General features: G+C 41.7%; 7 protein-coding genes across 7 annotated transcripts; 3 read left to right on the top strand and 4 right to left on the bottom strand.

Moving 5' to 3' along the window:
• The first annotated feature begins 1,717 nt into the window (after positions 1-1,717).
• On the top strand, positions 1,718-2,708 carry LOC128060109 (olfactory receptor 4C5-like). Its single transcript, XM_052652392.1, is given in 3 exon segments — positions 1,718-1,956; positions 1,958-2,163; positions 2,165-2,708. Coding segments are annotated over 3 exon segments (915 nt in total). The 5' UTR covers positions 1,718-1,791.
• Positions 2,709-10,380: 7,672 nt separating this feature from the next.
• On the top strand, positions 10,381-11,307 carry LOC128060110 (olfactory receptor 4C45-like). Its single transcript, XM_052652393.1, has one exon. The coding sequence runs from the start codon at positions 10,387-10,389 to the stop codon at positions 11,305-11,307; it is 921 nt and encodes a 306-aa protein (XP_052508353.1). The 5' UTR covers positions 10,381-10,386.
• Positions 11,308-20,386: 9,079 nt separating this feature from the next.
• Positions 20,387-21,334, top strand: LOC128060908 (olfactory receptor 4C3-like). The gene has a single exon (XM_052653268.1). The coding sequence runs from the start codon at positions 20,426-20,428 to the stop codon at positions 21,332-21,334; it is 909 nt and encodes a 302-aa protein (XP_052509228.1). The 5' UTR covers positions 20,387-20,425.
• A 6,751-nt stretch (positions 21,335-28,085) lies between these two features.
• LOC128060907 (olfactory receptor 4C45-like) lies at positions 28,086-29,015 on the bottom strand. Its single transcript, XM_052653267.1, has one exon. It carries the CDS (start codon positions 29,013-29,015, stop codon positions 28,086-28,088), a length of 930 nt encoding a protein of 309 aa, XP_052509227.1.
• A 5,696-nt stretch (positions 29,016-34,711) lies between these two features.
• On the bottom strand, positions 34,712-35,620 carry LOC128061034 (olfactory receptor 140). Its single transcript, XM_052653394.1, has one exon. It carries the CDS (start codon positions 35,618-35,620, stop codon positions 34,712-34,714), a length of 909 nt encoding a protein of 302 aa, XP_052509354.1.
• A 22,120-nt stretch (positions 35,621-57,740) lies between these two features.
• Positions 57,741-58,670, bottom strand: LOC128060213 (olfactory receptor 4X2-like). Its single transcript, XM_052652556.1, has one exon. The coding sequence runs from the start codon at positions 58,668-58,670 to the stop codon at positions 57,741-57,743; it is 930 nt and encodes a 309-aa protein (XP_052508516.1).
• A 6,069-nt stretch (positions 58,671-64,739) lies between these two features.
• Positions 64,740-65,672, bottom strand: LOC128059944 (olfactory receptor 4B1-like). Its single transcript, XM_052652188.1, has one exon. It carries the CDS (start codon positions 65,670-65,672, stop codon positions 64,740-64,742), a length of 933 nt encoding a protein of 310 aa, XP_052508148.1.
• Positions 65,673-72,089: the final 6,417 nt, after the last annotated feature.

The following is a 72,089-nucleotide window of genomic DNA, read 5'->3' as shown; positions in this document are numbered from 1 at the left end:
TAATAATAATATTCTTCAATTCCTCCATACTATCTGTTATTTTTCTCAGTTTGTATATGAAAAAGTTTAGGTGCAGTAAGAGTAAGGTCTGTACATAACATCACATAGCTGCTAATCAGTGAAAACAGAATTTAGAAATACTTGACTGCACAGAACACATACTGGTAAACAAATTATAATGCTTTAGTTTCCTTACCTTAAGAGTACCTGTTTTCTAAAGAGATCTAGAGAATTTTTCATAGTCCTCCCTAAACTGAGCTTGATTTGCAAAATTCTTCTGAAACCTAAACATGATAAAAAAAATTCTCCAACTATAAAGAAAGCTGAGCGCCGAAGAATTGATGCTTTTGAACTGTGGTGTTGGAGAAGACTCTTGAGAGTCCCTGGGACTGCAAGGAGATCCAACCAGTCCATCCTAAAGGGGATCAGTCCTGGGTGTTCATTGGAAGGACTGACGTTGAAGCTGAAACTCCAATACTCTGGCCACCTGATGCGAAGAGCTGACTCATTGGAAAAAACCCTGATGCTGGGAAAGATTGAGGGCAGGAGGAGAAGGGGACAACAGAGATGAGATGGTTGGATGGCATCACCGACTCAATGGACATGGATTTGGGTAGACTCCAGGTGGTGGTAATGGACAGGGAGGCCTGCGTGCTGCGGTTTATGGGGCTTCAAAGAGTCGGACATGACTGAGCAGCTGAACTGAACTGAGTGACTCATAATGTTTCAAATAAATCTGGGGGATATTGCATTCAGCTCAGTTCAGTTCAGTCGCATCATGCTATTTTATCCATTTCAGAATATTCGTTTTTCTTCTTGCGTGATGGTATCTTAGAAAGTTTGAATGTAATATAAATTCACAAAGTTTTATTTGAATGTAATATAAATTCACAAATCTAACTGCCAGTTATACCTCGAAAGTGAAAGTACAGTTGCTGAGTCATGTCTAATTCTTCGTGAACCCATGGACTATAGCTCGCCAGGTTCCTCTGTCCATGGGATTCTCCAGATAGGAATACTGGAGTGTGCTGCCATTTCTTTCTCCAGGGGATCTTCCCCAGCCAGGGACTGAACCAGGATCTCCTGCATTGCAGGTGGATTCTTTACCACCTGAGCCACCAGGGAAGCCCTCAGTTATACCTTGTTAAGAAGTATACCTTAGGTAAAGAAGCTATACCTTACTGGAGCCTTAAGGATTCAATCAGTTCAGTTTTTTATGAGGTGAGACTACATTACCCCTAATTTTGAGTTGAATTTACCTGATGTTTTATATTCACCCTGGAACTAGTTAAAAGTAAGAATAATAAGTTCTGCAGCTTAACCTCATCAGCACAAGTGACTAGAGAAGGGAAACAAAGGAGTAAATTCTCACGAACTCAAGCCTCTGCTCCTTTGTATGGGTCCTCTTTTTATTCCTCTTTTCCTACAGGAGAAAATACATGAGCATTTTGGGGGGAATACCCATCAATGTACAATTATACAAAGATGCCTGGAATGTGAACAGTGATGAAACTGTGTTTGTATATATGAATGTGTATGTGCATGTGTGGGTGAGTAGGGCTGTGTGTGTGAGAGAGAGAAAAAACAATTATGTGTTCATTTTGTGGCTAATAATAATATGGCCCAAGTTTAAGTCTTGGGTTTATCTACTTCATGTTTTTATAAGTCTTACAAAAAGTAATTCTGAGAAAATTTACTGAGATTGGTCTAAATTGATCCTCACAATTGTAACCCCTGTGCTATTCTCAGAGAAATCAGTTATCTCAATGCCAGACTGGATTCACGGAGCAAATGAACAATGTGACGGAATTCCTCCTGCTTGGCCTGACACAGAACCCAGATGTACAGAAACTCTTGTTCGCTCTGTTTACCCTCATCTACTTTTTCACTGTGGCCGGCAACCTAGTCATCACTGTGACAGTCACCACTAGCAGAGCCTTAGGTTCCCCCACGTATTTTTTTCCTGTCTTTCTTGTCTTTCATAGACCGCTGCTGCTCTTCTACCATGGCCCCCCAGATGATATTTGACTTACTTGCTCAAAAGAAAGCCATCTCCTTCAGTGGGTGTATGACTCAGCTCTTTGCAGAGCATTTCTTTGGAGGAGTTGAGATCCTCTTGCTCACGGTGATGGCCTATGACCGCTTTGTGGCTATCTGCAAGCCACACAATGAACAGGCAAGTGCGTGGCCTCCTGGTAGCCATGCCTGGGGCTGGAGGATTTCTTCATGCTCTGATCCAAATTCTTTTTATAGTCTGGTTGCCCTTCTGTGGCCCCAGTGTCATTGACCATTTCATCTGTGACCTTTTCCCTCTGCTGAAACACTCCTGCATGGACACTCACATCTGTGGTCTTTTTGTTGCTGCCAACAGTGGGCAGATGCGTATGCTCATCTCTTCTATTCTTATCACCTCCTTTGTGCTCATCCTTTGCTCTCTAGGAACACACAGCACTGCAGGACAGCAGAAAGCTCTCTCCACTTGCACCTCCCATGTTACTGCAGTGGTCCTGTTCTTTGTACCCTGTATGTTTGCATACCTTCAGCCCATGATCATTTTCCCTATTGATAAAGTGGTGGCTGTATTTTATACCATGGTAACACCCATATTAAACCCTTTCATCTACACCCTCAGAAACTCAGAGGTGAAAAATTCCATGGAGAAGCTCTGGAGCCAAAGAGTAACCTTGGGTAACAACTTTTGTGAGTAGAGAAGATAAAACAAAATGTATTCATAGCTTAAGAACAAGTGTGACTAATAGAAAGGGTAATGATTTTGAAGTTAAAATGTGTGACTTTAAGGATATTATTCACCCCTTGCTTTCTGGACCCTTTCTGGTTCATCTTTCATAAAATGTCACAATTTGATTAAATGATGACTACAGCTTTTTAATTAGAAATTGCTTTGCTTCTATAAATTACTATTAATAAAGGGGATGGTGTTTTAAAAAATAATTACTTTTTAATTTTATTTTCTCAGGTTTTTTTGGCTACACCAAGTCTTCGTGGTTGCACGCGGGCTTTGTCTGGTAGCAGCGAGTGAGGGCTTCTCTCTAGCTGAGGAGCTCGGGCTTCTCACTGCAGCCGCTTCTCTAACTTCAGAGCAGGGGCTCTGTGTGTGAGGGCTTCCGTGGTCATCGTGCATGGCTTTTGCAGTTGTGGCACACAGCTTTAGTTGCTTCTTAGCATGTGGGACCTTCCCGGATCAGAGATTGAACCCATATCCCCTGCAGTGGCAGGTGGATTCTCAACCTCTGGACTACCAGGGAAGCCCTCAAAGGGGCATTGTTAATGAACTTAAAGAATCACAGAGGATGGGAAAACTTTGAGTTACTGCATTCAGTAGAATTCTCTGTAAAGCTTCAGATATAGAGTGTATAACCAATAGGCCAAATAATTAAAATATCTAAACAGTAAGTCCTAACAACCAAAATTTTTTTAATGAAGTTTTAGTCCAAAGTGCTGTAGGCAAGGTAGAGCTGTTATTGTGAGAGATAATGACCAACGAGAAAAGAATGAGTTATGAGAAATGAGAGTGACGTAAAGACAGGACTCGTTCCAAAATTACTACCAAGTGCTGCACAATTCCAGGGGCACCCTTTAGAGTGTAATCTGGGCTCTTCTCAAAATGAATTATTTTCTATGCCTAAGGCCAAGAAGGGATATAAAATTCTTCCAGGCACACTGTAGAGCCATCTTGCACACAACTTCCCAGGCAGTGTTTCGTGGAGCACTGTTTTTGTAAAATATATTCAAAATAGTTTTGGAGGATGCCAATTTGTGCTTTAGCTAATGGATAGAGAAGTATCCGGCACAAACAAAAATTAACTTGGTGATAGGTGAGTAATCCAGTCAGAAAGTGTGCACATTCAAATCTGAATGGGAAATTTTAGACCAATTGCAAACCAATGAGATGGAAAATCATGTGAGATAGAGACACAGTACAAGTCTAAAGGAAGGAACCCCGATAAAAGAATCCAAATTGGGGCCAGGTCACAAGTCCTGCATATCCTAGGAAGTCCCTCCTACCTTCAGAAGGATTTGATTTAACCCAAATGACTCCATAGGCATGCCTCAGGTGTTCACTGCATATATATCAGTATTCAATGGTTTAGCGAGTAACTTATTCCAAATGGGAGACTGTGCTGTCACTCAGTTGTGTCCGACCCTGTGACCTCACGGACTGTGGTCTGCCAGTCTCTTCTGTCCATGGGATTTTCCAGTCTAGAAAACTGGAGTGGATTGCCATTCCCTCCTCCAGGGGAAATTCCCGACCTAATGACTGAGCCTGCATCTCTTGTGTCTCCTCTGTTGGCAGGTGGACCCACTGCACCACCTGGGAAGCCCCTGAAATGGGAGATTGGTTTCTTTGCTGATCACTAAGAATCCAAATGTTACTACCATATTTTCCAGCCCCTTTGTTTTTAAACAGGAAGTGATGTGTGTCACAGTTAGGCTGAAACATTGAGAAGTCAGTATGCTCCTCGCCAGGACTTTTTCAGTTTCCTTTTTCCTGCTGCAGCAAGCCTGGAAGACACACACCGAGAAGGCAGGGCCACCCAGTGAAGCAAGCTGCGTTAACGAGTAGCTGTCTGGAAGAGCGCTGTCCTAGAGGAGCAACTATCTCTCAGTGAATTAGGCCTGGACAGAACACGAAAGTATAAGTGTTGAGCCACTGAGAGTTCAGGATTCATTTGTTGCCCAGCAAAATGGTCCTATCCTGACTAGTTACATTGAACCATTTCATCTTTTAAAAGACTTATAAATATCAAGGAGAGAAAAGGTCTCCACTACTTTTGCAGTTATCTTCATTCTCTAAGCACAGGATGAATAAATGTCAATCTTTACAGAACCAAGTCTAAATAGAGCATTTTCTTCAGTGCAATGCATTACATTAACAGAAGCTTCTAAACCAGAAATTCATACACCATCACGTCTTTCCCTCCACCTGAGATATAAGGTGATCTTGGAGAAAATTATTAACTAGCTATTGCTGCTTTGTCAGTCAGTCGGGTCTGACTATTTGTGAACCCATGGGCTGACTGTAGCCCTCCAGGCTCCCCTGTCGTGGGATTTTCCAGGCAAGAATACTTAAATGGATGGCCATTCCTTCCTCCAGGGGATCTTCCCAACCCAGGCATCTAACCTGAGTCTCCTGCAGCTCCTACACTGGCAGGTAGATTCTTCACCACTGAGCCAGCTGGGAAGCCCACTATTAACTAGGAGCGCCAACAAAAATTTCAACTCTAATGTGAACTCCGTCTTCAAAACTTGTTAAGCAAATGTTCTGGCTGTTTCAAACAGTTCCTTCTTCCAACACATTCTCTTTAGTATATGTTCTAAATTTTCACTGATTTCTACAAACTTTATCCCCACAAAATTTCCATGCATCTCAGGAGGATGCTATGCTCCCCACTTCTCAGGAAAAACCAGGACCAAAACAGAATCTTTCTCTTAATCTCAAGCCTCCTCGTCAATAATTGTATCCATATCAACTTTTAGCCCTCTGTTGCAAGCTATTAATAGATATGCAAGGGTTCCTATTTAGTTTTAATGTAGCTCTGTGTGTTCTGCATGTAACTGCCTTCTCTCTTCTTAGAAATCTTAGTTTGTTAACTATCAAAATTTTAACCTTTGGTCATTAATCTTTATGCTCTAACCGAACCATCATTCACACACAATCTGGGGTCAAAACAAGGAAACAGTACCTTTGGCTCCAATCACTTAAATCCCTTCTCAGTTATTCCTAACTTCACCTCTACTCTTCCTTCTCCCACCAAATTCTCATTATTAGTTTATTTCCCTTTCTAATACATCCTTCCTTCTATAAATTAGGAGACCAGCTCTTCCTATTGAATGCGCCATCTCTTTGCATGATTTCACCATTCTATCAACTATCAGATCACACTCAAAGTGTCCTTGTTATTGTTCAGTCACCAAGTCATGTCCCCCTCTTTGAGATCCCATGGACTGACCTGAAATACGCCTGGCCTCCCTGTCCCTCACTATCTCTCAGAGTGTCTCTGGGTCTTGATAAATCTAAGGGATTGGGTCCCAGAAGAAAAAAAAAATAGGGATGTTAACAAAAGCAGTTCCCTTCTTGTCTTCTCAAAATCAATTATCAATCAGAATTTTAATTATTCTGTGCCATTGCTAGGAAGCTCCCACTATGGGTCAGTCATCCTGTGTCTGCTGGCATCCTCCTCCCAGGACAAAGCCAACCAGTCAAACTGATGGAATCCATGTTCTATATATGTGAATAAGTGTTTCTCTAAGTCCCAAGGATTCTGACATTTTCCCCAGACACTCGCTCAATAGGGCATTGTTCTGTGGATAGAGAGCATAACCATTCCTGCTCCTGATCAATTCCTTAGGTAGAGAAACATCCTGAACTCAAAATGCCCAGTGAAATACATCACTCCAGATGATTCTTGGCAAGGTTGCAATCAACTCCACATCAGAATCTGAAAAAGAGGAAACAGAAGCAAAGCTCTCCTACTTACAGTGTTTTTCTTCATTTGTGTACAGGGGTATTCTACAACAAGTATGGCTGAGTGTGATTTTCTCAGTCGCTTCTGCACAGAAGCATAATCCTTGATGTCCTCAAGATTCCCCATCATAGAGTAGGAAGCAAACTGCTATTCTCCTGAACAGATTATGATAGATTGACACCTGGATTGTCATTAAAAAAAAAAAAAAGTTATATAATGATGACCAGGACGTGGGGGGAGGGAGGAATGAGAAATAATTATTTAATGAATATGAAGTTTCAGTCTGAGAAGCTGAAACATTATGAAGATGGTTGGTGAGGTGTTTACACAACAATGTGAAGGTATTTAATGCCGCTCAAGTGTTTACTTAAAATGGTAAATTTCACTCTGTATGTATTTTATGACAATTAAAAAAAAATCAGAAAGTGGGACAGTCTGAGGGTGAAGGTGTCCGCTAACAGAAGCAACATCGTCAACTGTTGAGAACAGAACTGAAAGCATTGCTTCTTTCTCTGCTCTGAACTCCAGGAATGCCTCAGTTTGGTTTAAAGTTAAAGGTAGGTGAGAAAGAAAGATGATTCTGTGCAGAGTTCCAACCAGCTCTTCATCACTCGAAGCTGAGGGAGAGAAGACTATAGTGGAGCGTCCTTCCTGTAGTTTCTATTCTTTCCCTCTGGATGTCTCTATACATAAGTGCTTGGCTGAGCATGACTTTTTCAAAGGTTACTCTGAGAAAGCATAGAGAGCAGTAAAATCGCTATACATCCCCGTGGTTCCCTCTGTGTATGGCAGAGCTACAAGCTCTATAAAACATCGTGAGACTGTCACCTAGGGACTCATCCCAGAGATAGTTTATATGTTTATGGCTTTTAAATACTCGAAGTCTGGGAGCTGGGAAGCTGCTAGTTAAGTCTCCTCAGTCAGTCACTAATAAACATGTCACAATGTCCAAGGGTAATCTGGCCCAGACTGGCATTTCTACTTTCAGGGTAACTGTATTGTACCAAACACTCATGTTTTCAGAGAGAAATCCATTCTCTGAACTCTGACCTATGCCTAAAACCACCCCAAATATCCTTTGGCAAGGTCACCAACGTCAAACTGAGCAACAAAATCCTAATATCAAGCTTTGCTCTTACCTTACCTAAGTTTCATTCTAAACTATAACCAGAAGTGTGTGTGTGAATCAGTCATGTCTGACTCTTTGTAACCTCATAGACTGTTGCCCACAAGTCTCCTCTGTCCATGGAATTCTCCACGCAAGAGTACTGGAGTGGATAGCCATTCTCTTCTCCAGCGGACCTTCCCAACCCAGGGATCAACAACATCTCCTGCATTGCAGGCAGATTCTTTACCACCTGAGCCACCAGGGAAGCCCATAGCCAGAAGTATATTTTTAACCAAAGCTCAACTGCATTTCTAAAGCTGGTCTCTAATGTTGTTTGTGGGAGTCAAACGGGAGCAAAAAAAAAAAAAACAATGTCCTTGGCTGATGCTTTAGCAAAGATTCCAACAGAGCCAATTACTAATCCTCTGAGGACTTGGGAGGTCAATGTATTACCAAATCCTGAGCTTTTTTGAAAGTCTATTTAAACATTTCTCTGGAGTCAATGAAGAAAGAATTACAAACAAGGGCCTTGAAGTAAATAACATCTACAGACCCACGCATCAACAAGGTGAAGATCCGTTTGGGAAACTCTGCTCCCAAGGTTAGTACGAGTTAGAAGAATGGCTTAAATCAGGAATAAAAGGAGTTCAATCCATGGGTTAGGAAGATCCCCTGGAAAAGGAAATGGCAACCACTCCAGTATTCTTGCCTGGAGAATTCCATGGGTAGAGGAGCCTCGTGGGCTACAATCCATGGGGTTGCAAAGAGTTGAACACAACTAAGTGACTAACACTTTCACTTTCACATACATTCTACAATTTCATATACAAGTGTTTTCTTACTTTGAAGAATCAAATTTGAATAGTTTGATGTATACATTTGAATAATATATGTTTTGAAGATGCATTTATAATCTCATAAGAAGCCTGGAAAATGAGTTAAAATTAAATGTGAAACCTATCAAAGTTTCCTAACTAAAACAGCTTGTTTTCTGAGTAAATCCAGAAAATGGGAGAGTTGTCTAGAGACATAAGAATTCCACTGTCCTCCTTGTTAGTTGACAGTCTATTTGCAGCTGTGGGGCAAATGCCTGGTGGGAAGAAAGCGATGTCTGGGTTTAATCTAGAAACTGAGGAATCCACAACCAACTGATCCAAGTTAGTGATGGCTAGTTCTCTTCCCCCAAATGTAAGATGGTTAACTTAGCCAATTTCATTTCACTGAAATAATATTTGTAGTTAGATTCTGTAAATTAAAACTTAGCCTTTCTCTCTAAAAATGAATTTGGACACAATGATGTGGAAATGTCAATAGAAAATATTGTATGGAATGTTCCCAGCCAAGATGCTGTTGAGAGTAACTAAAATCACTTTTACAAGATTGGGATTAACATTTATGTCTCAGCACCCCACTCCAGTACTCTTGCCTGGAAAATCCCATGGACAGAGGAGCCTGGTAGGCTGCAGTCCATGGCGTCACTAGGAGTCGGACACGACTGAGCGACTTCACTTTCACTTTTCACTTTCATGTATTGGAGAAGGAAATGGCAACCCACTCCAGTGTTCTTGCCTGGAGAATCCCAGGGACGGGGGAACCTGGTGGGCTGCTGTCTCTGGAGTCAAACAGAGTCGGACATGACTGAATCTACTTAGCAGCGGCAGCGCAGGGAAAGGAGAGAAAAAGAAAGATAACGAATAAAATAGCTTATGATCTTGGTTACAACAATGTGTAGTCTATCTTGAAAACCTATATACAGGCTCACTCCCCAGGAAAATAATGCGTTCTTATATATATTCAATATTTTTACATTAGTAATGAAAATTTCAAGTTCATCTTAATTGATAAAAACTTATTGCAAAAGGGGAAATTGTATTATTTCAGGTGGTCTTAACATTTTTGTCTGGTCAATAGGAAACTTAGGAAAACTTCTTGACTTATATCATCTCATAGCCAACTGTGAGTAGGCGAATATAGCTAATCCAGAGCATTATTCTATATGCGGTGAAAGGACAATTGCACAGAAAGCTCATTTCAGAAATATTGAGAACTTTTCAGGGAACTTTGCACCACTTACATGTTCACATTCAAAGATGTGGAAAGAGTGAGCATAACTGTCTTGTTGAGCCAGACACAACATCCAGGGCCGCTGAGTGAATGCTGCTCAAAGAGCTGTTATAAAGAGAGTTTCTCGGCATATTGAGAGACAAAAACTCCATCTGCAGCTCTGTCTGTGTGTGTGTATGTGCGTTAATTTGAAAAAAAGGAATAACGGGTCACAGAACATAGCTGGCGTGGAGTATGGTTTGACTGGTACTTTCCATGTCTGATACAAAGTTAATTTTTAAAATATTGTGTCCATATACCTATGAATATTCATTCCAATAGACAAGCATTAATGTAACTTTATAAAGAATTGTCAATGAAATTTGCCCCCCAGAGTAAAAGAAGGCTATCTGTGAGACATTAAGAGCTAAAAAGAAAATTTAGAAGTTAACTGCATGTCAGTATTCATAAAAAACATCTTGCTCTTATTGTGGCATTTGTAAGGTATTGTCACAATATACTTAAATGATATGAATCAGGAGAAATGTAAACTCCTCCCATTCTTGTTTACAACTGTCTATAAAATATCAGAGGTAAGTGAAAGGAGTAGCTCCACCAGTCCCAGGGACCCGGGCTAAAGAGATGATGGAGTTTTTTCCATAGAATTTAAAATATCATCACTGAGAAATATTGTGATCTTTCCAGATCAACTATCTGCTTACAACTCAAGATGAACTGAGGGAAAGGATGAGCAATGTAACAGAATTCATCCTACTGGGCCTGACCCAGGATCCGGGACTGCAGACGCTCTTATTTGCTCTGCTTTTGATCATCTACTTGCTCACACTGGCGGGTAACCTGCTCATCTCCGTCACCGTCTTCACCAGCCCAGCCCTCGGTTCTCCCATGTACTTTTTCCTGTCCTATTTGTCCATGATAGATGGTTTCTATTCTTCCTCCATAGCACCCAAGTTGCTCTTTGACTTGGTCTCTGGAAAGAACACCATCTCCTTCAGTGGCTGCATGACTCAGGTCTTTGGTGAACATTTCTTTGCAGGAGCCGAGATTGTCTTGTTGGTTGTCATGGCCTATGACCGCTATGTGGCCATCTGTAAGCCCCTGCACTACATGACTGTCATGAGCCGACCTGTGTGTACGCTCCTGGTTGGAACGGCTGGGGCTTTAGGCTTTCTCCATGGAGGGATCCAGATTGTGTTCATGGTTCAGTTACCATTCTGTGGTCTCAGCGTCATCGACCATTTTATGTGTGATTTAATACCTCTCCTGGAGCTGGCCTGCTCAGACATGCACACTCTGGGGCCCCTGATTTCTGCCAACAGTGGGTCCCTGTGTTTGCTAACTTTCTTGATGCTGGTTGCTTCCTATGTTGTCGTCCTGCACTCCCTGAGGACTCAGAGCTCTGAAGGGCGTCGCAAAGCCCTGTCCACCTGTGCCTCTCATGTCACGGTTGTCATCTTGTTCTTTGTGCCTTGTTCGTTTCTCTACCTAAGACCCACGGCCTCCTTCCCCACTGACAAAGCTGTGGCTGTGTTTTGTACCATAGTAACTCCTTTGCTGAATCCTTTAATCTACACCCTGAGAAATGCAGAAGTGAAAAATGTCACGAAGAAGCTCTGGGGACAAATAATGAAAACTGATGATGAATAAACCTTGTGTGAGTATTTAGGCAAAAAAAGAAAAATCTAGTGATATTTTACAGAAATTTTCTTCCCTTCTTAATTGATTGAACTGGGATGATTCTCCTGTCTGGATCAATTTTCTCTAGGGGCTAATACATTGTAAGCCAGGGTTGATATTCAGAAGGCGTAGTACACAGAGTGCTGAGAGCCCACGATAGTCTTAGGAGGCCCTGAAATGTTTTAATTTCTTTTACAACAGAAAGAAAGAAATTAATATACTCTAAACGCAGCTTAGATTATAGTCATCTATACAACCAGGGGACTTCCCTGGTGGCTCAGACAGTTAAGAGTCTTTCTACAATGTGGGAGACCCGGGTTTGATCCCTGAGTCAGGAAGATCCCCTGGAGAAGGAAATGGCAATCCACTCCAGTACTATCACCTGGAAAATCCCATGGACAGAGGAGCCTGGTAGGCTACAAGTCCATGGTATCTCAAATAGTCAGACATGACTGAGCCTTCTATGGGTAGAATTTGTGTAATTTGTGTAATGGCTATACAACCATGCAGTGAGAAAAGATAATTTTTAACATTTTGATGGAGGAGAAGACCCAAGAGGAAGAAAGTACCAAGGGTCCACAAAAGTCATAATGTTGCCCTGAGTGTGGGTATAAAACAGATCAACAGCAATATTTGTGAACACTCATTATACCCAGCACCATAGCTAGAATGAAGTTTTATGTTAAAAGAGGAAAGACAACTACAAATGAAAAAAGGACAGAACAGTAGGAAATAAGTTTTCAAAAAGTACATTTATACACTTTTTCTGATCTTTCTAGGTTTGAGAGGTTTATAAATAAAGTAAACACAGCAATAAAAAGAAATTTTTACTTATCACAATCCCCAAAATATAACATTTGTGCACAAAAGTACTTTTTGAAAATTACATTTCATCATTCCCTGTAGTATACAAGAGTTTACAAAAAGAATTAGAAACAGAATTGGATGGCAAAAATAAACATAGTTGATAAAGCCCATAGAGCTAAGTCTGCTTAGACATTAATGAAAAGATCTACACATTAAAGTCTCCTTTTAGACACAGACAAAGGAAAAGAAGGTTCTGAAGACAAAATAGCAGCTGTAGGAAATTTCCAGTGATTTAAGAACAAGTCATGGAACTGTCATGGAACAGCATAAAATCACAAATCTGAGCTAAAGAATCTATACCATGTACATAATGAAATTCTAAGAGATTCAAAAATAGAGATTAAGTGCTTTGGACAAAAGATGCTTAATTTCTCTAATTGTCTCCAGCATTACTTATTCCAGTAAATGTTAGAAAATTGTTTCACCTCTCTATTTTTTTCACCTTTAATATATTAAAAAAAAAAAAACAGAATTTCCAAGATGGCTCAGTAGTAAAGAATCTGCCTGCCAAGCAGGAGATACAGGTTCCATCCCTGGGTTGGAAAGATCCGCTGGAGAAGGAGGACTTGACAACTCTTTAGTGTTCTTGCCTGAGAGATCCCATGGACAGAGGAGCTTGGTGGACTACAGGCCATGGGGCTGCAAAGAGTTAGGCACAACATCGCAGCTAAGCAACAACAACAAATAGGAAAATAACATTACATGCTTCCTTAAATTGTACCAATTAAATGACTTCAAGTGGAAAACTCAGTCAGCTGAAAATTAACAAAAATTGCTTGGACTTTGCTTCAACTTTCAGAGATTCCACAAGAGCATAAACTATGCTGGGGACAGTGGTTCCTAACAGAGCAGTCCGAGAGCAGCTTGCTGTTATTCACTAACCAGGATGTCAGGGAGACCAAACATCCATCCCATCCATTCACTTCACTGCAAAATGTGTCATCTCAGCCAACAGGCAGTTCTCTGAATACTTAGAGCTAGTCCCTCACCAATGCCCTATTCTGGGATTAAACTGCACTTAAATATCTCTATAGTGACAAATGGGAGGGCCAGTAGGATCAGCTATGAGCTGTTTGAAAGTGAAAGTCACTCAGTCGTGTCTGACTCTTTGTGACCGCATGGACTATACAGTTCGCTGAATTCTCCAGGCCAGCATACTGGAGTAGGTAGCCAGTTCCCTCCTCCAGGGGATCTTCCCAACCCAGCGATTGAATCCATGTGTCCCTAATTGCAGGTGGCTTCTTTATCGGCTGAACCACCAGGGAAGCCCAAGAATACTAGAGTGGGGAGCCTATCCGTTCTCCGGGGGATCTGTCCAACCCAGGAATCAAACCGGGGTCTCCTGCATTGCAGGCGGATTCTTTACCAGCTGAACTGCCAGGGAAGCTTGAGCAGCACTTATTTCAGAAGCTCTCACTGATAATGAATCCTTTTATCCTGTTTTCATCCTCTGGAAGAAAGAAACAAAAGGAGAGCTCAGTTGGAATGACCAAGAGATCAATCTCTGTACAGAGTTTGTAATTTATGGGGATGACTTCAGAAACTTGTTTTCAGCAGAGTTCCCAACCAGGAATTTGAAAATAAGGTGATGCCAGCATTGCATTTCTAATGTTGTTAAGATTTTATTACCAGGTTAGCTCCCACAGTATTTTTTTTTTTACTTTACAATATTGTATTGGTTTCGCCATACATCAACATGAATCCGCCACGGGTGTACATGAGTTCCCAATCCTGAACCCCCCTCCCACCTCCCTCCCCATACCATCTCTCTGGGTCATCGTAGTGCACCAGTCCCAAGCATTCAGTGTCATTCATCGAACCTAGACTGGTGATTCATTTCTTACATGGTAGTATACATGTTTCAATGCCATTCTCCCAAATCATCCCACCCTCTCCCTCTCCCTCAGAGTCCAAAAGACTGTTCTATACATCTGTGTCTCTTTTGCTGTCTTGCATACAGGGTTATCATTACCATCTTTCTAAATTCCATATATATGTGTTAGTATACGGTATTGGTGTTTTTCTTTCTGGCTTACTTCACTCTGTATAATAGGCTCCAGTTTCATCCACCTCATTAGAACTGATTCTAATGTATTCTTTTTAATGGCTGCGTAATACTCCATTGTGTATATGTACCTCAGCTTTCTTATCCATTCATCTGCTAGTGGACATCTAGGTTGCTTCCATGTCCTGGCTATTATAAACAGTGCTGTGATGAACATTGGGGTACACATGTCTCTTTCAATTCTGGTTTCCTCAGTGTGTATGCCCAGCATTGAGATTGCTGGGTCATATGGCAGTTCTATTTCCAGTTTTTTAAGGAATCTCCACACTGTTCTCCATGGTGGCTGTACTAGTTTGCATTCCCACCAACAGTGTAAGAGGGTTCCCTTTTCTCCACACCCTCTCCAGCATTTATTGCTTGTAGACTTTTGGATCGCAGCCATTCTGACTGGCATGAAATGGTACCTCATTGTGGTTTTGATTTGCATTTCTCTGATAATGAGTGATGTTGAGCATCTTTTCATGTGTTTGTTACCCATCTGTATGTCTTCTTTGGAGAAATGTCTATTTTAGTTCTTTGGCCCATTTTTTGATTGGGTCATTTATTTTTCTGGAATTGAGCTGCAGGAGTTGCTTGTATATTTTTGAGATTAGTTGTTTGTCAGTTGCTTCATTTTCTATTATTTTCTCCCATTCAGAAGGCTGTCTTTTCACCTTGCTTATAGTTTCCTTTGTTGTGCAGAAGCTTTTAATTTTAATTAGATCACATTTGTTTATTTTTGCTTTTATTTCCAGAATTCTGGGAGGTGGATCATAGAGGATCCTGCTGTGGTTTATGCCAGAGTGTTTTGCCTATGTTCTCCTCTAGGAGTTTTATAGTTTCTGTCTTACATTTAGATCTTTAATCCATTTTGAGTTTATTTTTGTGTATGGTGTTAGACAGTGTTCTAGTTTCATTCTTTTACAAGTGGTTGACCAGTTTTCCCAGCACCACTTGTTAAAGAGATTGTCTTTACTCCATTGTATATTCTTGCCTCCTTTGTCAAAGATAAGGTGTCCATAGGTGCGTGGATTTATCTCTGGGCTTTCTATTTTGTTCCATTGATCTATATTTCTGTCTTTGTGCCAGTACCATACTGTCTTGATGACTGTGGCTTTGTAGTAGAGACTGAAGTCAGGCAGGTTGATTCCTCCAGTTCCATTCTTCTTTCTCAAGATTACTTTGGCTATTTGAGGTTTTTTGTATTTCCATAAAAATTGTGAAACTATTTGTTCTAGCTCTGTGAAAAAACCACTGGTAGCTTGATAGGGATTGCATTGAATCCATAGATTCCTTTGGGTAGTATACTCATTTTCACTGTATTGATTCTTCTGATCCATGAACATGGTATATTTCTCCATCTATTAGTGTCCTCTTTGATTTCTTTCACCAGTGTTTTATAGTTTTCTATATATAGGTCTTTAGTTTCTTTAGGTAGATATATTCCTAAGTAGTTTATTCTTTTGGTTGCAATGGTGAATAGAATTGTTTCCTTAATTTCTCTTTCTATTTTCTCATTATTAGTGTATAGGAATGCAAGGGATTTCTGTGTGTTGATTTTATATCCTGCAACTTTACTATATTCAGTGATTAGCTCTAGTAATTTTCTGGTGGAGTCTTTAGGGTTTTCTATGTAGAGGATCATGACATCTGCAAACATCTCACTGTATTTATAAGGGCTTTAAACAATAGATATTTTGCCATAATCTCCTATGAGTGATTATTTTGAAATATATATATATATAAGCAACTGTGTATTTAAAAACTCAAAATTATCTTTTAAACACATAGTAGTAGTTTCCAAGAAACATGGAATGTCACAGGATGATGTAGAAAAAAGGATGATGGTGATGATGATACTGGTAATGCTGATGACAATAGCTGTTTACTGAGCCCTTTCTGTAAATAAAGTCTTGACCTGAGCACTCACTCTATGTGTTTTGGAGGCAACAGATTTCTGACCTTATTTACGTCTCAAGCCAAGAAAACCTCAGTCTAAAATATTTATTTATTTGAACATAATGGTGAACCTACCCTTCAGTTCAGTTCAGTTCAGTCACTCAGTCGTGTCCGATTTTTACGACCCCATGAATTGCAGCAGGCCAGGCCTCCCTGTCCATCACCAACTCCCAGAGTTCACTCAGATTCATGTCCATCGAGTCAGTGATGCCATCCAGCCATCTCATCCTGGGTCATCCACTTCTCCTCCTGCCCTCAATCCCTCCTAGCATCAAAGTCTTTTCCAATGAGTCAACTCTTCACACGAGGTGGCCAAAGTACTGGAGTTTCAGCTTTAGCATCATTCCTTCCAAGGAAATCCCAGGGCTGATCTCCTTCAGAATGGACTGGTTGGATCTCCTTGCAGTCCAAGGGACTCCCAAGAGTCTTCTCCAACACCACAGTTCAAAAGTATCAATTCTTCAGCGCTCAGCCTTCTTCACAGTCCAACTCCCACATCCATACATGACCACTAGAAAAACCATAGCCTTGACTAGATGGACCTTAGTCAGCAAAGTAATGTCTCTGCTTTTGAATATGCTATCTAGGTTGGTCATAACTTTTCTTCCAAGGAGTAACCTACCCTTAGGATGGGGTAAACATCAAAAAATCAATGGAGTGTAAAAAAAAAATAGTAATTATGACAGGTTTTTTAAATTTGTGTGTTTACTCTGTGCAAAGAGCTTTTCTTTTGCTATTTGATTCTTATTAAAGGCCAGTAAGTACAGTAATACTGATATTTACCTAATGTTGTATGTAATATATGGCTTCCCCAGTGGCTCAGCGGTAAAGAATCACATGCAATGCAGGAGATTTGGGTTCAGTCCCTGTGTTGGGAAAATCCTCTGGAGAAGGACATGGCAAACCACCCCAGTATTCCTGCCTGGAGAATTCCATGGACAGAGGAGCCTGTGGATTACAGTCCATGGGGTCACAAAGAGTCAGACACAACTTAGGGATTAAATGACAAAGGATACTATAGGTGAATGCACCTAGGACCTGCAGTTAGAACACGAAGATGATCATGAATGCTATTAATTTTTGTCCTTGTTGTCCAGTCATCAATTTTCCTAAAGACGCTAACCCTCCAATGTCTGTTCCTGAAATATCCTAACTCCCTTTTCCTCCTGACAACTTGTGGACTCTCTCTAGACACTAGAAGGACACTGGGCACTTTTAGGAAGTAAAGTGAAAGTCTCTTCCTTGTGAGACCAAAACTGCATTCAAAGGGACTAATTAATGATGGCACCACACTGTAATCTAACCTGTGAATGAGGCAAAAACCAAGCCCCAGAACTGTTTCAGCAAGTGATGCTGTGGGGAGAGGATTAGTCTTCAGAGAAACCTAGCAGTGATAATCACCATGTTATCACACTCACCTTATAAGTCACCCTTTTCAGTGGCAAGAGAAAAATTTTCTGAGACCATGTTGATGAGCATTGTTAGCAGAAAGCAGAGACGACAAGCCAGCTATTCACATTCTCCCTAATGTAAGCCACAGCATTTGGGGGGGGGGGGGGGGGGAAGGGGGCTTCTCAATGATAGAGAAAGTAGATATTGGATTATCTACTACTATCAATTATCTATTATTGGTGGTGGTGACGTCAGAAAGCACAGAGCCTGGAGTGCTGAGTGACCTGGGTTCCAGCTGTGCCTCCACCACGAACCATCAGTTCAACTTTGGACCATCTGCACCTCATCTTTCTGAGTCTTAAATCCACCACCTTTAAAACAGAGACAACTGGAAAGGATGATTTTAAATGCCATAGGGTTTTTCAGGAAATAAGAGGGAAATGGATAATGGAACAAATTCTCAGCTGCTTGTGAATGAATGATGCCCTTTGGAGTTTTCTCCTAATACTAGTCTAAGGAACTTTCAGCTCAGATGCATTCCTGCAATCAACAGCACTTCCCCAGTGTGAGATCTGCCTAAATGAGAAAAGCAATTTTAATCTCATGCAGGAGCTTAAGGACATGAAACAGTGATATTTGGGTTGATATGCTTGGAGCTGGTCTAGATGACACTTTAATAACTTGCCCAGGTCCACCATTTCATGATGTTAGGATGTAAAAGAACAAAAACAAAGACAACACACCTGACGACATACTCGTGTCCTCAGATCCAGTAAATGTAAGTTGTGATCCGTGGCATTGATGATGGTGACTTCAGCGATACCATTGCTGGAGTGGGTGTCATATCCAGGCTCTGTACAAACACTTGCACTGTTTTCACTGACTGCTCGTTGCAGACTCAGGGTGTAGCAGTACTCTTATTTTCATTTTATAGATAAGAACATTGAGGCTTTGAGAAATCACCCATGATTACACGGAAAATAAATGGTACTGGAAATATTCAAACTTAAGTGAGTTTTTGTGTCAGGATACTATGGTGAAGCCCACAGACTCTATAGCAGTACTGCCTGGGCGCAAGTCTTAACTCTGCAACTTATTAGCTGACTATGCTTCTGTAAGTTTCTAAATGTGTCTCTCACTTTCTTCCTCTGAAGAAATGAGGAGAAAAATGATGATCTATCTTGTGGGAATGTTATGAGCATTAAATGAGCTTATATATTTCAAGCACTTAGGACAGCACTTGCAAAGAGGAATTGTTACACAGGTGGCACTTCTCACTGCCACTCATGCTCTTGGCCACAATGTTCTCCTCTGAAAAGGTCGTAATCAGATTTGTTTCCTGCAGAAACTGCATTTGCCTTTGTAACCAAGCTTAGAAAGAAAGTGTGCAGCTTCCTGATCAATACAAGAATCTTCTCTCCAGCATTTCTTATATTTGCACATCTCTTCCTCTGACACTCGGTGATTCTCCTTTCATTCATATCATACTGAGCATCAAATCCTCAGCAAGTTGGGAGATTTAGTCACTTTAGGAAGATTTATGTTTCCAGGAAAATAATAGATGGTTGGTGGGTGGGATGAGTGACAGTTTTCGTTTAATCAAAACTTAGACTAGCACAGTGGAGAAGGCAATGGCACCCCACTCCAGTACTCTTGCCTGGAAAATCCCATGGACAGAGGAGCCTGGTAGGCTGCAGTCCATGGGGTGGCCAAGAGTTGGACATGACTGAGCGACTTCACTTTCACTTTTCACTTTCATACATTGGAGAAGGAAATGGCAGCCCACTCCAGTGTTCTTGCCTGGAGAATCCCAGGGACGGGGGAGCCTGGTGGGCTGCCGTCTATGGGGTCGCACAGAGTCGGACACGACTGAAGTGACTTAGCAGCAGCAGCAGACTAGCACAGACATTTCCTTTATATACTTAAGAGAATAAAGCATGAGTAGGAATATTTTGTCAGATGAGATTCTAATTTACAAGGACGTTGGTTAAGAAAGAGTATCTCTTCTTCCTCTGCCTGTAGCTTCCTTTATGTAGTGAATAGGCGGATAATCATTTAATAGAATCTTTCACTGCTGGTCACTTTTATTTTTACTTTGACTCATCCCTGTAGACTGTAGAAGGACTGGAAGCCTTTAACTAGAAGGATCTCACCAGGTCCAGAGAAAGTAAAGCCCAGACATACATATAATGTGTAAAGCAAGGGGAAGAGTAATTTAACTTCTTATACTTGATACTGCCCGCAGCACAAGCAGAAGTGGGAGCAAATGAACAAGGAGAGAAACAGAGAACTTGGGCGTCTCCAGCTGCAACCAAGTCAATGTCTCCCTACCCTACTTCAGTTTGCTTTGCATCAATTTCTGTTACTATTGGAAGCGCAACAGAAAATGTAGCAAACCTCATTGCAAGGAAGAAGAAAGAGTTAATTCAAAGGGTATGAATTATGCATGCAGAGATTTCAGAAGATCCTAAGTATTCGTGGGTTTCTTGAGAGCCATTGTATCCATGTGGAACCCTGCTGAAAACTGTCAGAGATGTTTTCTGGTCAAATTAGAAAATCGATGTCCACCAAATGTTCCATTTAACAAAATAAATTCTAGATAATTAAATAATTATTTTCATATAATGACTTAGATACCTATTACCCAGTGATGCTAAAGTGAACAGACATGCTTACATGGATGAATTGGTACACAAATTTTGGAACAGAACAGGTTAAGAGCGATGAAGAGAAATGGATTTGGCTAAAGGAAATCTCTTAACATTTTGTTTCTCTCTTGACTTTATAGGCAATGCTGTACTTGCATCCTCAGTGTCCTTGGACTCTATGGAAATACCACACAATATCACAGAATTTTTCATGCTGGGACTCTCACAGAACCCAGAAGTACAAAGAGCTCTCTTTGTGGCCTTTTTGACCATATATGGGATCACAGTTTGTGGCAATATTCTCATCGTGATCACCATCACCTATAGTCCCACACTGGTTTCCCCTATGTATTTTTTCCTGGCCAACTTGTCCTTTATTGATACCTGTTATTCTTCCTCTATGGCCCCTAGACTCATAGCTGACTCCTTGTATGAGGGGACGGCCATATCCTATGAGGGTTGCATGGCTCAGCTCTTTGGAGCTCATTTTTTTGGAGGTGCTGAGATCATCCTGCTCACGGTGATGGCCTATGACCGCTATGTGGCCATCTGCAAGCCCCTGCACTACACGGCCCTCATGACCAGGCATCTCTGTGCCCTGCTGGTGGGGCTGGCTTGGCTGGGGGGCTTCCTGCATTCCATGCTTCAGCTCCTGCTGGTCCTGCAGTTGCCCTTCTGTGGGCCTAACGTGATCAATCACTTTGTCTGTGACTTGTACCCCTTGCTGGAGCTTGCCTGCACCGATACCTATGTTATCGGCCTGCTGGTGGTGGCCAACAGTGGCGTGATCTGCCTTTTGAACTTCCTCCTGCTGGCTGCCTCCTACCTGGTCATCCTGCGCTCCTTGAGGTCCCACAGTGCAGAGGGGAGGCGCAGAGCCCTCTCCACCTGCGGGGCCCACTTCACGGTTGTTGCCTTGTTCTTCGTGCCCTGTATGTTTACTTACATGCGGCCGTCATCTACTTTATCTATAGACAAAAACATGGCAGAATTTTATGGTGTCCTGACTCCTATGTTAAATCCACTCATTTACACTCTGAGAAATGAAGAGGTAAAGAATGCCTTGACAAAGTTCTTCACTCAGTAAGATCTTAAAGGTAGCTAATAAGTTGGAAAGTAGGAAATAACTGGCTTTATTTTAGAAAGAGGAACAAACCAAAACCTGTTACTTATTACATCTTAATCCATCTTATCCATTCTTTCATCTTCACAGACATTATTGATTTACTTAGACTTTATTGATTTACTTTCATATGAATTACCTAATTTGATAATAAAACAATTATATAAAATGCATATGGCATGAATGATTATTATAACTGTTTTAGAAATGAAGAAACCATATCTACTGATGTGGTTAATTGATTCATTAAAATTATCTAGCTTTGAACTGCCTGAAACAAAACTCAGAATCAGTTATTTTTATCCGTCTTATTGATCTTTAAATGGCAACCTATGCTGACATCACTGGAGCCTGTATGATAATCAGTTGAGTTATAGAAATGAGAGGCAAAACCCTTAGAGCAAATAACTTCACTCATAGCCATATGTAGTAGTCTGTGTGCATACAAGTCTGGCTTCTCTTCCTTCTCAACACTGTTTATAGCACCAGCAGCACAGCTACTACAACACAGCAGAGGGTACGATCTCAGTTCTGCAGACAGATCAACCTGGGTGTGAGTCTCATTTCCCAAACTTCTTCATGGCACAAACTAGAGCAAGTGACAAAACCTTTATAAGCCTCTGGTGCTTGTCTTGAAAATAGACATAAAATAAACACGTCCACAACATTATCATAAGAATTAAATTAAACAATCTATGTAAAGTTTTTAATCCAATTTACGGCACATATGGCCCCCTAAATTTAGCTGCTATTTCTACTTCAACCTTCTGTAACCTTCCATAAAGAGGCTGCTTTCTTTCACTTTTCTATATCTATTTAAAGTTTGAAACGCATACTTCATTTAGAACAGAATGGCTTATTTTTCGGCCAATGACGGAAAGTGATATTTCCTTATATATTTACTGACTCTGTTTCAAACTCTGAGGGAGCCTAGTGTTTTGGAGTTTAAAACATGCATCCACGTTCATTTCATTCCTTTCCTGGAATGAGAGGACTGAAACTCTGACCGCATCCATCCCAAGATGCATCCTTTAGAAGTGTGGATGCCTATAATTTACAACAAGCTTATACCTTGTTTAACAAATAATTTGTAATTCACTGTGCCACAAATATCCATTTTTTACACTAAAAAAGAAAAAGCAAAAAAACTAGAAATTAGTATGGGAAAATAATTTCCTTCTACAGGTATTCAAAATCAGTCTCCAACAACCATTAAGTTCAAGAGATAATTAGGAAATAGTTATTGCTTTACCCTGAACTTCTATGCATAACAAAAACAACAGTTGCCGAATTCTTAGGCAAAATATTCTTTCTTGACTTTACCACATTTTGATGATGTAGTTAATAATAGCTAAGTATAGCAGACCTTGAGCCTTTACCAATTCATTTTTGCTGTTAGATTATAAACATATAACTGAGCTAATTTTCCAATTAACTACAAAATATGAAATCATTGGGAGGGTTACTAAAAAGTAGCCAAGCCAGCTTCCCACAGTTAAATCTCAGGAAGCTTTCTAGAAAAGAATACTTTTGAAATTCAAAAAGCACTTTTATTTTTATTACAATTAAAATAGCAAATAGCCAAAAGGACTGATATAGTGCCCTCTTGTTTTTTTTGTTCAAGTCGTGACTAACAGTGGCTCAACCATCTTATGAATACTGCTCATTTTTGAAAAATTTCAACCTGTTGGAATAAACACATCAGTAAATACCACCAGAAGTTTTCTAGATGATTTATAAATTATTGCTGATCTTGTCTACAAAGGAAGTGTTATCTCCAAGACTATGTAAAATATTTTTCCTCCTAAACACATATCTCTTTTAGAGTTTAGAAAATAAGACTGGCAACACACACATATCTGTGTGTGTGTGTGTGCAAGAGAGAGAGAGACAGGGGGAGTGTAAATCCACTTACAAGCCCACTACCTAGAGGTAATCACCATCAACAATTTGGTAAATATCCTTTTAATCATCAGCATCTTTTTATTCTGTTCTACTTATTCCTTCAGCTATTTCTACAAACTTGGTTAAGCTTCCACCATTCTAAAAGTTACTCTCTGGGACTAAATTGTTTCTTTGTTTAGTTTACAAGCCATGTTAGGCAACAAACATTTCTGATCCTCAGTTTGCACATCCAACAATGGGCAGTTTAGGGACTTCCCTGAGGGTCCAGTGGCTAAGACTCCCCGATCCTATTGCAGGGGGCCCAGATTCAATCCCTGGTCAGGGAACTAAGATACCTGAAGCCCAAAAGCCACAGCCACTGAGCCGTAGGGCTCTCGTGCCCACAGGCCAGGACTAGGGAAGCCCACGTGCCTGAAGCAAGACCCAGTTCCGTTCGGTTCAGTCACTCAGTCGTGTGCAACTCTTCACAGCACGCCAGGCCTCCTTGTCCATCACCAACCCCCGGAGTTCACCCAAACTCGTGTTCATAAAGTTGGTGATGCCATCCAACCATCTCATCCTCTGTCGTCTTCTTCTCCTCCTGCCTTCAATCTTTCCCAGCATCACGGTCTTTACCAATGAGTCAGTTCTTCGCCTGAGGTGGCCAATTCAACATCAGTCCTTCCAAAGAACACCCAAGACTGATCTCCTTTAGGATGGACTGGTTGGCTCTCCTTGCAGTCCAAGGGACTCTCAAGAGTCTTCTCCAACACCACAATTCAAAAGCATCAATTCTTCTGCACTCAGCTTTCTTTATAGTCCAACTCTCACATCCATACATGACCACTGGAAAAACCATAGCTTTGACCAGATGGACCTTTGTTGGCAAAGTAATGTCTTTGCTTTTATTTTTTTTATTTTAAATTTTTATTTTTACTTTATTTTACTTTACAATACTGTATTGGTTTTGCCATACATTGACATGAATCCACCACGGGTATACATGTGTTCCCAAACATGAACCCCCCTCCCACCTCCCTCCCCATAACATCTCTCTGGGTCATCCCCGTGCACCAGCCCTAAGCATCCTGTATCCTGCATCGGACATAGACTGGCAATTCGTTTCTTACATGATAGTATACATGTTACAATGCCATTCTCCCAAATCATCCCACCCTCTCCCTCTCCCTCAGAGTCCAAAAGTCCACTCTACACATCTGTGTCTCTTTTGCTGTCTTGTATACAGGGTCATCTTTGCCATCTATACGTTGTCTAGGTTGGTCATAGCTTTCTTCCAAGGAGTAAGCATCTTTTAATTTCATGCCTGCAGTCACCATCTGCAATGAATTTTGAGCCCCCAAAAATAAAGTCTGTCACTGTTTCCATTGTTTCCCATCTATTTGCCATGAAGTGATGGGACCATATGCAATGATCTTAGTTTTCTAAATGTTGAGTCTTAAGCCAAGTTTTTCACTCTCTTCTTTTGCCAAAATAAATATTTTTTAATTTTTTTAATTCAATTTAATTTTTAGTTTTAAAAAAATGTAATTAAAAAATTTAAAAAGCAGGGCAATCTCATCCTTATGATCTTATGAAAGGAGATTGAGTCTGAAGAGCATTGTATCTGACAGGTGATAGGAGTCTAATGAATTGTCAAATAAAAAGAAAAAAAAACTGTATCTGGCATTATTATTCCACTGGTCATGGTTACATGGCTATTGCTCAGGACTTAATAAAAAGTTTACCATCTCTCTTGAACTCCCCTACCTCAAGCAGAGTATTATTTTATTTATTTATATATATGTATTTTTAATGGACAACAGCAGAATGAATACATATTCATATCAAATATATTTGCTAATTTAAAAAATTAACAAAGGAAAGTACTACAAGTGGGAGTAGTTTATACATAACAATTGTTATGTATGTAGTGCAGATGGAGAAGCAAATAATGTCAAAGGAATTTCCTATTACATGGGAATCAAAAATTTCTGGAATCACCACCCAGTCACTCGCTGGTTCTTCTCAGACTCGTGCATTTCAGGTCTGTGAAAGAAAGTCCACTTTCCAGTTGGTTATCACATGAAGGCCAAAAGGTTTCAAGAAGAGAATTCTAAAGATTCAAGGGAAACATGAGAAATTTAGTTTATTGGCTGTTTATGTTAGGGGGGTGCAAAATGGTTTTGGTAAAGCACTAAGGCTGTGGGTCACATAGGCTTAGATATAATTCTCATTCAGCCAAACTTTAGATAACTGATCTCTAGCAATGTAATTAACCTCTCTGACACTTCATTTCCTAACATATGAAATGGGAATATTAATATGACTGCAATTATTGAGCTGTAGTGAAAATTAAATAAAACAAACATAAACCACTTTGCACAGGGTGAAAACATAAGTAAGAAAAGCTGTCATAATTTTTAACACTAGCATTGATTTATTTACCTTCACACCACCCTTAACATAGGTTCACCATTATGTTCAGGTGAAGAAATATTTAAGACAGAGATAAGTTCCACAGTTTGAGACAAATTAAAGAAAGACATAAATTAAGATCACAAATCTGCTTCCTCCAAAACATAAAACGAATGAGTGCTCAGATGAAGACTTTATTCACAGAAAGGGCTCAGTAAACAGCTATCATTATAATCACTATTATCTTTGTTTTTACATCATCCTGTTTCATTCCAGCTTTCTTGGGGACTATGACTAGATGTTTAAAAGATATATGTGATTTTTTTTTTAACACAGAGTTGCTTACTTATATTTACAAAATTATCACTCATAGGAGGTTATGGCAAAATAAAATATCTATTTTTTAAAGCCTTTATATATACAGTGAGATCTAACCTGATAATAAAGTCCAAAGAACATGTGAAATGCAAAGCCAGCATTGCCTGATATTCAAATCCTTGGTTGAGAAATCTCATGAAAACAAGTTTCTGAACTCTCCCTCAGAAATCGCAAGCTCTGTACGGAGATCAGCCTTTTGGTCTCTGGAACTGAGCTGTCCCTTTCCTCTTTATTCCAGAGGACGGGATCAGGACAGGATCCACCATCAGTGAGAGCTTCTGAAATAGCTACTCAAGTATCTCAACACTGATTCCACCAGCTCTCCCACTTGTCACTGTAGAGATATTTAAGGGCATTTTAATCTCAAAAGAGGAAGTTGGTGAAGGACTAGCTCTCAGTATTCAGAGATCTGCTCACTGGCTGACATGACACATTTTGCAGTGAAGTGCGACTGGAATGAACATTTGGTCTCCCTGTGGTCATGGTTAGTGAATAACAGTAGTGCTTTCTGGACTCCTTTGTCAGGAACCACTATCACCAGCATCCCTTAGGCTCTGGTGGCATCTCTGAAGGCTACGACAATGTCTGAGCAATTTTAGATTTTCAGCAGACTCATTTTCCCAATTTAGTCATTTAATCCTCACAACTTAAGCAAGCGCATAATGTTAGTTCCCTTTTACAAATGAAAAAACAACAACAAAAACAAAAAGAGAAAAAGCAGAGAGGTGAAGCAACTTGCTGATGCTGACAAAGCTGATTCACACTGTAGACAAGATGAGAAATCAAGACGTTTTAAGCCAAAGCTCTTAGCTGGGATTTCAAAACAACTGACTGTGTGATTGCTGCCAAGCTCTGGGGCACACATTCTTGTGCTTGGTCACTTAGTCATGTCCCACTCTTTGTGACGCCATGGACTGTAGCCCACCAGGCTCCTCTGTCCATAGGATTTCCCAGACAGGAGTACTGCAGTGGGTTGCCTTTCCTTCTCCAAGGGATCTTTCTAAACCAAGAACTGAATCAACGTTTCTGGCTTGGTAGACAGAATCTTTATTACCCCATCACCAGCGAAAACATCTATGACATATACTTGTTTTTAAATCACTGGTAATTTCCCATGAGTTGCTTCATTTTCAGAGTCTTCTTTTCCTTTGTTGGAGCCTAAAACTACTTTAATGTACAGGTATTTTCTGCCTTAACTCTACGGACTTTATAAATGATGTTTCTTTTATGCTCTCCAATATTCTATTTCCAATTCTTTTTGTGAACTATGGTATACTACAGGAAATGAAGGAAACGCAATTTTTAAAAACTACTTTTGTCTGCAAATCCTCTCTTCTTGGGAATGTGATAAGTAAAAAGTTGGTTTTTTTAATTATTGCAGTGGGAGAACATTTATAAACCTCTCAAACCTAGGGTGATCAGACAAAGTATACTTTGATAAATGTACTTTTAGAAGACTTTCTTTACTGTTCTACATTTTTCTCATGTATAGTCGCTTTCTCTCTTTTAAAATAAAGCTTCACTTTAGCCATAGTTCTTGGTATAATGAGTGTTCAAGAATGTTGCTGTTGATCTGTTTCATACCCACAATCAGGGCAACATTATGACTTTTCTGAGCCCTTGGTACTTTCATCCTCATGGACCATTTCCTCCATAAAATATTAAAAATCATATTTTCTGACTGCATTCTTATATAGATGACTATAATCCAAGTTGAATTTAAATTATATTAATTTTTTCTTGCTGTTTTAAAATTAAATCATTTCAGGGGCTCTTAAAACTACTGTGGATTCATGTTGATGTGTGACAGAACCAATACAATATTATAAAGTAATTAGCCTCCAATTAAAATAAATAAATTTAAATTTAAAAAAAACTTGTGGGCTGTAGGCACTGTGTCGACTATGCCTTAATGGATAGCAACCCTGGCTTACAATATGTGAGCCCCTGAAAAAAAACTGATCCAGACTAATACAGGAAATAAATTTCTATAAAATATCACTACTGTTTTTTTTAACCTGAATACTCCACACAAGGTTTATTCATCATCAGTTTTCATTATTTGTTCCCAGAGTTTCTTCATGACATTTTTCACTTCTGCATTTCTCAGGGTGTAGATTAAAGGATTCAGCAAAGGAGTTACTATGGTACAAAACACAGCCACAGCTTTGTCAGTGGGGAAGGAGGCCGTGGGTCTTAGGTAGAGAAACGAACAAGGCACAAAGAACAAGATGACAACCGTGACATGAGAGGCACAGGTGGACAGGGCTTTGCGACGCCCTTCAGAGCTCTGAGTCCTCAGGGAGTGCAGGATGACAACATAGGAAGCAACCAGCATCAAGAAAGTTAGCAAACACAGGGACCCACTGTTGGCAGAAATCAGGGGCCCCAGAGTGTGCGTGTCTGAGCAGGCCAGCTCCAGGAGAGGTATTAAATCACACATAAAATGGTCGATGACGTTGGGGCCACAGAATGGTAACTGAACCATGAACACAATCTGGATCCCTCCATGGAGAAAGCCTAAAGCCCCAGCCGTTCCAACCAGGAGCGCACACACAGGTCGGCTCATGACAGTCATGTAGTGCAGGGGCTTACAGATGGCCACATAGCGGTCATAGGCCATGACAACCAACAAGACAATCTCGGCTCCTGCAAAGAAATGTTCACCAAAGACCTGAGTCATGCAGCCACTGAAGGAGATGGTGTTCTTTCCAGAGACCAAGTCAAAGAGCAACTTGGGTGCTATGGAGGAAGAGTAGAAACCATCTATCATGGACAAATAGGACAGGAAAAAGTACATGGGAGAACCGAGGGCTGGGCTGGTGAAGACGGTGATGGAGATAAGCAGGTTACCCGCCAGTGTGAGCAAGTAGATGATTAAAAGCACAGCAAATAAGAGTGTCTGCAGTCCTGGATCCTGGGTCAGACCCAGTAGGATGAATTCTGTTACATTGCTCATCCTTTCCATCAATTCATCTTGGTCCATCTGGAAAGATCACAATTTTTCTGAATGATGGTCTCAAATTCAATATAAAATAATTCACATGTACAGAATCAACCTATTCGGTGATACAGAAATACTAACCATAGTTTTCTAAAGTGACTTTGTAGTTTCCAGCAGCATCTTTTTGGGAACATTGCTGTTGTTTGCTCACTAAGTCATGTCTATTTGTTTTGTGACCCCATTAACTGTAGCCCACCAGGCTCCTTTGACCATGGGCTTTCCCAGGCCAGAATACTGGAGTAGGTTTTCCTTCTACAAGCGCCACTTCCTTCTACAAGGGATCTTCCCAGCCCTGGGATCAAGCCCACGTCTCCTGCATTGGCAGGCACATCCATCTACCACTGAGCACCAGGGAAGGCTTTTGGGAACATTATAGTATTTCTTAGTGATATTTTCTCATCATTACATCCAAATTCATTCTTAGAAACTTTAACCTTCAATTCACATAATCTAACTACAAAAATTATTTCAGTGAAACAAAATTGGCTAAATTAAGTTAACCTTTCTTAAATGGCAGGAAAAAAGAATTAGTTTTCACTAACCTGGATTAGTTACCTGGAGATTCCTCAGTTTTTAAATTAACCACAGTCATTGTTTTCTTCCCACCAGGCATCTGCCCCACAGCTGCAAATAGGCTGTGTAAACTATCAAGAGGAACACTGGAGTTCTTTGTCTCTAGACAGCTCTCTCATTTTCAGGATTTACTCAGAAAATGAACTGTTAGTTAAGAAAGTGGTAGCTGTACGATTTAATTTTGACTCGACTCACTTTCTTGGCTTCTTGTGAGGTTATAAATGCATCTTCAAACATGCATTATAAACAATTCTTCAAATCAGGAAAAACTAGTATATGGCATTATAGAATGTATAAGTAAGTCAAATCCATTTGATTGGACATGGTTTTCTCAAATCAATTCTGCCAAAGAGTCCTTGGGAGCAGTGAGTCCTGAACAGATTTCAGCTTGTTGACTGATGGCTGTGTGGTTATTTATTTCAAGGTCCTCCTTTGCAATTCTTTCTTCACTGACTCTAGAGAAGTGCTTAACTAGATTTTCACAAAGTGCAGGGTTTGGTACATTGATCTGTCAAGTCCTCAGAGGATTAGTAATTGGCCCTGTTGGAATCTTTGCTGATGTATCAGCCAAGGACTTTCCTTTGCCCCTATCTGGCTCCCACAAACAATAATTAGAGGCCAGAAATGCAGTTGAATTGTGGTTAAACACATGCCTCTGGCTACAGTTAAGGCTGAGACTTGGTAAGGTAAGTGCAAAGTTTGGTGACAGGGCTTTGTTCCTCGTTTTGGCATTGGCGATCCTGGCAGAGGATATATGGGGTGATTTCAGGCATAGGTCAGAGTTCAGAGAATAAATTTCTCTCTGAAAATATGAATGTTCAAAAGGGTATGGTTGCTCCGAGAATGGAAATGCAGTCTTCAAAGTTATGCGCCAGCTTATCCTGGACATTGTGACGTTTTTATGAGTGACTCACTGAGGAGACTTAGATGACAGGATTCCCAGTTTCCAAACCTGAGTAATTTAAAAGTCATAAACATATAAACTTCCTCTGGGATGAGTACCTAGGTGACAGATTCTCATGGTTTCTGCGGTATTCTCATGGCATTCTCTCTACTCAGAGAGAGAGTCATGGGAACTTACGGTAAATCCTAGGCTTTCACAGAGTAGCCACTGAGAAAATCACACCCAGCTAGTCTCTCATGAATAAAGATGTCCAGAGGCAGAGAATAGAAACACTACAGAAAGGAGGCTCCACTACTGTCTTCTGTCCCTCCGCTTCTGAAGCGATGAAGAGCCAGCTGGAACCCTGCGCAGAATCACCTTTCTTTGCTATCAGCCTTTACCTTTAAACCAAATGAACGCATTCCTGAAGTTCAGAAGCCATGCACTCAGCTCCATCCACCACAGTTAACAACTTTGCTCCTGTTTGCTGCCAACCTCACTCAAAGTCTGTCCCTCCCCCTTGATTATTTTATTGTCTTACAATACACATACCATGAAATTAACCATTTTAAGTGCAGAGTTAAGTGGCATTTAATACATTTATTAATACATTGTCATGTAAACATCTTCACAAGTTTTTCATCTTTTCAGATTGAAACTCCACATCCGTTAAATCATTGCTTCTCATTCCTGCCTTCCTCCAGCCCCTAGAAACCATAATTTTACTCTCTTTGTCTCCAAGAGTTTTATTATTCTATACAATTAAATAAATTGAATTACGCAGTATTTGTCCTTCTATCACTGACTTATTTTACTTATAATAATGACCTGAGAGTTCATCCATGTTGCTACAAATGGCAGGATTTCCTTCTTTTTAAAGTCTGAATGATTTTCCACATAAGTATACACCACATTAGAAAATCCATTCATCTACTGATGGAAATTTAGGTTGTTTCCACATCCTGGCTGTTGTGAATAATGCTGATAGTGAAAAGTGAAAGTTGTTCAGTCATGTCTGACTCTTTGAGACCCCATGGACTATACAGTAAATGGAATTCTCCAGGTCAGAATATTAGAGTGGGCAGCCTTTCCCTTCTCCAGGGGATCTTCCCAATCCAGGGATCGAACTCAAGTCTCCCACGTTGCAGGGGGATTCTTTACCAGCTGAGTCACCAGGGAAGCCCAAGAACACTGGAGTGGGTAGCCTATCCCTTCTCCAGTGGATCTTCCCAACCAAGGAATTGAACTGGGGTCTCCTGCATTGCAGGTGGATTCTTTACCAACTGAGCTATCAGGGAAGCCCAAAAGTGAAAGTGAAAGTCACTCAGTCATGTCCAATTCCTTGAGACCCCATGGACTATACAGTCCATGGAATTTTCCAGGCCAGATTACTGGAGTGGGCAACTTTTCCTTTCTCCAGGGGATCTTCCCAGCCCAGGGATTGAACAATGCTGAAATGAACTTAATAGTGCAAATACTTCCTTGAGATCCTAATTTAAATTGTTTTGAATAAATATCCAGAAGTGGGATTATAGGACATACGGTACTTCTAACTTTGATTTTTTGAGGAAACCCCCTCCTGTTTTCCAAAGGGTCTGTACCAGTTTATATTCCCATTGACAGTAAGACAAAAGTCCCCATTTCTCCACATCCTTACCAACCCTTTTGTTTTATATAATGGATGTTCTAACCGTGAGGGGATATCTCACTGTGGTTTGGATTTGCATTTCCCTGATGATTAATGTTGTTGAACATCTTTTTATATACTTGTTATTCAAATGTATGTCTCCTTTGTAGAAATACATATTCAAGTCCTTTGCCCATTTAAAAATTAAGCTATTTTTGAGCATGTGAACACTAGGTTAAAGTGGAAGTGAAATCACTCAGTCGTGTCCAACTCTTTGCAACCCCGTGGACTGTAGCCTACCAGGCTCCTCCGTCCGTGGGATTTTCCAGGCATGAGTACTGGAGTGGGGTGCCATTTCCTTCTCCAGGGGACCTTCCCGACCCAGGGATTGAACCTGGGCCTCCTGCATTGCAGGCAGACCCTGTACCCTCTGAGCCACCAGGGAAGCCCTTTAGGTACTAGATACCTAAGTTATTACATGAAAATAATAATTTAATTACCTAAATTTAATTTATTTTGTTTCTACTGAATCAGAACATTTGGCAGACATTGATTTTTCTAGTTCAACCTGAGTACATCTCTGACCATTTTCAGCAGGGTTCCACATAGATACAATAGCCCTTGAGCAACCCATGAATAGGATTTCCTGAAATCTCTGTATGCATAGTCCATACTTTTTGAGTTAAATCTTTCTTCTGCCATGCAATGAGGTTTTCTACATGTTCTGTTTTGTTTCCAATAGTGACACAAATTAATGGAAAGTAAGCTGAAGTAGAATGGGGAGACTGACTTGGCCGTAGCTGGGGACGTGCCCAGCTTCTCCTTTACCCCCACTTGCTGGTTTACCCCGACTTCTGCCTGTGCTATAGACAGTATCCTGCGTAAGAAGTTAAATTATTCTTTCCCCTTGCTTTACACATTATATATACTTCTGGGTTTTGCTTTCCTTCAACTTGGAGAAACCCTTCTAGTTAAAGGCTACCCATCCTTCTATAGTCTAAAAGGATGAATCAATATTAAAAAAAAAAAAAAGAGTTTTGTGACTGTCAGTGAAAGAGTCTATTAAATGACTATCTGCCTATTCACTTAAGGAAAGGAAGAAGAAGTGATGCCCTGTCTTAAGCAATGGCCTTGTAAGTTAGAATCTCATCTGGCAAAATATTCCTACCTACCCTTTATTCTCCTTATATTTAGGAAATGCCTGTGTTTATCTAAGTTTTGATAAAATAAAAACTGTCCCACCCACCAGCAGTCTACTATTTTCCTGGAAACATGAGTCTCCTTAAAGTAGTTAAATATCTCAACCTGCTGAGAATCTGATGATCAGTGTGATGAGATGGTTGGATGGCATCGCCGACTTGGACATGAAATTGAGCAAAGTCCGGGAGCTGGTACGGGAACTCCCAGGGAAGCCTGACATGCTGCAGTCTATGGGGTCACAAAGAATTAGACACAACTGAGCGATTGAACTAAGCTGAATGATAAGAAGTGGGACCTCTCTAGTGGCTCAGTGGTAAAGAACCTGCCTGCCAATGCTGGAGATGTAAGAGACGCGGGTTCAGTCTCTGGGTGGGGAAGATCCCCTGAAGGAGGAAATGGCACCCCACTCCAATATTCTCACCTGGATTTTCCCATGAAAGAGGAGCTTGGCTGGCCCCAGTCCATAGGGTTGCAAGTGTCAGACACAACTGAGTGTCTGAGCGGTGGAGCAGTGTGTGCTAATACCAGATCAATGCTCGATAAACCATACACCATGTAGGGGTGTGTGTGGGGCAGGGGGCGGGTTGCAAGTGTGTGGTCACATGTGCACACCAGACATTTGTTTCAGAATTTCACACCACATTAGTTAGTATAAAATCATGCTTAGGTTTTAGTGTATAAACCTATTCTATACACTTCCACGACTTTAGTTTAGTCGATCTTAATTGTATTCCCTGTTTTCTCAAAGTGTCATCACACTATAGATTCTTTCTGATATCACTGTCAGTATAAATCAGGTGCAGGGGAAAGTACTCTGATGTGCAGAGTTGGAGGACCAGGTTAGTAACATTTCAGTTAGGAGATTTTGCTCATGACTGAGGAAGGCTCCATCTCAAACACAAGTTGGGAAGAAAAATGTGGTGCTTCCATGCTCTGCGGTTTAGGACAAACTTAGGGAGCTTCCCTGGTGGCTCAGAGGTTAAAGCGTTTGCCTCCAATGCGGGAGACCAGGGTTCGATCTCTGGGTCAGGAAGATTCCCCTGGAGAAGGAAATGGCAACCCACTCCAGTATTCTTGCCTAGAGAATCCCATGGACGGAGGATGGTGGGCTACAGTCCACGGGGTCACAAAGAGTCGGACACGACTGAGCGACTTCACTTTCACTTAAGAATTAAAAACATGAAGGGGCATATACTCACTTGCATGGTCAACAACACAGGCTATGGATATACTAGGCATAATTTCAAACTTTCAAATCTGCTTTATTCTGAAATTTTTTGATGATTTCTCAACTTTCACAAAGACAGTAAGAATTCTTCTCTGAGAGTGACTGGTCATTTCTTTCCCTGGGTTCCTGTATCCTCCACCCACAATTGCTCATTTTTTCCAGAGGTTTTTCAGGGCATTTTTCACCTCTGCATTTCTCAGGGTATAAATCAGGGGGTTGAACATGGGTGTCAAAATACAGTAAAACACAGCCACGATTTTGTCAATGGACAAAGTAGATGACGGCCGCATGTAAATAAATATACAGGGCACGAAAAACAAGGCAACAACCGTGAAGTGGGCCCCGCAGGTGGAGAGGGCTCTGCGCCTCCCCTCTGCACTGTGGGACCTCAAGGAGCGCAGGATGACCAGGTAGGAGGCAGCCAGCAGGAGGAAGTTCGAAAGGCAGATCACGCCACTGTTGGCCACCACCAGCAGGCCGATAACATAGGTATCGGTGCAGGCAAGCTCCAGCAAGGGGTACAAGTCACAGACAAAGTGATTGATCACGTTAGGCCCACAGAAGGGCAACTGCAGGACCAGCAGGAGCTGAAGCATGGAATGCAAGAAGCCCCCCAGCCAAGCCAGCCCCACCAGCAGGGCACAGAGATGCCTGGTCATGAGGGCCGTGTAGTGCAGGGGCTTGCAGATGGCCACGTAGCGGTCATAGGCCATCACCGTGAGCAGGATGATCTCAGCACCTCCCAGTAAATGGGCAACAAAGAATTGAGCCAGGCAGCCCTCAAAAGTGATGGCTCTCCCCACATACAAGGAGTCAGCAACAAGTTTGGGAGTCATACATGAGGAATAGCAAGTATCAATAAAAGACAAACATGAGAGGAAAAAGTACATAGGCGAGCCCAAGGTGGGGCTGAAGATAACGGTGATCATGATAAGCAGGTTGCCTCCAACAGAGACCAGGTAGACAATCAAGAAGAACACAAGCAAAACCCTCTGCACCTTGGGGTTTTGGGAGAGTCCCAGGATGAAAAACTCCGTGACATTTCTTGGACTATCCATGAACCGTGAGCTGCCAAGAGAACTTGGGTGGAAAAGGTTTACCAAGAAAAAATTGTTACTACCTCTTATAAGACATTTCAAAAATAAAAAATGGGGGAATGCAATGTGCAATACAATTAAACCAAATCCTGAACCCCAAAGCAGAAACATACATATTATTTTCTACACTTCAAATCAGTAATTTTCCCAAAGTACAAAGCTAAATCACAGACAAAATAACTCTGCAAAATATTGCATCTCTTGCTTTGTAACCATTAAGAATAAGTTCTCATTTTTTTAGATTGATATCTTCAAGAAGTCTTTTATAATAAAAATTATATATATATATATATATACATATATCAGTTCATTAAAAATGGCCAGTTATGGGAAAATCACTTTCCTAAATATTTTTCATAGCCACACTTCCAACTCCCAATTGTACTGGTCAATGCACCTGGTTATCTTCTATACTTCCTCCACCATCCACTATAACCATGGAAATCATCCTTGACTTTTCCCTTCACTAGTCCATCTTATAATACCAAAATGAATCACTGCAACTTTTCAAATCTTATTCCTTAACCTTCATCCATTCATTCATCCATTCATTATTCATTCACTTATTTATTCCATAAACATTTTTGAGTACCTACTACACTGTGGGCTTCCCTGGTGGCTCAGACAGTAAAGAACCTGCCTGCAATGAGGGAGACCCAGGTTCGATCCCTGGGTTGGGAAGATTCCCTGGAGAAGGGAATGGCTGCCCCACTCCAGTATTCTTGCCTAGAGAATCCATGGACATAACAGCCTGGCAGGCTCTCAAAGGGTCAAACACACCTGAGTAACAAATGCTTTCACTTCACTGTCACCATACCCAACCACAGTTCTCAGCACCAGATTTAGACTAATTAGCAAAGTAAGTTGATGGTTGCTACAATAACATCATAGCCGGCATCTCCATCATTTTCCTCACCCAGACACCTGCTCAGTGGTCCACACTTCAAGGACAATGAAATTTATAAAACTTACTCATTCAATCATGTCATTATCCAGTTTAAAATTCTTGAAAGACTCCTCTTTATATTCAAGATAAAATCTAAGCATTTTAGTCTCATTACAAGTCCCTGGACCCTGCAAACCCATCCATGTTATCCTTCAGCTCCCCTCCCTGTTCACTACTGTGGACTACCCTAAATTTCTGACCGAGTCATGCTCATTCACACCTCATTGCCTTCCACGTGTCATTCGATCACCCCACCTACTGCCCCATCCTACATACCCATTCCCATTTCTACTGACTGACTCTTAAACATCCTTCAAAATTTCCACAAGGAAAATGATCTCTTCCCTCACCTTAGTCTAGATTATAAGAACTTCCACTGTCCACCTACATCATCTCCACCCTGGACTTCTTCACACTATGCTGTGTTGGTCGTCCTGCACTCTCCCACCCTACATTAGGAGTAGCTTGAAAGCAGGAATTTTTTGTGCTAGGAATCCTCACTGCCACACCTGGGACAGTGTTCAGTGAACATCTGTTGAATGACTAAAAATCTAAAATCAAAAAAATATAGGAAACTTATAAAATACCTGGATCCAAGAAGGTTGATTGGAGAAGGAAATGGCAACCCACTCCAGTGTTCTTGCCTGGAGAATCCCAGGGATGGGGGAGCCTGGTGGGCTGCCGTCTATGGGGTCGCACAGAGTCGGACACGACTGCAGCAGCAGTAAGAAGGCTGATAGCTTCCTATTAGAATTTCTATTACTTTCTAACACAGCAGGTGACAGAACCAATAGAATTCTTAACAGGTCATCTGGTCCGTATTTCTGCATCATCTGGTCTTTCCACCTGGTCCGTATTTATGCATCATCTGGTCTTTCTTCCCCCTGCTTTGATGATATGTGTGTTAAATGCCCAAATAGGGTTTTTTAAAGTTCATGCTGAGAGGGAAAAAAAAATGCAGTGAGAAATTATCTATGATTTCATAATCTCTTCTTTGACTCGGAAATCTCCCACAATCCTCAGTGACCCAGGTTCAAAAACTGAATGAGGGATTTCATCTATTTATGGGCTATAGCGGACTTCTTAAATCATCACTTCCTATTTTTTCTGCTTAAAAACCTATTAAGAGTGTTTGTGACAATTTGACCCACACATCTTTGGTTTTGACCTTGACATACTAAGTAAGCAGCCCAAGTCACAGAAGCTAGGTTGTGGGATACTGAACACAGACCCCATAGGTTCCTACCCTCAGCCTATAAGCCCTCCTACACCATAAAGGGTCCTCTCAGAAGCCAGAATACAAAGTCCATGGAGCGGACAGAGGAACAGAAGACAGACACAGCTGCTCGCTCTGGTTTTTGCCAAGGCTGTGTGTCAGCAAATCTTCTAAGGAAAAGGTGGGGGGAGTAATTACGAAAATAAATCTGGATGATTAGACAAAGTCTAGAAAACATTTAAAGGAGATTAAAATATAACTCTTAGTGCTGCCATCAAAAAGGAAAATTCTCAATTTTCTAGGGCATTTTCCTTCCACTCTTTCTTCCATATATGGATTTTTGTTCACTTCTCACTTATCCTTTTGAAATCATGCAATATATATAACATATAATCTTGATTAACATTATAATTTAAACATTTCCCATATCATTATAAACTCTTTAAACATTATTTTTTTATTTTTTTAATTTATTTATTTTAATTGGAGGTTAATTACTTTACAATATTGTATTGGTTTGGCCATACATCAACATGAATCCTCCACAGGTATACACGTGGTCCCCATCCTGAACCCCCTTCCCTCCCCCCTCCCTGTACCATCCCTCTGGGTCATCTCAGTGCACCAGCCCCAAGCATCCAGTATCATGCATCGGACCTGGACTGGTGATTCATTTCATATATGATGAATCTAACAATAAGTCATTGTTTCTAATACCATGAAAACCTCAACATGCATTAATTTATTTCTGGGTTCCTAGGATAATTTCTCAAATGAATATACAATGTGAAAGCATGAACATGTTAGCCACTCAGTCATGTCGACTCTTTGCAACCCCATGGACTGTACCCAGTCAGGCTCCTCTGTCCATGGAATTCTCCAGGCAAGAATACTGGAGTGGGTTGCCATTCTCCTCTCCAGCGGATCTTCTCAACACAGGGATCGAACCCGCATTTCCTACATTATAGGCAGATTCTTTACCGTTTGAGCTATCAGGGAAGCCCCATATGTACAATAGAGCATTACAGATATTATAAAGACTTTTGATATCTCTAACCAAAAGGGTACCACTCCCAATTTACCCAGCTATCACCAAAATGTATTAGATTCTTTCTTTCTTTCACCCAGGCCAGCAATGGATATTGCAATTTATTTATTTATTGCTAAATTTTATCTTTCCTTTTTTCTTTTTGTTTGACCACTGCTGATGGTAAACAGCTTCTTGTGTTTTTCTATAATGTATTCTCTTTTTGGAAATTGTTAAAGTTGTAAAGAGCAATTTGGAATGAACTTAGAAGTAACCTAGTAGGTGACTGATGTTGCCCAATCTTAGACTCTCAGGTGCAAACTCTTAAAATTCCTTGCCAAGCCAGTTTTGGAATTGGTTGAGAAAAATTCATGTCCATATAATTGACCTCTTTGAATATGTAACAGCATTTTATTATGCACCATATCATTTCATCATTACAATGAGACTGAAAAGCAAATTTTACTTTCTCCTTCATAGATGATGAAATTAAACGTCAGTGAAATCTCTTCTCATACTTACTATCCCAAGGCTAGCAAGTGATAAAATAGAATTTGACCGCAGCTACATCTAATGTCAAATTCACGCTTTTCATTGCATCATTCTATTAGGTTAGAAAACTGATTGTGTTTCATAATTCTTTCTTTCCTAAGTAACACCATTTGGTGTTAACAGTGCCTGACTGAGTCAGGAGGGCTGGGTTCTAGTTCTAACTTAGCCAAGAGGTAACTGTGAGAATTCTTGAAATTCACTTTACCTTCCTGAGCCATTATATTCTCACTTGTAAAGTGAGGGAAACTGAAGGTAAAGAGTATTATCAAGACATAGAGAACAAACATGAGGACATGAAGGGGGCAAAGGGGTGGTGGGGTAAATTGGGAGGTTGGAACTGACGTACATACACTCCTATATGTAAAATATATAACTAGTGAGAACCTATAGTATGGCACAGGGGGGAAAAATGTTCAATTAGTTTGTAGGACATATATTAAGTAACCTTAAAAATGTATTCCAATATACACTGAGTGCAGACAGATACTATTTGGTTCCACATATATGAGATACCTAGGCTTCCTTGGTGGCTCAGGTGGTAAAGAATCTGCCGGCAATGTGGGAGACCCCAGTTCAATCCTGGGTTGGGAAGATCTCCTGGAATGGCAACCCACTCCATCATTCTTGCCTGGGAAATCCCATGGACAGAGGAAGGAGTCTGGCAGCCTACAAGTCTGAAAGAAGGACTTGACTTATTCTACATGCACCTTGAAAGATGAGCTATAGGAAATCATAAGGGAAATGTCATATTCAAATTATCTGTAAGCCATGTAAAGCTGGAGTTCATTCACAGCTCCTGAGATTCACAGGAGGTTTGAAAAGCCCACCCGCAATTATTAAACCCAAAAATACATTCTCTTGGTAGCCAGGAAGAAATGGATCTAGCTACAATTTAGCAATGAGAGAATTTATCTTCCATGTTCCACTCTCCTTGCAGACATATCAACCCAAGGCACAGGGAGAAACTAACAGATTGGGACCAGCACTCCAAACATGTGTTGTAGTCTTCTGGTTATGTGGCAGGTCATGGGGAGACACATTATAGGGAACCCATCATCTCAGGAAAACTATAACCTGTGATTGAGGTTTCAAGAAAATTTTGCCTAAATAGAAAGCCTCACTCACCCAGCCTAAGTTTAGTAACAAAGAACAGTAGTCTGTTGTTGTAAAAAAAAAAAGTTCAAATTTACACACAAGAGGGAAAAATCTTAGTCAAAGGATGGAGGGAAGAGAGGCATTTTCTACAAACTGGAGCTTCTGGGAAGGAGGAGTCAGAGAAAGAGCAATCAAGGAAGAGAGATGGTTTGGGGCTTTTTTGTTTGTTTGTTTACGGAGGGTAAGAACAAGCATGTATTGATGTTTAATTGTCACTGGTTAGAAGGAAATGGCAACCCACTCCAGTAATCTTGCCTGGAGAATTCCATGAACAGAGGAGCCTAGCAGGCTACAGTCCATGGGGTTGCAAAGAGTCAGGCATGACTGAGCGACTATCACTCACCCTGTAGTAAACTCTTTACAAGCATCATCTCACTCAATCTCCACCACAATCCTTAAGATACATGTGCCATCTTTATAATGAAGAATCCATGTCAAAGACAATTGGCATGCTCAAGCTTACTTCTCATGACCGGCAAGTAGCCCAGTCTGGATTTTAATTGAAGCTATCTATTTGAATACACATCAGGGGTTTGAAACGGAATGACCCTGAAGTATTAAATGGTCAGTTGTGATCAACGGAAATAGCAGTGGATTCTGCAAAAATGCCCAGATGTTCACTCTGGGTAAAAAGGAAATTTACAGGCTAAAACATCATTAAACCAGATTCATAGCTGGGGCCCAGAACTTAAAAATATATTACACTGAGGAATTCAACCAGGTCCAAAGACCAGCCTGTCCTCTTTTAAAAACTGGGGAAGAAAAGAAGTATCAGCCCTTTTATGCTTTGTTATAATAAAGACTGAGACATAGGGTCCAAAAGAACAAAATTTAAAAAGCTCAAAAGTTTAAATTCAGGGCTTCCCTGGTGGCTCAGTGGTGGAGAATCTGCCTGCCAACGCAGGGAGGTTGTGTTGGGTTCAATCCCCAACCCAGGAAGATCCCACATGCCACGGAGTGACTATGCCCGTGCACCCCAACTATTGCACCCGTGCTCTGGAACCCAGAAACTGCAACATCTGAGCCTACACCCTGGAGCCTGTGCTCTGATACAGGAGAGGCCACCGCAATGGGAGGCCTGCTCACAGCGGCTAGGGATTAGCCTGTGCAGCAACAAAGACCCAGTACCACCAAAAATAAATAAATACATAAAATTTTTTTTAACTTAATTCCTTTAAAAAAAATAAACTCAGGAATGCTAATGGACACGAGTAATCCAAAGAATATTTTCATTCAAAAAGAAAAAAAAAATTACAGTATTAAGCCAGCAAGGAGCAATTTAGTATATTCTAAAATCCCTGACAGTGGTCATAACATTCCCAGTCTCTTTTGGATCAGCTTTCATACAGAGTTCCACATCTTAGCAGATGAGCACTAACACTTCCTAGAATTAATCAAATCAAATTAAAATAGAGCTGAGATATGGGAAGAGCCTTAGATTCCCTATTCATTTACTCATTCATTCATTTATTCAACAGGTATTATTTTAAGTATTGGGCTAATTGATCAGGAAGCAGCAGAGGAAATCAGCCTGATTCCTCTTCTCACAGAGAGTGTGGTATTCAGTGCTATGACAGACATTTGCCCAAGGACTGTATGAGCACGAGGATGAGTCCCACCCCAACCTGGAGGCAAAGAGTGCGAAAACGACTCACAAGTGCTAAACTTAGTTCCCTCGGCACTAAGCACTCTCAGCTTCTCACTGCACAGATATACTCAACTCTCACCTGGGAACCTTGCCACTGCCACCCTATGGCCCCTGGAAGACAGCCCCACAAGTCTACCATCCGAGTCCATACCGAGTCTATGTTCCACGGTTCCTCCACCCATCCAGCTCTCCTAGTCATGGGACCCCTTCATTTCAAGTTCTGCAATGCCCTCCTCTATAACTAAGCTCCAATCTCTGACATCCAAGTTGTTGATTAGGGCCCATACATTTCAACACACTGATCGTAATTGACACTTCCAGCCTCATCCATAATTGTAAGAGTCATAAACAAAGAAAGTCAAAAGAACTTTTTTTACAGAATGCTGCAGAATTCCAGAAGAAGGTGCTGTGGAATTGCCAGGTAAACTCACTGATCCTCGCAGATAAGGGTAGCTGAAAATATATTTTAAAGAGAAGCTGAATCTCTTTCAGAAAGAGCTTAAGAAATTTTGCTTTATCTTGCATCCTTATAATGAGGGGCTGGCAGAGAGGTAGAGAAGTCATGCAAAAGAAATTTATAACAATTCTGAATGGGTGTGGGGCTCACTACCCTGGACTGGGCTGTTCTACACCTGGTTCTGATGACAAGTTCTTAATACTATTAGATCCTCAGATTCTGAAATAGCCATTAACCCAAGGAGATCCCAGCTCTTCCACTCAGACAGTTTGAGCCTCAGTTTCTTCATTTGTAAAATAGGGATGCCAATAATTATTCTCTATCTGCTGTGGATAAGATCAGATTATAAAAATTAATGAACAGATTATAGACATTGCAAAGCTTCAGGAAAAAAAGTTGTTGATTATTATTACTTACATCTTGTTATTTTTTCTTAATTCAAACCTTGAAAACAGGTATACAATAAGATTTTGAAAACTTTAATCAAAATTTAGAAAAATGAACTTAGGTTCATTACAAACTATCAAATGAGTTGTTTCATTGTCTGTTTCCAACAGAAATGATAGGAACTTTGAATTAAATAGAAAAGATATCAACAATGCAGGAAAACTTACTTGTACAGCAAGGTTGAAGGACTTGAAAAATGTGTAGTTTATTTTCTTGCTTGGATATTTCTCTACAAAAAGTCTTGAAGGCTAGAAATTTCGGAAATGTGAGCTGAAGTTTTGGATTCTGCCTGTAAGCATGGTTCCCAGCATCTCTCTTGTGACAGTCACCACAGCAGTGAACTCACTTAAAGCTGGTCGAGACCTGCCGGCTCTCTGGAGTCAGAGTGGGGAAGCGAGAGGCGGCACCACCATGCTTTAGACGTCCCAGTCCTAAAGCCCTGATGTCTGACCGCTTGGATGCAACCACTAAATGTATAACACCCACCAGAACGGGAACATCTTCATCTCATGGTCCTGGAAACAGGAACAATTGAAAGGAACTGACTCCCTGCTCCCAGGCAGCTGGAAGAAGCTGGCAACGGACCAGGAAGTTAAACATTTCAGTCCTGTGAGACCCTGTCTCAGAGGCTACCACATCCACGGAGTGCGGACCAGGACCAGCACGTGGAAGAGAAGAGGACAAAGGTGGCCACACGTGCTGGACCTGTGGCCCCAGGCTGCCCAGCCCTCGATGGTCACTCTCTGTTATTAATGCTGTTCCAATAAAGCAGCTTAACACTCTACCTTGGATTCCTGCAGAAAGTGATTCTGGAGCATCTGGGTTTCTGCTCCAGGTTTCTCCCTTTAGGCAACTTACTTGACGTTTAACCGTCTCTGCTTCAGTTTCCTCACCTGAAAAATGGGGCTAAAATAGTGTTTACTTGGGAATTAACAACACAGAAACTTGTTAAAGAGAGCAGATTTTAAATATTCTCACCACACATCCAAAAAAGTGATAAGGAAATGGAGGTGTTAACTGACCTATTGTGGTCATGTCACAAAATACATATATAAATATATTGAATTTAGTGTGTGTGTGTGTGTGTGTGTGTGTATATATATATATATATATATATATATATATCAAGTCATCACATTGTATACCTTAAACTTACATATGCTACATGTCAATAATATCTTGATGAAGCTGGGGAAAAAACAATGCCTACCTCATAAGGTCATTATGAGGATAAGATGAGAGTTCATATAAAATGCTTAGAGCAATGCCTGGCAGCCAGTAACTGCTATGCAAGTGTTTGCTATCACTGTTACTGTTACTAACACCATCATCATTATTATTGTCAGTGTTGCTCTTCCCTAACCATGCGCTCAGGCTTCGCTGGCAGCTCAGCGGTGAAGAATCTCCCTGCCAGTACAGGAGACGCAGGTTTGATCCCTGAGTCAGGAAGATCCCCTGGAGAAGGAATAGGCAACCCACTCCACTCTTCTTGCCTGGGAAATCCCAGGGACAAAGGAGCCTAGTGGGCTACAGTCCATGGGTTCACAAAGAGTTGGACATGGCTGAGCAACTAAGCAATAATAACAAACAACCATGTGCATCTCACCACCTCTGTGCCACTCCAGCAACTTCATTGCAGCACATGGACACTCGATTGAATCATATGACACGAAGACAGCATAAAGAAACTTTAGTAATATAAAGGAAATTCCGATGACCTAGAGGGGGATGAAACGGGGGCAAGGGAGGGGAGGCTCAAGAGGGAGGGATCCATACTTACGGCTGTTTCACGTTGTTGTATGGCAGAAACCAACCGAACATTGTAAAGCAATTATCCTCCAATTTAAAATAAATAGAACAAAATAAAGGAAATCCTTAATATCAGGCACCAGTGCTCTCAGCGGCCACCAACCACACGAATTCCGTCCTAGGGAGTCTCTAGATCAGGTCACCCCCATCTCTTGAGGGGGCTTCTTCCAGCCCCATCACAGCTGCTGGATCTTCTCTGCCCTCTATCCAGACCCCCACATGTCTACCTCCAGTTCTTTGTAGAGAGAGAAAGAATCAGTTAGCATCCTTACAACTTCTTCACTTAAAATAATCAGCCTTTTATTTTACTATTTTATACTTTATTCTGTTACTAGTATATTTTATTAGGTACAAGTAACCTAAACAGTGCAGCTTAAATCTCCTCTGTTTCAACTTCTCTTTAGAGATTCAGAGACCTAGATTTGTAAGAGTCAAATGAAAATGGAAATCTTTTTCTTAAAAAATCAGTGGTACCCACTCCAAATATGAGTTTTGTCATCGTCTTTAGTATGTTAAGACTTATTAAGGCTCATTTTTTATAGCGTGAAACTGAAAATCTTCTAAAATGTTCCCTTCACCTCCCCTAGTGGCCATAGACCACCTAGAGGCCCTCTTCCTTCTGTGACTTTTTCAGCATCGCCACTCTCAAACGATGGCCCCTAAGGCTTGGCTCTAAACCTTAGCATGCTGTCACACGGTGCCGCCTGCTTCACACATTTGTCTCTTTCCTCCTCCTGTTGGCCGTTTTTTACCCAGAGGGTACATTAGGGAACTGTAAAAATGAAACTATAAGCCATCCATTATTTTTTCTTGAAATAGTGGGATATAAAATCTGGTAAGGACATTTGAAAGTTTATAAATCTAACTTCTCATTTTAAAGAAAAGAGACGTGCAACTCAGAAAAGGTAATGAAAGTGTAAGGAAATGGTGGAAATTAAGAGCTAGGATCCATCTCAGAAAATCTACAGCCTTGTCAAAGTCACCACACCACTCTGACCTTCATCCCATTGGCTCATCCTTCCATCCAAGAGGAACTGACACATTTGAGCTGGACATTGTATACAATGGGATTTCAGGTTAAGGAGGGTCAGACAGGAAAACACACACACACACACACACACACACACACACACACACACACACGGCTTCCTCCCCCATGGCATGGTCTATCTAGAAGGCATAATGACTCCTTTGGGGGGATATAATTTGGGATCAGGGAGATTTTTCGGATTGCAACATTATAACCCAGGGGCACCTTGGAGTTAAACACTGTTAAAAGCAGAGATATTACTTTGCCAACAAAGGTCCGTCTAGTCAAGGCTATGGTTTTTCCAGTGGTCATGTACGGATGTGAGAGTTGGACTCTAAAGAAAGCTGAGCACCAAAGAATTGATGCTTTTGAACTGTGGTGTTGGAGAAGACTCTTGAGAGTCTCTTGGACTGCAAGGAGATCCAACAAGTCCATCCTAAAGGAGATCAGTCCTGAGTGTTCATTGGAAGGACTGATGCTGAAGCTGAAACTTCAATACTTTGGCCACCTGATGTGAAGAGCTGACTCATTTGAAAAGACCGTGATGCTGGGAAAAGTTGAGGTCAGGAGGAGAAGGGGACAACAGAGGATGAGATGGGTGGATGGCATCACCGACTCAATGGACATGAGTTTGAGTAGACTGTGGGAGTTGGTGATGGTCAGGGAGGCCTGGCGTGCTGTGGTCCATGGGGACACAAAGAGTCAGACACCACTGAGCGACTGAACCAAACTGAACTGAACTGAATAGGAAGAATTGTGCTTTCTCATATTTGTGCATTGAATTTTGCAAAGGATTTGCTCATCCATTAACACGTTTTTCGATCAGAATGTTGTGCATTAATAGAAGGCAGGGCAGATGTGATTATCAGTGTTCATTTACTCTGTAATACACTGCTGCCTTAATCATTAATTCAGCTCAACTCAGAGGTCCAAGTCTCCTCGCTTCAGAAATTCTCCCAAGTAAGGGTGCTCCTCCACCACTGGCACAGTAGCCGTGCTGCATTCACCCTCTGGGCACCGGGTAGCTGGGGGCATCGTGGGGAGGTGTCCAGAGGCTAGACATGGCGGTCAGTGCTGTGCTGAGGGGCAGCGCAGCAAGAGTTCTATCCAGGACAGCTCCTGGTCTCATGAATAGTGCTCCTCGGAATGGTCCATTCATCTAGTCCTCCCTAGGTGCCCCTATGCCTACCTCTCCCATTCTTCACTTTATCAAATAAATACACTAGCAACTCTATTATCTGTATTAATTGTCATCGGCTAGAAATGCTGTTGTAGTACAAAATAGCCCAAAATTCAGTGGCCTAACCCCAGTGACCACAGCCTTGTTTAATTAAATGAAACTAAGCCATGCCATGTGGGACGACCCAAGATGGCTGTGACATGGTGGAGACATCGGACAGAATGTGGTCTACTGGAGAAGGGAATGGCAAACCAGTTCAGTATTCTTGCCTTGAGAACCCCATGAACAGTATGAAAATGCAAAAAAAAAAAAAGGACACTGCAAGATGAACTCCCCAGGTCGGTAGATGCCCAAAATTCTACTGGAGATCAGTGGAGAAATAACTCCAGAAAGAATGAAGGGATGGACGGGGAGGAAGGAGGGAGGGGGGGTTCAGGATGGGGAACAGGTGTATACCTGCAGCAGATTCATGTTGATGTATGGCAAAAACAATACAATATTGTAAAGTAATTAACCTCCAATTAAAATAAATAAATCTATATTTAAAAAAAAAAAAAAGAATGAAGGGATGGAGCCAAAGCAAAAACAACACCCAGTGGTGAATGGGACTGGTGATGGAAGCAGGGTTCGATGCTGTAAAGGGCAATATTGCACAGGAACCTGAAATGCTAGGTCCATGAATCAAAGCAAATTGGAAGCGGTCAAACAGGAGATGACAAGAGTGAACGTCGACATTCCAGGAATCAGCGAACTCAAATGGGCTGGAATGGGTGAACTTAACTCAGATGACCATTATATCTACTACTACGGGAAAATCCCTTAGAGGAAATGGAGCAGCCATCATGGTCAACAAAAGAGTCCGAAATGCAGTACTTGGATGCAATCTCAAAAACGACAGAATGATCTCTGTTCGTTTCCAAGAAAACCATTCAATATCACAGTAATTCAAGTCTATGCCCCAACCAGTAATGCTGAAGAAGCTGAAGTTGAATGGTTCTATGAAGACCTACAAGACCTTCTAGAACAAACACCCAAAAAAATGTCCTTTTCATTATAGGGGACTGGAATGCAAAAGTAGGAAGTCAAGAAACACCTGGAGTAACAGGCAAATTTGGCCTTGGAATGCGGAATGAAACAGGGCAAAGGCTAATAAGACTTCTGCCAAGAGAACACACTGGCCATAGCAAACACTCTCTTCCAACAACACAAGAGAAGACTCTACACAGGGACATCACCATGGTCAACACCAAAATCAGATTGATTATATTCTTTGCAACCAGAGATGGAGAAGCTCTATACAGTCAGCAAAAACAAGACTGGGAGCTGACTGTGGCTCAGATCATGAACTCCTTATTGCCAAATAGACTGAAATTGAAGAAAGTGGAGAAAAATACTAGCCCATTCAGGTATGATCTAAATAAAATCCCTTATGATTATACAGTGGAAGTAAGAAATAGATTTAAGGGACTAGATCTGATAGACAGAGTGCCTGATGAACTATGGATGGAGGTTCATGACATTGTACAGGAGACAGGGATCAAGACCATCCCCATGGAAAAGAAATGCAAAAAAGCAAAATGGCTGTCTGAGGAGGACTTACAAATAGCTGTGAAAAGAAGGGAAGTAAAAAAGCAAAGCAGAAAAGGAAAGATATTCCCATTTGAATGCAAAGTTCCAAAGAGTAGCAAAGAAAGATAAGAAAGCCTTCCTCAGTGATCAATGCAAAGAAATAGAGGAAGAGAACAAAATGGGAAAGACTAGAGATCTCTTCAAGAAAATTAGAGATACCAAGGGAACACTTCATGCAAAGATGGGCTCAATAAAAGACAGAAATGGTAGGGACCTAACAGAAGCAGAAGATGTTAAGAAGAGGTGGCAAGAATACACAGAAGAAAACTGTACAAAAAAAGGTATTCGTGACCAAGATAATCACGATGGTGTGATCACTCACCAAGAGCCAGACATCCTGGAATGTGAAGTCAAGAGGGCCTTAGAAAGCATCACTATAAACAAAGCTAGTGGAGGTGATGGAATTCCAGTTGAGCTATTTCAAATCCTGAAAGATGATGCTGTGAAAGTGCTGCACTCAATATGCCAGCAAATTTGGAAAACTCAGCAGTGGCCACAGGACTGGAAAAGGTCAGTTTTCATTCCAATCCCAAAGAAAGGCAATGCCAAAGAATGCTCAAACTACCGCATAATTGGACTCATCTCACACGCTAGTAAAATAATGCTTAAAATTCTCTAAGCCAGGCTCCAGCAATACATGAACTGTGAACTTCTGGATGTTCAGGCTGGTTTTAGAAAAGGCAGAGGAACCAGAGATCAAATTGCCAACATCCACTGGATCATAGAAAAAGCAAGAGAGTTCCAGAAAAACATCTATTTCTGCTTTATTGACTATGCCAAAGCCTTTGACAGTGTGGATCACAATAAACTGTGGAAACTTCTGAAAGAGACAGGAATGCCAGATCACCTGACCTGTCTCTTGAGAAACCTATATGCAGGTCAGGAAGCAGCAGTTAGAACTGGACATGGAACAGACTGGTTCCAAATAGGAAAAGGAGTACATCAAGGCTGTATATTGTCACCCTGCTTATTTAACTTAATGCAGAGTACATCATGAGAAATGCTGGGCTGGAAGAAGCACAAGCTGGAATCAAGATTACTGGGAGAAATATCAATAACCTCAGATATGCAGATGACACCACCCTTATGGCAGAAAGTGAAGAGGAACTAAAAATAAAAAGCCTCTTGATGAAAGTGAAAGAGGAGAGTGAAAAAGTTGGCTTAAAGCTCAACACTCAGAAAACTAAGATCATGGCATCTGGTCCCATAAATTCATGGGAAATAGATGGGGAAACAGTGTCAGACTTTATTTTTCTGGGCTCCAAAATCACTGCAGATGATGATTGCAGCCGTGAAACTAAAAGACACTTACTCCTTGGAAGGAAAGTTGTGACCAACCTAGACAGCATATTAAAAAACAGAAACATTACTTTGCCAACAAAAGTCCGTCTAGTCAAGGCTAAGGTTTTTCCAGTAGTCATGTATGGATATGAGAGTTGGACTCTAAAAAAAGCTGAGCATCGAAGATTTGATGCTTTTGAACTGTGGTGTTGGAGAAGACTCTTGAGAGTCCCTAGGACTGCAAGGAGATCCAACCAGTTCATCCTAAAGGAAATCAGTCTTGGGTGTTCATTGGAAGGACTGATGTTGAAGCTGAAACTCCAATACTTTGGCCACCTGATGTGAAGAGCTGACTCCTTTGAAAAGACCCTGATGCTGGGAAAAGTTGAGGGCAGGAGGAGAAGGGGACAACAGAGGATGAGATGGTTGGATGGCATCACCGACTCGATGGACACAGGTTTGGGTAAACTCCGGGAGTTGGTGATAGACAGGGAGGCCTGGCATGCTGCGGTTCACAATCCAAACACAACTGAGCGACTGAACTGAACTGAACTAATCCCAGTGAAAGTTTATTTCTCATTCACACTAAGTCCAATGCAGATTTGCAGGTTTTAGGGAGAGCTCTCCACCAAGCTATGACCATCAGTAACAGGCCCATGGCAATCTGTGATACCTCTGGTCTCCTGGGGCTTCAGGACCATCTGCTGGGTCATCTGCACCCAGCTAGACCATCATCAAAGATAAATTGAGGCTTACTAGGGACATTTTATGGACTAAGCCTAAACAGGTATATCATCTCCACCTCTTAGTAACAAGACCCCATGTGGATGTAAGGGGGCCAGGAAAGGCAGCTTGTGTGCCCAGAAGAAAAAGATGAAGTAATTTGGTAAACATATTCCATTGTTCAGACCACAACTCCTCATTTGCTGGCCTCTATCCCTTTCCCTTCAGAAAACTAAGATCATGGCATCTGGTCCCATAACTTCATGGCAAATAGATGGGGAAACAATGGAAACAATGACAGACTTTATTTTCTTGGGCTCCAAAATCATTGTAGACAGTGACTGCAGCCATGAAATTAAAAGACACTTGCTCCTTGGAAGAAACAATAATACCAACCTAGACAGGATATTAAAAATCTGTCAAAACTATGGTTTTTGCAGTAGTCATGAATGGAGACTCTCACATCAGTAGTCATGATGTGGGAGTTGGACTATAAAGAAAGCTGAGCACCGAAGAATTGATGGTTTTGAACTGTGGTGTTGGAAAAGACTCTTGAGAGTCCCTTGGACTGCAAGGAGATCCAACCAGTCCATCCTAAAGGAGATCAGTCCTGGGTGTTCATTGGAAGGACTGCTGCTAAAGCTGAGACTCCGATACTTTGGCCACCTCATGTGAAGAGTTGACTCATTGGAAAAGACCCTGATGCTGGGAGGGATTGGGGGCAGGAGGAGAAGGGGACGACAGAGGATGAAATGGCTGGATGGCATCACCAACTTGATGCACATGAGTTTGAGTTGACTGTGGGAGTTGGTGATGGACAGGGAGGCCTGGCGTGCTGCAATTCATGGGGTCACAAAGAGTTCGACATGACTGAGTGACTGAACTGAACTGAACTGAGGTGCTTAATAAATATCAAGTATTATTAGATCTCAATGGTTGCACGTTAGAGTCAAGTAGGAGATTAGTTTACAAGGCCACTGCCACAGGATTTATTTCCAAGGTTGTCTTCTACTTCAATTTATTTCAAAACATTTTTTATTAAATTTCAATTACAAAGAATCATAAAACTTAGGATACCTAAAGGACAAGTTGGTCTAGTTCTATACAGTTCACAAAGTGAAAATAAATAAAGCATTATGAAGATGACTGAACACTACAAGTCCCATGGCACAGTTTGCAGTCATAATAGAAAGATGCAATAGTGACATCATCCTAAGAGGTGAGGCAATTTCAGAGCAGGCTGAGTCAACACTGCATGTTCAGGAGAGTTTGCCCTGATTGGGCACACTATCTTTTCTGAGGCATGCCTTCACTCTCATTGAGGAACTTCTTGCCCTACTCTCTGGACTTGCACTTTAGAAGGAACAGGGACTTACTGTAGAGCACAGAGAACTCTGCTCAATATTATGGGGAGCCCGGATAGGAGGGGAGTTTGGGGGAGAATGAATACATGTATAGGTATGGCTGCCTCCTTTTGGTGTCCACCTGAAACTCTCACAACAGTGTTAAGTCAGCTATACTCCAGTATAAAATAAAGTGTTTTTAAAATCCTTTTAAAAACTGATCTAGTTTTTTTATTATTATTATTATTTTACTTTACAATATTGTATTGGTTTTGCCATTCATCAACATGAATCCACCACGGGTGTACACGTGTTCCCCATCCTGAACCCCCCTTCCACCTCCCTCCCTGTACCATCCCTCTGGGTCATCCCAGTGCACCAGCCCCAAGCATCCTGTATCCTGCATCGAACCTAGACTGGCGATTCATTTCTTATATGATAGTATACATGTTTCAATGCCATTCTCCCAAATCATCCCACCCTCTCCCTCTCCCACAGAGTCCAAAAGACTGTTCTATACATCTGTTTCTTTTGCTGTCTCGCATACAGCGTTGTCGTTCCCATCTTTCTAAATTCCATATATATGCCTTAGTATACTGTATTGGTGTTTCTCTTTCTGGCTTACTTCACTCTGTATAATCGGCTCCAGTTTCATCCACCTCATTAGAACGGATTCAATTGTATTCTTTTTAATGGCTGAGTAATACTCCATTGTGTATATGTACCACAGCTTTCTTATCCATTCATCTGCTGATAGGCATCTAGGTTGCTTCCTTGTCCTGGCTATTATAAACAGTGCTGCGATGAACGTTGGGGTACACGTCTCTCTCAATTCTGATCTAGTTTTTTAAAAAAAGGCTTGGCTCTGCTCCCCTGCTCAGAATGGAGGTCATTTCCTAAAGCCTGTCACTCTGTAACCAAGCTGCAGAACCTGACTATGAAGAAATCAAGAAAGACATGTAGACAGAATATTTTACAATGTTTTTTAAAGTTTCTTAAAGGACTTGACTATCTTTTATGAACATACATCTTACATGTAAAGCTTATTTTTCAAAAAGAAATAAGATAATCTGCTGTTCTAATTGAAGTCCCACAAGTACCTGTTTGACTGCATCTTGTCCTCCTCTGCTCTGCCTCTTCACCAATCCCTGAGGTCCCGGAAGAACTCTGGGTTCTATCTAAGCCATGGTTCACAAACAGCTGGTTCAGAGAAAACAACCAGGGCTTTGGAAGAGTCCTTGACCTGCAGTTTCCTCAACTGCAAAGTGAGCGTTGTCCTACCTATGGGGCAGTGCCCTTCAGGTCTAATTTTAGGAAATTGATTAGGGGATACTCAACTCATATTAGTCTTTGACTTCTATTTCCCATTTTCTAAAATGCATGTCAGTCTCAAGAATGCTGCCTTTCTCAGCATTTGAAAAATTCTTCTTGGCCACCATAAGGCGTTTTGATCCTATATATTAGCTGACCCTTGCAGCTCAGTGGTTGACTTTTCCTTTCATGAGAACCAGAGGCTGAGCTGCGAGGAGGACCATGTCTCCCTGGTGTTTCAGCTCACCATTTCCGGATCTGGCATTGCAGGCCCTGGTTTTCTGTGGGCCCAGGAATACTTGTGAACACCATAAGGCAGTTCAGGCTTTATTTTTAAGAAACACTTTTCAGTTACATTGAAGTGATTCCAAAGAAAAACATCTGACAATAACAAATTATGAAACCTCCGTTTGGGAATCCAGAGACTTAGCTGTGTTTGTGTTCCGTGATCTTTAAAGAGAAGCAGAGGAAAACACAGAGAGAGCAAGAACTCAGAAATCAGACAGTCCTGGGTTTGAGTTCAGCCTTTGGGAGACCTAACTCTATGATCTGGATCCAAGGCACCTACCTCCCAAAGCCTCAGCCTCTTTATCTATAAGGCAGGAGACTCACACCTACATCACCAGAGCAATTTAGGGTAAAATGGAGATAAAATATATGAAATCTCTTGGATAATAGTAAAATATATCCATAATGTATGCTCTTCTCATATGCATATATAACGTGTGTGTGTTCTAAGTGACCTCAGTCATAGCTGACTCTGCGATCCTATGGACTGTAGCCCGCCAGGATCCTCTGTCCTTTGGATTCTCCAGCCAATGTATGTTATTCTCAGAAAAAATTAAACAGTGATTGTTGATTTGCCTCCAGCAGTATAATATTGGTTTATTAACTAGATAGTTGAGGTCAAAACACATATGTAACAACCACTGTTCACTTACAATCTGAAGCACTACTGACTTCTGGAAATTTAATAGACCATGTATTTATTAGGTATTACTATATATCATTAAGAGCAAGGTATAAAAATGAGTAAGATTCATGCCATATACCCAAGAGTTAAAGTCTAGGGGCAGAGTCGGGGCTGGAGGGGTAAGAAAAATAAACACTGAAATTTAGGTAGCAAAGGCTTGAAAAGATTCTAGCTAAGTGCTGTGGGAATTCAAAGTATTGAATACATTTTTCTCTCTCTTTTATCCTGGGACTCCTAAAATACGAATGTTGGTATGCTTGATGTTGTCATAGAGTTCCGAACATTATCCTCATTTTTCTAAATCTGTCTTTCTTTTTGCTGTTCTGGTTGAGTGTTTTCTGTTATTCTATCTACCAGATTGCTTAAACATTCTTCTGAACCATCTAATCTGCTGTTAATTCCCTTTAGCGCAGTTTTCCTTTCATTTATTGTATTCTGCAGCTCTGACTGGTTCTTTTTTATACTTCCTTAATCTTTGTTAAAATTCTCACTGTGTCCAACTGTTCTTTTCCCAAGTTCAGTTACGATTGATTCAAACTCTTTGTCAGGTAAGTTATCTCTCTGTTTCACTCAGATTTCTTCATGGATTATTTTCTTGTTCTTTCATTTGAAACCTGTCTGTCTTCTCATTTTGTTTACCTCTCTCTTTGAAACTAAGTGAAGCTGTCACCTATGCCGGTCATGAAGGCACGTCCTCCTGAGGAAGCAGCCCTGTGCAGAGTGTGTGTGCCCCGTGGCTTGGAGGGGGAGCTTCCCCTGTGTGCAGTGGCCGTCACCACCCTGTTGGAGGTGGACTGTGGCCCTGGGAGGTGCAGCGGGAGCCCTGAGAGCACCGGGCTCCTCCCAGGTTGGATGGCAGTCTCCACCCTGGTTTGGCACCTTGCTGGGGTGGGAGGTCTTGCAGCTGCACTTCCCAGGTGGTGCTGGTGGTGAGAACCCGCCTGCCATGCAACAGATAAGAGACACGGTTTTGATCCCTGGGTCAGGAAGATCCCCTGGAGAAGCGCACGGCAACCCACTCTAGTATTCTCGGAGAATCCCATGGACAGAGAAGCCAGTGGGCTACACACAGCCCATGGGGTCACAAAGAGGTGGGCACAGCTGGAGTGACTTAGCGTGCACACCCGCGTGGACCTTAGTTACAGGATGGGCTGGGGTCTGAGCAGCGGCTGCCGCACCACCAGGCTGGTCCCACTCCCTCCCGAGTGTGCACAGGGGACGCATGCCCCATGGGGGGAGGTCTCCATGCTGCAGCTTCCCCTCTCCCTTCAGAGAGTGCGCTCAGTGACAGACGCTCTGGCGGGGGCTATCTCCACTCAGGAGCTGGTCTCGCTCCCTCTCGAGTACTTGCGCCAAGGCGTGTGCCGGGGTCCAAGCTGACTTCGCTCCCTCAAAGCCTGCACCCCTTCACTGGCAGTGGCAGCCCCTGCCTAGTGGGGAGAAGCACCAGAGCAGGAGGGGCTGGAACAGGAGCCCGGTGGGGACCTGGGGACACTGGGGCGGCCCTGGGGAGCCAGCAGGAGCAACAGGCAGCTTTTAACCCTCTGCCTTCGTGCTGTGACGGGAAGTAAGCAAATATGTGTGTGTGGTGTTTTCAAGAGCAGAGTCTCTCAGTCTTCCAGTAATCCTCACCGGTTTTCCAGTTAAGAGGCTTGTCTTAGCAGTATCAGTACCAAAGGGCTGGGGTACTTGAGGTGTAGGTCCAAGTCCTCACTCCCCAGGGAGGATTCCTGACCCTGTAACACTCTCTCCTCTCCCGTGCGCCCCTTGGGAAGTATGGGTCCTAACCAGAGCACTCCTCCTCCCTTACTAGCAGACTCCATGTGGATCTCTCTTCACAGCCTTGGCTGTAGGAGAATTCTGCTCGTGCCCAGGTTGACTGCAGTCAGAGTCACTCTATACGCAGTTGTAGTTTTCATATGCTCATGAAGGGAGGTGAGCCAGCATCCTCCTGCTCTACCATCTCGATTTCTTTCCTTGCAAACTGTTCTTCAGTGCAGGCTTAACTGATATTTTCTGATTAAAGTGACATTGTATATTTTTGATAGGAATGCTACAGTAATTATGCTGTGTGCCTCTCAGTCTAAATATCATAAATGTGTCTAATTACTAAAAAGAGTCCCTTCCAGGATTCTTGATTGTAAAGTCATATTTATCCTTTTGCAATTAATAAATATCTTGTGGGGAGATGAGTTGAGACTATATAATATCCTATTTCTCATCAAGAAAAAATTTAATGACTGTTGAGTTACAAACATTCTGAGAATTTATTCAGCACCACGCATCAAAAGTTATTACATTTTTTAACAAAGTAAGGATTCTAAAGCAAATAACTGTTTAAAAATCAGTATCATTAAAGATTTATGTTCAGGAAACTTAGAACATTGCTATTTATATTATAAAACTTCAGAAACAATTTAAACATCTGACAGAAAAGTAGCCAATTACTTAACAGTAAGAGATAAGAAAAAGCCTCTTGATGAGAGTGAAAGAGGAGACTGAAAAAGTTGGCTTAAAGCTCAACATTCAGAAAATGAAGATCATGGTATCTGGTCCCATTACTTCATGGGAAATAGATGGGGAAACAGTGGGAACAGTGTCAGACTTTATTTTGGGGGGCTCCAAAATCACTGCAGATGGTGATTGCAGCCATGAAATTAAAAGACACTTACTCCTTGGAAGAAAAGTTATGAGCAACCTAGATAGTATATTCAAAAGCAGAGACATTACTTTGCCAACAAAGGTCTGTCTAGTCAAGGCTATGGTTTTACCAGTGGTCACGTATGGATGTGAAAATTGGACTGTGAAGAAAGCTGAGCACCGAAGAATTGATGCTTTTGAACTGTGGTGTTAGAGAAGACTCTTGAGAGTCTCTTGGACTACAAGGAGATCCAACCAGTCCATGCTAAAGGAGATCAGTCCTGGGTGTTCTTTGGAAGGACTGATATTAAAGCTGAAACTCCAATACTTTGGCCACCTCATGCGAAGAGTAGACTCATTGGAAAAGACTCTGATGCTGGGAGGGATTGAGGGCAGGAGGAGAAGGGGACAACAGAGGATGAGATGGCTGGATGGCATCACCGACTCGATGGGCAAGGGTTTGGGTGAACTCCGGGAGTTGGTGATGGACAGGGATGTCTGGCGTGCTGCGATTCATGGGGTCACAAAGAGTCAGACACAACTGAGCAACTGAACTGAACTGAAGAGAAAATATATAGTAAGTGATTATAGTGAGTTGATGGAGAATAACTCTAAAATTAACAAGTCCTGGGAACTTGTCCTTCATCTCATTCTGCCCCTTCAGTTTGGACAGAGCATCACCTAAACCCAAGGATCAACACCAAGGCTCAGCCTCTACCTCTCTTCTACTTTCACTGCTCTGATCCACAGCCTCTTCACGGCCTGCTTCACTTCAGCATTTCTCAGGGAGTATTTGACAGGGTTGAGCAGCGGGGTGATCACCGTGTAGAACACGGCCACCATCTTGTCCGCAGACAGGGTGGTAGAGGGTCTCAGATAGATGAAGATGCAGGGCCCAAAGAACAAGGTGACCACAGTGACGTAGGCCCCACAGGTGAACAGGGCCTTGTGCCGCCCCGCGGAGCTCCGAGTCCTCAGATGGAGCAAGATGACCACATAGGAGGCTAAGAGGACCACGAAGCTGATCACAGACAGGGTCCCCCCGTTGGCAAAGATCAGAAGACCAATGAGGACGGTGTCAGAGCAGGCAAGTTTGAGCAGGGGAAGCACGTCACAGAAATAGTGGTCGATCACATTGGGGCCACAGAAGGGCAAGTGGAAGACAAGAAGGATTTGGGCCAAGGAATGCACAAAGCCCCCCACCCATGCTGCGCCCACCAGGAAGGCACACGCCTGCCGGCTCATGATGGTGGTGTAGCTGAGGGGCTTGCAGATGGCCACGTAGCGGTCATAGGCCATCACAGTGAGCAGGAAAATCTCAGTGCCACCAAACAAGTGGATAAAGAAAACCTGTGTCATGCAGCCCCACAGAGGGATGGCTTTCCTCTCAGCCAGCAGATCTGAGATGAGTCTGGGGGCTGTCGTCGAGGCGTAGCAGATCTCCACAAAGGACAGGTAGCTCAGGAAGAAGTCCATGGGGGAGCCAAGGCTTCTGCTGCTCATGACAGTGAGGACAATGAGGAAATTCCCCAGCACAATGGCTGTGTACAGGAGCAGAAATATCACAAAGCAGGCTTTCTGCACCTCTGGATTGGAAGAAAGTCCCAGGAAAATGAATTCTGTCACATTGTGCATGTGAGCCATGAGGTAGCCACCAGGAGGCAGTAATTTGGAAGGGTGATCTGAAATGATACACCTTCCTTAAGGCGTGAATTATATAATAGTCCCTTGCGTACCTGAAATGCTACCATTCAGACTCTATAAACTTAAGAGTCTTCTCAGAAATAGGAAATCCATCTCTGCAATCCACAGACCCTTGCAGTCGGTGACACTCTTCTCTTAGGACATTTTGGAAATAAAGCACTTTGAACATTGAATTGTAATTGTGCTATGTGACCATCTGGCCCACCAAACTGTGGACTTTCTAGAGCAGAAATTATGTCTTGCTACCACTGCATCTCCAGTGCTAACTGAAGCACCTGCACAAAATTACACTCAGTGAACGTCCTTAGGATGGGGAACAGTGCCTATAGATCAGCCCGGCCTTCTTAGCAGAGTATTCGGTACACCACGGAAGTTCAGAAAATACTAAAAGAACAAAGGTCACCAAGGACCAACACCACATCTTTCCATCCCTGAATCCCATGTCTAGCAGAGTGCTTATTTCAGGCAAAGCCCAGACCAATGTGAGAGCACTCAGCATTCCCTTTTTTTTCAAAGTGGAATTATAATCTTCACATGCTCACAAAACAAAACTCACCCCACTGTTTCTGGGCCTTTGCTGTCTCGCCACTCTTCCTTTCATCTGTTCTGATCCCAGAGAGCAAAATAGTGCCCTGAGAACATCCATTACCTCGTCAAGGTTTCCCAGTTATTCAGTCTCCAAGCATTAAGGCCAAGTTACGCACCAGAGCTCATACATCTCAAGAGTTGTCAAATGGAGGATCCGCTCTCCCTGCAGCCTTAGGAATGCTGAGACTAAGCCAGTAAGTCTATTCCACCTGATTAAAAACAAGAACACAGTAGACTTGCCTGTCAGATGTTCCTCAGAGAAATAAAAATTCTGGCGGCTCAGCCTTGAGTTCACTCTGCTGAGAGATAGTGGGGGTGGAGCAGGGTGCATTACGGTCAAATGAGAGAAGACTGGTCCCCAGAGAGCCATGCCTTTCCCCTTCCTCATCAGGCACCTACCTCATGGGAAGCGGGACCTGGATACCAACCTCTCAAACTTTCTTGTAGGTAACATAACTTCAGAAATCAATAGGGAATATATTAAATTAATTTTACCCAGTGTTCACAGAGCACTTAGGCTATGGGGCTCTATGCTGTTCTGAGGGCAATTAGATCCAGCTCTTGCTTATCATGAACTCAATTATGTGGTTTTTACATATGACACCATCCCAAGGATGGGTTCAAGGAATTATGGACCACAAACATCAGAAACTGAGCCAGCCCTTCTCCCGGCCTTTTGTGTGGATGACGTGAGGCTACAGAACAGTGGTTCTCAACCATGGGTGATTTTGCCCCCAAGAGGATATGTGGCAACATCTAGAGTCATTTTTTTTTGTTATTTTTATTTTTACTTTATTTTGCTTTACAATACTGTATTGGTTTTGCCATACATTGACATGAATCCACCACGGGTGTGTACATGAGTTCCCAATCCTGAACCCCCCTCCCACCTCCCACCCCACATCATCTCTCTGGATCATCCCTGGGCACCAGCCCCAAGCATCCTGTATCCTGTATCAAACATAGACTGGCAATTCGTTTCTTATATGATAGTATACATGTTTCAATGCCATTCTCCCAAATCATCCCACCCTCTCCCTCTCCCTCTGAGTCCAAAAGTCCGTTCTATACATCTGTGTCTCTTTTGCTGTCTCGCATACAGGGTCATCATTACCATCTTTCTAAATTCCATATATATGCCTTAGTATACGGTATTGGTGTTTTTCTTTCTGGCTTACTTCACTCTGTATAATAGGCTCCAGTTTCATCTACCTCATTAGAACTGATTAAAATGTATTCTTTTTAATGGCTGTGTAATACTCCATTGTGTGTATGTACCACAGCTTTCTTATCCATTCATCTGCTGATGGACATCTAGGTTGTTTCCATGTCCTGGCTATTATAAACAGTGCTGCGATGAACATTGGGGTACACGTGTCTCTTTCAATTCTGGTTTCCTCGGTGCATATGCCCATTTTTAAACTTTCATTTCCTACCTGTGTGGGAAGGCAGTGTTATTGGCACTTACTGGAGTTGACTCTTTGGAAAAGACTCTGATGCTGGGAGGGATTGGGGGCAGGAGGAGAAGGGGACGACAGAGGATGAGATGGCTGGATGGCATCACTGACTCGATGGACGTGAGTCTGAGTGAACTCTGGGAGTTGGTGATGGACAGGGAGGCCTGGCGTGCTGTGATTCATGGGGTCGCAAAGAGTCATACATGACTGAGCAACTGAACTGAACTGAACTGGACAGAGGCCAGAGATGCTAACACCCTACAATGCGGAAGACAGCCCCTACCACCACAGCAAGGGTTATCTGAGTCAAAATCACAATGCAACTGCTGTTGAGATGCCCTGCTCAGAAGGAAACAAAACCTTTCCAAACTGATCTTTATCAATATTAAACTGGATGTTGGTTTGAAAACACTACATATGAGTTTATTACTCTGCTTGGCCTCATCTGTATTAAATTTTCTGTCATTAATAGTTTTACAAATGGTATGATAACACTTTGTAAGATCAGCGTGCTCTCTCCCAGTCCTAAACATAATTGTCATTAATTTAGCCTGATTAAAATTAAAGCTGAAACAAAATGCAAAGTTTCAACTAGTGATTAAGAGACTGTTATGACCATTTTTTTTTTTTATTTTACAGGTTTTAACATAAGATATCATGTAAAAAACCCAAACAAACTTTTTGGCCAACCCAATAATTGCTTTTGATAGTGCAAACTCTGAATTAACCATTATCATTTTTTTCATTATCTATTATATTTTAAAAAACATTTAGGAAGAACATTAACAAATAATTACATAAAAGCTCAAAATATTTAAGAAAATCTACATTTATTCTGTACATCTCATCACTAAGCTTCTGTGGAAGGCTGTAAGTCAATATCTGTTCTCTGTTGAAGGATTCAGTTTAATACATCTAAGGAAGATGAGTTTTTAACATGAGTCTATGAATGTGCATTACAGGAAAATACATTTGTTAAAATGTTTGTGGTATGAGACTATTTGCTCACCTAAAGTTATACATTTTCAAGAAAGGCTGATGTTATTTTCTAACCTGGTGAAGATTAACCCACTGACTATGGCCACACTTGCCTAGCTCTGATTAAACTCCACCATTATATGAAAAGTACAGATTCTTTAAGAATTAGGGATAGTTCTATACAACTTTTGCCTTAAGAAAAGCCATTTTGCAAATTCAAATGAAGATGTGAATTGGTCAGCTCTCCCTTTTGATGTTTATGCCACTACTTACTGTTCCAGGCTCCTTTGCATCTAGGGATAGATATATAACCCAGTTCCGCTCAATAAGAACAAAATAAGAATTGTTCTGGAAAAGTCCTTGGAACTGTTTTCTGAAATGAAATGAAAACCCCTCCCTTCTTACATGTGAGCATGTAATACCGAGAGCTGCTTTAGCCATCTTGCAGCCATGAGGGGCCAGCAAAGAGAACTGAAGGGGCTTGGGCATCGTGGGAATAACAAAACAACCCTGGGACCACTGACCTCCCAACTTCTTGTTGAGTGAGCAATAAACGTTACTATGGCTTAAGCCAGGAGCTGGTAAACATGTTCAGTAAAGTGCTACGTAGAAAATATACAGACTGCAAGCAGCGTCATGAATGTAGACAACGAGCTTATAGTTACCCAGAGACAATGAGGGGTGGAACAGATTGGGAGATTGGGATTGACGTATACGCACTGCTCTACACAAAACAGGTAACTTGTGAGAACCTACTGTTTAGCATAGAGAACCCTACTCACTGATCTGTGACGACCTAAATGAGAAGGAAATCTAAAAAAGCAGGCACATATGTATACACAGGACTGATTTGCTTTGCTGCACAGCAGAAACTGACATTATAAAGCAGTTTGCTCCAATAAAAATTAATTTATAAATAAATAAGAATTTCATATGTTAAAAAAGAAAATATACAGGCTTTCCGGACCACACAGTCTCTGTCATAATTATGCAACCATGCCACTCCAACACAAAAGCTGCCATAGATAGAAAGAGTAAAATAATGGGGCATGACTGTAATCCAGTAAAACTTATTTGTGGGCAATAAAGCTTAAATTTCATTCAACTTTTATGTATCACAAAATATTATTTTACTTTAATTTTTCAACCATTTGAAAATGTAAAAGCCTTTCTTGGCTCACAGGTCATACAAAAACAGGCAACGTGCACGACTGAGTGACTAGCACTCACTCACACAAGCACATAACTCAGTGCACAGACAACAACTGTCTAGAAAGAAAGGGTCTTGTAAAATTATTTGGATGAAGCTATGAATGGTTGTATATTTATGGTTGAGTCTTTGCTGTACACCTGAAACTATCACAACATCGTTAATCTGCTTTACTCCTACACAAAATTACAAGTTTGAAAACAAAAAGATATGCACGGTTGCATGCCTGCTCAGTTGCCGTCACGTCCGACTCTGCAACCCCATGAACTGTAGCCTGCCAGGTTTCTCTGTCCATGGGATTATCCAGGCAAGAAACTGGAGCAGGTTGACATTTCTTCCTCCAGGGGATGGTCCCGACCCAGGGATCAAACCCTCCTCTTCTGTGTCTCCTGCCTTGTCAGGCAGAGTCTTTACCACTGAGCCACGTGGGAAACCCATGTGAATGATTAATCACAGCTTTATTATATTTCACCTTCCACAGACCTTTCCATTCTAACAATGTCCTACTTCCACAAACAAAGCTCCTACTGAGGAATTTGAGGCATTGGATTCAGGTTAATGAAGGGGGAAAACTAAAATTAAATGCTTTTTTTTTTTTTTAAGAAATAGACAAGTTTAACAGGGTTGATATTTGAGAACATGCATTCCTAAAAAATTGCCTTATTTTTTCCCATTTAAAAAACATCAGAGAGAAAAACCTTCTCCTATGGTAGAATTATATATACAGTTGTCAAGAGCTGATAAGATGATTCCTACTAAGTGAACTTTGACAAACTTAATTGATCAAGTTTATACATACTGGTTTGAAAAGCCATCTATAACAGTATATGAAAGGATGAGACAGATGTGCTGAGCACAGCTGTCACAGAGATGGGAGATATTTAAATATTTTCACTTACTAGAAAAGATGAAATAGTTATGTTCATAGTAATGGTTTTTCAGTTTTTAACATTATTAAATTTTTTATTTTGTACTGGGGTATAGTTGATTAACAAACAATGTTGCAATAGTTTCAGGTGGACAGTGAAGCGACTCAGCCATAGGTATACATGTATCCATTCTTCCCCAGTGCCCCTTCCATCCAGGCTGCCACATAACATTGAGCAGAGTTGCAGGTGATCTCCAGTAAGCCATTGTTGATTATCCATTTTAAATATAGCACTTGGTACATGCCCATCCCAAACTCCCTGTGCACGCTGAGTCATTTCAGTCGAGTCCGACCCTTTGGAACCCTATGGACCACAGCCCACCAGGCTCCTCTATCCATCAGATTCTCCAGGCAAGAATACTGGAGTCAGTTACCATTGCCTTCTCCGCCACACTCCCTAGCTAGACCTAAAATGAAGTATTGATAGAAAAGCCTTCCAGGGATTCCCACAGGAGCACATTGATAGAGGGAAAGAATAAAACATAAACTTATGTCTCCCACTGCCACAATCTTGCCACACATCACAGCACGCTAACACTGAGAAGTAAAGTAAAAGAAACCAGGGTTCGCAGGTAGAAGGTGACAGAGTGGGAATTCCAATCCAGTGATCCCTCCCTCGAGTCTATGCCCTGTATACCATTGAACATGAAGAAAGACAGCAATGCAGCTCAATTTTCAACTTTCTCCAAAATACAGAGGGCTATGAAAGGCATCTGATTTATTTTATGGAATATAAAGCCCTCACCTAAAATACAACAAAAAAAAGTGAATAGGTGAACTTTTGCTCTGTTCCTCATAGTTCACTAAAATCAAGCTTTTATTTAGTCACCATATGCATGCTCAGTTGTTTAAGGTTCCACCCCTGAGTTAACTTTCCCGCCCCACAACTTCCTCATGGCAACTTTCATCTCTGCATTTCTGAGTGTGTAGATGATGGGGTTCAGCATGGGGGTGACCACCGTGTAGAACACGGCCACCAGCTTGTCCTCAGTGAAGGTGGAGGGGGGCCGCATGTAGAGGAAGATGGCAGGTCCAAAGAACAAGACAACCACCATGACGTGAGAGGCACAGGTGGAGAGGGCTTTGCGTCTCCCCTCTGCTGAATGGTTCCTCAAGTTGACCAGGATGACAATGTAGGAGGACACCAAGAGGAGGAAGGAGAAGACAGAGATTAATCCACTGTTGGCCAACACAATGACCCCCTCCACAGAGGTGTCAGTGCAGGCAAGCCTGAACAAGGGATGGAGGTCACAGAAGTAGTGGTCAATCACGTTGGGACTGCAGAAGGGCAACTGGACAGTGACGAGGATCTGCACCATGGAGTGAATTATGCCCCCCAGCCAGGAAGCAGCCACCAGACAGTGGCACACAGGCAGGCTCATGATGGTTGTGTAGTGAAGGGGCTTGCAGATGGCCACGTAGCGGTCATAGGCCATCACCGTGAGCAGGAAGATCTCAGCAACTCCAAACAAGTGAAAGAAGAATATCTGAGCCACACAGCCCTCCAGGGAGATGGTCTTAATCTTGGAAAGTAGGTCTGTGATGAATTTAGGGACAACAGTGGAGGAGTAACTGATCTCCACCAGCGACAGGTGACTAAGGAAGAAGTACATGGGGGAACGCAGCCTCTTACTGATGCTGACAGTCAGAACAATGAGGCCATTGCCCACCACCGTGGCCAAGTACATGGGCAGAAACACCACAAAGCACGCTCTCTGCACCTCTGGATCCTGGAAAAGACCGCTGATAATTAACTCAGTCACATTATTGGTCCTCGCCATGGAATCCTTTCAGGCGTGCTGGATAAGAGCTACTGAGAGCCCTGTAATGAAATGAACACTGGTCATAATGAATTCACTCCATATATAGCATGTTGGGCAGTGCAAACAACATTATAATACACTTACTATGATATCACTCAATTAGCCAGTATGAACATATTAAGCATTAACAGTTTATATATCAGAAAATTAAGGCTCAGAGAATTGGCTATTTACCCAAGATCGCACAGGAAGTAGTGAATTCTGGGACTCAGAACCAGACTTTCTGACTGTAGCCGCAATTCATTTTAGTCCATTATAAGATATTCTGAATTTAGGGAATCATTTACGTTCGGAGATTACAGTTTTACTATCCTTTTGCATTTTTTAGTGTTTTTTACTTCACTGCATTTTGAACGCTCTCTCCTATCGGGGAATTTTCATGAGACATTTCTGTTCTTAACTTCCTTTTTCCCTTATCGCTGCCTCAGGGAATCTTCCCACTGATATTTCTACCTTTTTCCAAAAGGTCTCTGTCCTGATTTCTTCACTCCTTTCTGCCAGTCCTCAGACTATTCAGGTCAGACTCCTTCTCCAGTCTTGCATCTTCAATAACTATGTTCTTATGACAGATGCTCAAACACATTGGAGATAATTCAGTCCACCAGCTTGTCACCATCATTACACTATTACCTTCAAAACCCGTGCTCCTCTGCTCAAACCACTGACAGATCATGAACTCACAGAGCTTGTCCTCAGGTAGCACTGTTATGGGTGGCCAGTCTGCTTATTCTTTTTCCAGGTTAGTAGAGAATTTCTCTATGAGTTACATCCCTGGAACATACTTACTGACACCACTTACACATCTATACAACCCCAAACTACAGGGAAGAAATACAGATCATGATACCACCTCAAGCCAACAATGTCACGTAATTCAAAAAAATATCTTCCAGATTAAGCTAACCAACTAGGACTTTTTTCACCACATAAAGTCCATGAGACGTAAGAATGAAATAGTAATAATACTTTGAATTTCTAAGTTTTATCCCATTATCTTTCCCCTTATCTCCAGGAGTTGGTGATGGACAGGGAGGCCTGGCATGCTGCAGTCCATGGGGTTGCAAAGAGTCCGACATGACTGAGCAAGTGAACTGAATTGAGCTATCTCTGATTTTATACTAAAACTTTCAAAAACTATAGCTTTGGACAGATACAAATGAACTTATTTACAAAACAGAAAAAGAAATAAAAATAGGGGGAAAAAAGAAAAGAAAAGAATAAAAGATGGAAAGGCTTCAACCCCAGGGATGCAAACAACCATGGAAACATTTCCATTCACCATGATTCCAAACTTTTCCCATACAGGACTCTGTTTCTTAGGCTGCCACGTTAGGTTTGAACAGCTTTTCTATTCCTTGAGGTCTGTTCATTTAGATAGTAATTCAGTACTGTTGTAGACATCTACTCTAGTGTTGGGGGTGTGGGGAATATTATTTTTGTAAAGGGTTTAGGAACAGATGGTTCACTTTAAAAGAGCAGAAATTCTGTCTCATCAATTTATTTACACTAAGGGAAAGCATGTTGGTTGCTTACATGCCTTGGTCTTGTTAGGATCTTTCCTTTATATTTGTTGGCTTTTACAATTTTGACTTGAATTGTCATGAAAGAACTATTATCTTATGCTCCAAATCTTAATCAGCCTTTGAAATGTACACCTCTCAGAGCTGTTAGTAAACACAGATTTTTGCTTGTTTGCAAAAACAAGAAAGATATATACCTTTGAAGAACTGAAAAAGAAAACTTCAACAGCAAGGAGCAGAACAACAAAAGAACAAAACCCAAAGGTCAGTGATTTGGACTGATGGAAACAAATCAATGTGTCAGAATTTCTCAGGTAAGGACACAAGCCGAGGTTAAGACTGTACGAAGTTACTGAACTTGAAAAATTATAGAAACTAGTGTTCTGGAGCAAGGAAAAGACTAGAGAAAGAGGTCATGACTTCTGAGAGAGTCAAAGAAATGACTGAGGTGACTCTGAGACACACTAAAAATAAATGCTCATAACAAAACCAATACAATATTGTAAAGTAATTAACCTCCAATTAAATAAATTTATATTTTTTAAAAAAAAGCATATATTCTATTTTTGGGACTTCCCTGGTGGCTCAGACAGTAAAGAATCTGTCTGCAATGCAAGAAACCCGGGTTTGATCCCTGGGTCAGGAAGATCCGCTAGAGAACAGAATGGCAACCCACTCCAGTATTCTTGTCTGGAGAGTTCCATGGACAGAGGACCCTGGCAGACTATAGTCCATGGGGTCACAATGACTCAGACACCACTGAGCAACTTCACAACAACAATAAAATAAATGCTCATGAAACATAAATACTGTTTTTAACAAAAGTCAAAGATTGGTACTTGGAGAGTTGGCATGGGTGAAAAAAATAAACAAGTTTCATATTAAGTTGTAGACGTGGAGATCAAAACAACCATTCTGAGAACAAATAGTATGCATCCAATGCACACCCCTCTGTTCCTACAATCAATATTCCATGAGGACAGGAGTTAAGTCTACAAGAGTCGGAAGTTGTGCTGTGCTGGATTCAGTTCAGACCAGCTCAGGAGAATCTGTCACAGGCGTCTCTTTCAACTCCACACATCACATTGGTAGCTTGAAATCAGCCATGGTGGGAGCACGTTGGAAATCAGGAAATGATACAAATCTGGGCTGTTTGCTTAGGAGAGCCAGTTATTAACTACTCACCAGCACACCACTAATAGGAGGGTGGGGAAGAGCCTTTCCGCTACATTCCTGATGTTTGCTCCACACAGAGGAAGTTATAGCGACTAAACTCCCGGCACCACGCTGCCCCAGCGGAGATGGAGTAAATTGGGAAGCAGAGATTAGGCATGCCCTCTCCTCCTTTTCTTGGAGTGAGGTGCTGCAGAGAGTACATTTTCCACACACCCTGGGGCAAGTTCTGTATCAGTGAGGTAGAGACAGACAGCTCTGTAGGGTAGGTCCCATCTGTGTCTGCGTCAGCCACTCAGTCATGTCTGACTCTTCGCAAGCCCGTGGACTGTAGCCCACCAGGCTCCTCTGTCCATGGAATTCCCTGAGAGTAGGAAATGGCAACCTACTCCAGCATTCTTGCCTGGAGAATTCCATGGACAGAGCAGTGGTGCCCTTTTGATAAAAGTCCCGAGTATATTTACTTGCCATGAATGGATGTGAAGCTTTACCTAATTCTGAGACTAGGGTTTAGCAAAGCCACTTGGAGCAGATTATACACCACAATCTTCATTATCATCTTTTCCTGATGATATCTTTGATCCTAAACAAAGATAATGTTCCTTCCCTTCAAAATGTCCTGTTCTTTTAATTTAGAAATTAATTCACCATTCACATAGAAAGAGATATGTTAAGTTTCTTCAAACCAAATGATATCTTTTCTCAGAGAGAAAAAAAAATTTATTAAAAAAATATATGCTATACCAACATAAACATCCACCAAATCTGCAGTGGGATTATCTGTCTGCCTGAATGGGAATCAGAACAATATAATTTCTTGGAAGTAAAATAAAAATAATAGGAATTTCCCTTTGCAGAAGCAAAGGAGTTTTGCCATTCAACAAAGAAGAAAGCAGCTACCTACTAGAGAGCTAAAATTCCAGGAAGGTGGATGCTACAGAGAAGTTGTGTTGGTGGTCATGCCAAACAAAAGCAGTATTGCTAAACACATCACAGTATGGTGGGATTTCCAATACAGGCACCAGGGACCCCAAATCATTAAAAATCCCTGGCACAATCTCCCACCTTGGAAAATCAAGCAGCTCAATGGTTGAAAGAGAAGACTGTGATTCTCAAGAATCACCATTACTACATTCACACTCGCAAACCCAAGAAAATGATTTGGACAGAGATTAGGGTTGGAGAAGGAAATGGCAACCCACTCCAGTATTCTTGCCTGGAGAATCCCACGGATGGAGGAGCCTGCTAGGCTACAGTCCATGGGGGCGCAAAGAGCGAGTTCACTTAGGGTTGAATCCATGGACAGAGGAGCCTTGTGTGGCTACAATCCCTGGGGTCACAAAGAGTCTGACATAACTGAGTGACTGAGCCCACCAGGTTGAAGCTAATAAGACTAAACTACAGAATAACAGGAGACCTATAGCAAGTGTGACCTGGAAGATACTTGGAGGCATCATCAGCCTCCAGGATGCCCAGGCTTGTCGCTGCAGAGTCCTATGTGATCCACGCCTCCCTTTCATTCCCGCACCCAGTCAGCCACCACATCCTGTTCACTTTGCCTTTGATCACCTCTCCCACGGGCCGTTATTTTTCCCATCCTTCCTCCTACCACTGTCTCTACTGCTGTCAGCTGATACCAAGATAATCGGAGCTTCTCAGCCTCCAGATGCTCCCACTCCATCCATCCTGCAGACTACAGCCAGAAAATGGTTCCCTGGACCCTGCTTCCCTCAGATCCTCCACTGGCTGGGAACGAGTGGGGAAAACCTGTGCTCCCCTGCTCACCTTTATTACTTGAACAGATTGAGCCACCTCAACCATCACCCTCCTATCCACTAAACGTCAACTCACCTCTATTCGACTCCGAGTCCTCTCCTCCCCACACAAGCCCACCCTGATAATCCCCACCACAGAGCCCCCCTACACCAGAAATGACCTCTCCTTTCCCCTTCCAATTCGACCCACCTTCCAACCCAGTCCTGTTTGTTCAATGATGCTTGCCTTTAAGACTCCTCCAACCACCTGTGTCTTCTCTTCTTTAGGCACTGTAAATCCTTTGGTGATCATCCTTAAATGTAAATATTGTTATGATACTTCTCTACCTAAAATCTAGCAACAGCCCCGCATTGCCCATGGCATAAAATATAATATTCTCATTATGAATTCCGGGTCCTTCTTGAACTGATCGTTGCCCACGTTTGCATCCTTGCTTTTTCATTACCCAATTGAATATTATACAGGTATTTCTTAATACAAAGTTTCTTTTCTCTATCTTTATGTTTAGCATTCCTACTTTAGAGATAAAGAACCTCATTACTGCAGAAGTAATACAGTCTTTTCTTTGGTCTCTCATAGCATTTTATCATACGTCTTTTAAATCATTTCATAATTATAGCTTCTGAGTCTATACAGACTATCATATATTATGATGACATTCAAAATTTTCTGCTTACTATTCTTCAGTCTTTATCATTAATTGCAGTTTTGGTTAATAATTATAGCTAGCATTGCAATAGTACTTGCCATTTGCTATACAAACATTAGTTCATTTAATTCTCACAGCAGGCCTGTAATGTGGGTATTATTATAATCACTGCTTTTTTTATACAGATGAGGAAACAGAAGCACAGATAAGGAAATTAACTGGCCATTCCCACCATCTCTCCCACTTGAGAAGACATACCTCCTTGTTCCCTGCAAAGCTGCCTCCCCAAGAAACATGGAAAGAAGGCGTGACCAGCATGTGAAAGCCTGAACCGACATTCGAGCATGTACGTCAGGTAACCTGCTGGACTGGGGGCCAGAGCCAGTGATAGACAGAATGCAGACAGTAAAAGGGAGCTTCATGTGCCACTGGGACTGGTCTCGGAATGAAGTCACAGAACCTCCATCTCAACCACATGGTTCTCACTTGATCATCCCAAATATCACCTCACAGAATCACAAAACTGCAAAAGACTTACAAATCACCAGATCTTATGTTACGTATATTTTACAAAAAACAAATGAATAAATTGATTCCTTGCCCTCTCCCCTCCCTGCAAACAATCTTCAAAATCAACCACCTAATTAACAAAGGAGGGACTTCCCTGGTTGTCCAGTGGTTAAAAGACTTCCCATGCAGGGGGGCATGGGTTTGATCCCAGGTCAGGGAAGGTCCTACATGCTTGTGGCATAACCAAAAAAATAAATAAATCATATGATCTTCCCTGGTCACTCAGACAGTAGCCTATAATGCAGGCAGACCTGGGTTCAATCCCTGGGTCAGGAAGATCCCCTAGAGAAGAAAATGGCAACCCACCCCACGACTCTTGCCTGGAAAATCCCATGGACGGAGGAGCCTGGCCGGCTACAGCCCATGCGGTCACAGAGTCGGTTTAACAAAAGAGGGAGTTCCCTGGTTGCCCAGTGGTTAAGACTTTCCATGCAGGGGACATGGGTTTGATCCCTGGCCAGGGAAGTTCCCACATACCTGGGACATAACCAAAAGGAAATAAATAGTATGCAATTTATAAATTAACAAATGAGCATTTGTGGCTGAAAGAGAACTGATTGGCCCAATATCATATATATGGCTAGTCAGAAACTCTACAACTTACTTCCAGTCACATCACCTACCCTTAAGTCAGAGAATCTGGTGTGGTCCGTTCTGCCTTAGGGCAGGCAACTGGCTCAGATGGAT

Source organism: Budorcas taxicolor, chromosome 15 (assembly GCF_023091745.1).
Source record: "Budorcas taxicolor isolate Tak-1 chromosome 15, Takin1.1, whole genome shotgun sequence".
NCBI lineage: Eukaryota > Metazoa > Chordata > Mammalia > Artiodactyla > Bovidae > Budorcas > Budorcas taxicolor.
The sequence above is the reverse complement of the archived record's forward strand: the minus strand, read 5'-3'. Positions and strand labels throughout refer to the sequence as shown.

Coding starts and splice junctions, on each gene's coding strand:
- LOC128060110 (XM_052652393.1), top strand. CDS start 10,387: ATGAGCAATGTAACAGAATTCATCCTACTGGGCCTGACCCAGGATCCG.
- LOC128060908 (XM_052653268.1), top strand. CDS start 20,426: ATGGAAATACCACACAATATCACAGAATTTTTCATGCTGGGACTCTCA.
- LOC128060907 (XM_052653267.1), bottom strand. CDS start 29,015: ATGGAAAGGATGAGCAATGTAACAGAATTCATCCTACTGGGTCTGACC.
- LOC128061034 (XM_052653394.1), bottom strand. CDS start 35,620: ATGGATAGTCCAAGAAATGTCACGGAGTTTTTCATCCTGGGACTCTCC.
- LOC128060213 (XM_052652556.1), bottom strand. CDS start 58,670: ATGGCTCACATGCACAATGTGACAGAATTCATTTTCCTGGGACTTTCT.
- LOC128059944 (XM_052652188.1), bottom strand. CDS start 65,672: ATGGCGAGGACCAATAATGTGACTGAGTTAATTATCAGCGGTCTTTTC.